General features: G+C 40.9%; 2 protein-coding genes across 2 annotated transcripts in view; both read right to left on the bottom strand.

Annotated features, from left to right (window-relative positions):
- Positions 1–26,429, bottom strand: part of UBA6 (ubiquitin like modifier activating enzyme 6) — a 29,154-nt gene extending 2,725 nt beyond the window's left edge. Inside the window, exons 1-32 of the mRNA XM_082050411.1 lie at positions 26,293–26,429; positions 25,960–26,088; positions 23,678–23,740; positions 22,418–22,512; positions 21,567–21,595; positions 20,606–20,700; positions 19,953–20,064; positions 18,794–18,874; positions 18,581–18,703; positions 16,633–16,756; positions 15,360–15,463; positions 14,518–14,580; positions 13,395–13,471; positions 12,679–12,745; positions 12,128–12,271; positions 11,408–11,475; positions 11,044–11,122; positions 10,774–10,854; positions 10,318–10,395; positions 8,787–8,968; positions 8,095–8,200; positions 7,308–7,397; positions 7,125–7,205; positions 6,384–6,512; positions 5,758–5,809; positions 5,609–5,672; positions 4,673–4,742; positions 3,922–3,993; positions 2,651–2,768; positions 1,622–1,815; positions 851–978; positions 1–23 (exon numbers count right to left, since the gene is read on the bottom strand). The exon at positions 1–23 is cut by the window's left edge and continues 65 nt beyond it. Coding sequence (XP_081906537.1) covers positions 1–23; positions 851–978; positions 1,622–1,815; positions 2,651–2,768; positions 3,922–3,993; positions 4,673–4,742; positions 5,609–5,672; positions 5,758–5,809; positions 6,384–6,512; positions 7,125–7,205; positions 7,308–7,397; positions 8,095–8,200; positions 8,787–8,968; positions 10,318–10,395; positions 10,774–10,854; positions 11,044–11,122; positions 11,408–11,475; positions 12,128–12,271; positions 12,679–12,745; positions 13,395–13,471; positions 14,518–14,580; positions 15,360–15,463; positions 16,633–16,756; positions 18,581–18,703; positions 18,794–18,874; positions 19,953–20,064; positions 20,606–20,700; positions 21,567–21,595; positions 22,418–22,512; positions 23,678–23,718 — 2,770 coding nt within the window. The 5' untranslated portion in view covers positions 23,719–23,740; positions 25,960–26,088; positions 26,293–26,429. The remainder of the gene's footprint in view (positions 24–850; positions 979–1,621; positions 1,816–2,650; positions 2,769–3,921; positions 3,994–4,672; positions 4,743–5,608; positions 5,673–5,757; positions 5,810–6,383; positions 6,513–7,124; positions 7,206–7,307; positions 7,398–8,094; positions 8,201–8,786; positions 8,969–10,317; positions 10,396–10,773; positions 10,855–11,043; positions 11,123–11,407; positions 11,476–12,127; positions 12,272–12,678; positions 12,746–13,394; positions 13,472–14,517; positions 14,581–15,359; positions 15,464–16,632; positions 16,757–18,580; positions 18,704–18,793; positions 18,875–19,952; positions 20,065–20,605; positions 20,701–21,566; positions 21,596–22,417; positions 22,513–23,677; positions 23,741–25,959; positions 26,089–26,292) is intronic.
- A 5,714-nt stretch (positions 26,430–32,143) lies between these two features.
- On the bottom strand, positions 32,144–71,869 carry LOC309438856 (transmembrane protease serine 11E-like). The gene is made up of 10 exons (XM_082050777.1): positions 71,514–71,869; positions 65,016–65,137; positions 64,182–64,300; positions 52,014–52,081; positions 48,686–48,849; positions 39,694–39,732; positions 36,415–36,610; positions 34,945–35,204; positions 34,026–34,168; positions 32,144–32,521 (listed from the first exon to the last, which is right to left on the bottom strand). The coding sequence occupies exons 1-10, from the start codon at positions 71,675–71,677 to the stop codon at positions 32,360–32,362; spliced, it is 1,437 nt and encodes a 478-aa protein (XP_081906903.1). The 5' UTR covers positions 71,678–71,869; the 3' UTR covers positions 32,144–32,359.
- Positions 71,870–72,089: the final 220 nt, after the last annotated feature.

The raw sequence follows: 72,089 nt of genomic DNA, 5'->3' as shown, positions 1-72,089 counted from the left end.
AGATTGTAAATGATATCCCATTTCTGTTTTAAAAAGAGAAAGGTTGTTTGTTACTTTCCAACATAAACTCAGGCACTTCCCTTAAACACGTATTGAAGAATTGCTCTCTCTTCTAGCAACTTGCTGTTTTATCTTGAGGAAAAACCTCTTCCCTCTCTGCTGCCTTTTCTCCAGCCTTTTGACCCAAGGAAAAGACACACTAAGAGCTCTAAGTCAACATGGTATCTGGCAACGAACTTCCTGAGCTTTCAGACCTACTGAAAAATAGCTTTTGTATTGACCAAGACAAGTGTGTCCAGTGTCACCAGACAGGATGTTTATTAATAAATGTGCTGCACATCTAACTCCTCTACATTTTGAAAGCCTAGCTATCCACAGCTTCCACCAAACCCAAATTTAAGCTCTTAAAAAATCACTATTTTTAAAATTAGGACAGAAGAGCATGTGATGAACTTTCCAAATGGAAAGTTCTTGAGCAACGCTCTCTGGGGCACTTTTGGCAGTACTAAAAGCTTACACCTTTAGCAGTGTATGGTCTGCTAAGGCTCTTACACCTTCGGCAGTACATAACAAAAGGATAACAGAGTTTGATGTCAAGCACTAAGCGATCCATTATCTTCCAAGTTTAAAGAACAACCAAAAAAAACCTTTCCAGTATCTAGAACATTTAATTGGAGTTTGACCCTGAACTGTGGTTCCATCACAGTACTGCAACGTGAGCACACAAGGCCTTAGTCTGGTTGTTGATTTAGTAACTACACAAATGTCGCACTTCTTGTACTGGCTCACCAAGTCGTAAGCATCAAATAGCAGGTTTCCAGATACCGCCCTCTGCCACTGTTCTTCCTACCTGATTTCTGTTCTTCTTACTTCAGCAGTTTTTGTAAAGACCATGATGGGAATGGCTAAGTTCAGAAAACAGTTCTTGTATGCTGCAGCTGAGAAGCCACCCACAACTTTAATGAGTTCCAGTGCAACCTGCAGCAAATAAAAATCACACAGTTCCATGAGACCAAACACCGTTTTTAGGTACTATGTGATCCGCACTAGTTTAGTTAAGAGGCCAGCAATGAATATAAATAAATATAATAAATAATGTCTTTGACAACTGGCACAGTAAACCACATCTGGAGATGCAACCCAAATATGCCACCAAGAAATCGATTCTGTCACTGCTAAAAAAATATTTAAAATGTTCAAAGCATTCCTAATACAGAACTCTTACCAAATTGTTTAATTCAAGACACCTCCACAAAACATGCAGTTCTGCTGAGGTCCACAAATGTTAACTACCACACAATAGATCCTTTACACTCCTGACATCGGCACTCTGACAGAAGTTAGTAATAATTACAGAAAACAAACCAAAATGCTGACCTTCAACTCCTTTCTGGCCAGCAAACCAGAAATAGAAGCACTAAGAGCTTAACACGGCTAGATCGAAGAGCAATGTACTGTATTAGTACATGAGAAAAAAAAAAAAAAAGTTTGAAATAAGCCCATTTCTTTAACGAGGCTCCATCAGGATAGTGTTAATCAATATCCAGACAATAGTGGGTTTAGGCAAGGAAGAGCAAGAGAAAGCAACATGCATTTTAAGCATTTTAAAAAGCACACTCACCAGCCCTGACACTGCAGCAGTAGCTGTTGCAATTGCAGGAATAATCTTTCCAGCAATGCGCTTTGTTTTGAATCGATCTGCTGGTTCGATATTGTACATCTTGGCTCGCAAGTTTGATGCTGCTGTTATGAAATCTATATGCCCATTACTATCATCATCTTTTTCAAAGGAGATGGGCTTCATTTTCAAGTCATCTGCTCATGAAACCAAAAAAGGAGCAAAAATTACTATTAGAAAACTGAAGGGGTCCTAAACATACATTTTATGGAACTAGAACCTTGAATTTAAAACTTCATATTTTAGAACTTGGTGCCTTACTTAAAACTTGCCTTCCCTTGCTAGAAGCAGATATGAAAGAAGTAACAACAGAGTTCCGCAATTTTATTTTCCTTGCAACACCAGGAACAGATTTTGGACAGTCCTACAGATGTTTCTTATGTACCCACCTTGCCATAGCTCCCTCCTGTGAGAATTCCCTCTATAAGCTTTATCTGTAACCATTTCAGTGTGGACTCTATAGCATGGGAGGCAGAGGTTAGGTAATCTTTCCCCTCTGTGTTCACAGGCTAAAAATGCACGTGTAGTTGTTGCCCAATGACCTCTTCATGTGGCCAAGCACAAAAATGGGATTTGAGTATCCCCATTTTAATATATCTAGAAGATGCTGAAGACAACTTTAAAAGTCTTCACAATTCAGGGTAATTTCAGATTGATTCCTTTAAGTTCTACCTCTCAGCCTTCTCATACCAGAATAATTTTCAGTCCATCTGCAATCTAGTTGGCCATCAGGGCTGTACTTAGATGCAGGTATAACAGAGACCCCTAAAACTTGCAGGAATCTCAGAATTACAGAAACATAGGGAAATATCAAGCAATAAAGAGAGTTATCTGCATGGCACTTCAGAGATCAGCTATTTGTTTCTTGCAGAATTACAGAACTGCTTTACCCAAACAAAGACGTGGACACCAGCTGCTGGCAGTGCAATCACAAGATGCTGCTCAGCTGTGACACTGGTTTATACTACTCACTTTCCAGAGCTTCGTTGGACAGTATAGACTTCTCCAGCTGGAAAATAGCATTCCTTTCATCCTCACTACTGACCGCAATATGATCTGGTTTTCTTGCAGTCTCATCAGTCTGTACAACCTGCAAGTTGTGCACAGTGTTTGAGGAACACATGAACTCCGTACAGCACAAATGTGAAGTGTACTAGATGCCCTGGCTTCCCTGCAGTCTTCCCTCCCCAGTTTAAGAGAGACACAGACTTACTGAAGCAAGCCCAGCCAAGGGCCACATAGACCATTAAGAGACTTGGAGCATCTCTCATACAAGGAGAGGCTGAGAGAGCTGGCACAGTTCAGCGGGATCTCAATGTGTAAAAGTATCTGATGGGGGAAGTACAGATGTAGAGCCAGACTTTTTGACTGGTACCCAGTGACAGGACAAGGGGTTATGGGCACAAACTGCAACACGCAAAATTCCAGAAGAAACATAAGAAAACATTTTAAAGATAAAACAATTAAACAGAACCACCAAAATTGTGAGGATGGTTGAAGAGGTAGCCAAGAGACGCTGTGGAGTCTTCATCCTCAAAGATATTCAAAGCCTGAAGGGACACAGTCCTTGATGACCTGCCCTACCTGCCCCTGCAAGGGGGTTCGACTGGGCAATGCCCAGGGGTCCCTTCCAACCTCAACCATTCTGTGATTCTGAGCCAAAACATCGTTTTTTCTTCACGAGGCAAGCATTCGTGAGACAAGAGTTAACACTGGACAAGAGAATATGAAAACACCCTGAATATTTGCTAATTTTAAATGATGACTAATGTCAGCCACTGCCATTAATACTCAAGCTGTTTTGAAGGTAACACTTCAAAAATAAACATAGAAGTAATGACACATCCTTAATATTACCAAGAAAGAAATAAAAAATTTACACTAGTCTAGGATTGCTTTAAAGTTGCTTATGAGTAACACTTTATTACTTTTATTAAAGAAGTACAGAATCATATAAACTTTGAAGAAGCTTGCAAACTTACAATCAGACCCATGCATGGAAAACGATGCTACAAATTACTTGCAAAAGACACCCCCACCCCCCCATATCTTCCATTTAGCATTCGATACATAGATACCTTAGCTATATCCAGTTAAAGCAGTCCTGTATGCCATGTTCTTGTTTCCCCAAAATACATTTTAATTTGTATTTGGTTTTGATCAGCATCAATGAAAGAAGTAGTTGGAGATGTGAGACCCTGCTGGTGGATTTGTTTTTTCTTTAAAGTAAAAATCATACTTACTTTGTTTGAAGGTCTAAACTCTGGTACCTTCACAGCTGAAATTATCTTCAAAATAGTTTCCTCTGACAAATCCTGTAATGGTTTAGAAGAAAAATGGTTTAAACACACGTCAACTCAAACGGCCCCCCAACAAAAACCACTCTATAACCTGTAGCATTTCAAAGAATACAAAAACATCCCACAAACATTCAACGATGTTTTTGTGAAACATCATCACTGAAACACCAAGTGACATTTCAGTTGCTATAGTGAACCAGAGAGGTGTGAAGCACTTGAAAATTGAACACAACTGAAGAGTGAATGTGACTTAGAGGAAGATCCAATTAGAGAGAAAAACAAAGGATAAATGGCACATAGGCTACAAATAGTAAAAAAATAAACTCCCAGACCTTAGCTAAGACACTTAAAAATGCCTTAAAAGAGAACTTTCAGATCAGTTATTACATTACACAGGAAATGGGTCCATCAAAATAAGAATATCCAAGTTCGGTGCTTACTGAAAACACCTAATACACTAGTAATTTCTTTTCCGCATTAGGAATTTAAATAAAGACGACCAAGTGCAGGCATTAGGAATTTAAATAAAGATGACCAAGTGCAGGCAGTTGCTGATCGGACAGTGCTGAAGGACAGATCACTTGCAGAATCACTTTAGTAAGTTCTTGGAAAGAACTGGCAACTGGACATCAGACCAAAGCCGAATATGTACGTCCACATTATGAGATGGGATCACTGTTACAATATAGATTACCTTCTCTGTGACAGGAACGCAGTACACTGTTGCAAAGAGTTTTGCTGCACTCACAATGAAACCGTAGTGCCTGAAGGAAAAGAGGAAGATAATTTTTGTTTGGTTCTCTTTTTACTTCAGTTGCCCAAAAGAAGGTTTGCAATCACATTCAAAGATATCTCAAATAGACACAGAAACAGGATTTCCAGCCTTCAGCACAGCCTAATATAGACGACACATTTGGAAGGGCTCAGATGTCCTCCCCAAAACTAAGAAAACTTTAAGTGCAGTTATTTAATGAAAACCACAGTAAACCTCTTAAACCTCTGCAGTCAAGAAAGTAACTACAAACGCTCACGTGACATGTGATGATAATAAAAAGCTTCACCTTGGAAATACTTCGATATTTGCCATTATCTCAGTTTTCACCCAAACTAAGAATGGCGATCCAGGCAGTTTCTCAAAGCAGGCGCATGTGCAGCAGATCAAGGCTTTTCAATCCTTCCACCACATTAATTTTTTAAATTATCTGTAATAATCAAGCCATCTAGATCAGACCCAAATCATGATGAAGAGGTCTCTTCACTAGGTCATTTTGGGTAGTCAATTTAATTTGGTGCACACCCTACATTTTATCATGGGGGCAGGAGAATCTGACAGCAAAAGTCAGTAATTCTGTCATCAGACAATAAATGCAACAGGTTGTTCTAAGTCATTTTACATTCGATGTTGTCAGAACTTCCCACAGCACGCTCCAATCTCATGCCAGTGAAAGTTAAATTACCTGCAGTGAAAGTGTGAGACAGTTCACCAAATCTGCCACAGCAGGACTATGCACTAGTACCTGTCAAGTACCATCCCAAGTTCTTGTGCTATGAAGCTGCAGTCTTGCATGTTCTGTTGTGGGTGAGTTTTATAGGATGCTGTAAAATGTATCAGAGGCAGTACCATACTTACAAAGGATCACTAACTTCAAACTTCACTGGGAAAGGTGGCCTCTTTGGTGACTGCCAAAACAAACCTGGGAAGAAGACAGAGTTAAGATGAAATCCTAGGCCATCAGGAACAGCAAGGCACAACAGACACAAAGGGGCATTTGTACTTACTCCCGTCTTTTAATCGTGTATCGAGAGGAAATGAATGAAGGAGCTGAAGAGCCTGGAGGAAACGTCAGAGTAGCTTTAGTAATTTGTCACATACAGACTGACATGACCACACTAAATTACACCTTTTTAGTAATGATGTGAAATCTTGATACAGCTTTTGAGACATTCCAACACATAGTTGAATTTAACAAGTTTGAAAAAATATAATCTAAGACACCTGTGTTGAGATGGAGAACTTAAAGACACAAGTACTACTAGACAACAGAGTGACTTGCTCTTCCTGAGAGTCACAGAACAAAGATGACAATGTCATCTCATCTGTGCAAAGCCCAAGCAAGACACTTAATCCAATGAGCAAAATGTTCCCCTAACCCTGTTGTCATTTTAGGATTCGTGCAAGCTGATTCACAATTGGGAATGCTGTGTTTATTTCTCGACATGACAACTACCACCAGGATTTCCATACATACAGATACTATATATTTATAATTACACACCACCACCACGATGACATCTTTCCTACCAAATTGCACACACACACTTTAAGCAACACTGTGGACCAGATATTCAGAATAGAATTTCAGATATTCAGAACAGAACCTCATTTCTAGGTCTTACCTACTTACCTTATGGCTAAAATACTTCTCAAATTTTACCCTTGCTAGCTCCACACACTGCGTCCAACTTCGGGGTCTTCTACTGAGTGTTTTAATAACATGAAAACAGCCTTCTAAACTCTCCCCTGACTGTATTCTCTAGATAGAGAAGGAAATATGAAAATGTTAAAAAACAGACAAGATTCTTCCCAATCTAGTCCAAGGGTAATTACAGTTTTAGTAAGTTACAGGCAAAACAAAACGGTGGATCACTTTGTGAAACGTAATTCTTTATGTGATCCTCTCCACTGTTTTTTTTCACAGGTGCTGTATTCTACTTGATATATTTCCACCAGCCCGGGTAACCATAAGCCATTACAGACTCACAAGAAAAAAATATTAAACAACTGAGTCTGATATATTACACAGCTGAATTCACTCAAAACTATGTTTTCCCTTCATCTGTGGCAGCTGGTTGTGCAGCATGATATCTACTATACACTTGTTAGCAGTGCTTCAATATTTCTGATATTTTTATATCAAGTACAGAGCACACAGGAGCTAGAGAAGCAGCCCCTGCACAAGACTTCAGTTCTTAATTATGAGACGCAGCAGAAATTCCCATTCAAATGAAAGATCAATTAATGACTTGGCCAAACAAGTGTTTGGGTTTTCTGAATAAAGTCAGAAAATAACCAAAATCTCACTGAAATTAAATGGAATAAAACATTAGTTCAAACCCTGCATTTTACCTTGGCAACATTCTCCTACCTGTAAAACTTCTTCTGCAGATGGGTATGTTTGCCAGAATTTGTTAAACAATGTAGGCTTGTGAGAAAATAAACTTTCAAACTAGAAAATAAAAAGAACAAATATCACATTTTGCAAGAAGTATTTCAGATGCCCCATTTCTCCAAATACAAAGTAAGTTACGATGAAAGCTTATTCTCTTACCTTGTCTCTTGCCCACTGTATCGTATGCTCAATGGCAGCTGGGAAAGACTTCAAGGTGCAAAAAGGTATTTCTTCTTCTGGTGGATCCCGCTGTAATTGTGGAGAATTGTGGGTAAATGCAAATTTATTAAAGTTTCTTGCTAATAACAGCATGAAGACTAGACTGTGTAAACTTAAACCTCCACTGTTGTAAAATATGAGGTGACTTACTTATGCTTAGAACAAAATTTGTTTTATGAAAACTAAGGTATGACTTCCTGTTTATGAAGAATAGTCTAAACTCAACACTTGAAATCAACCAGTGAATTTCTACCTTGCGAAGGCAGTTTCACAAGAACTTAGAGAGACACTGCAGGCATCTGGAGGTTCTTTTTCTGCTTCCCCAGGCAAAACTGTTATGCACACTTGGAGAAACTGGCAGACCAACACCTACTTGTATTTCTCCTGCCTGTGGAGGTGGTCGTCACCAAGAACCAAACAAGCAGGCAGAAAGGAGTTTAAGAAAGACACCCACCAGTAAAACACCTGCTTGCAAATGCATTCTGGGACTAGATTCTTATTTAAAAGGGAGATTTAAAAGAAAAAAAAAAAAGTCAGTCCCTTGGAAACACTTCAGAATTGGGACGTTTTCCAAAGTTTGCATTTTACGATTCATATAATAATTATTTCCTAGTAGTACTGACCCTCGGCAACTAATATGAGCCACTTAGATATATAAATTATTAAATTCTCAGAGGGCATTATGGGACTAGCTATTGAAGGTAAACAATGGTCTTAAAACACTTACATGACTATTATACGACTCTGTCAAATGAGGCACAATAACTTCCGTGTGTCCTTTCGTTCCCATGGTTCCAGAGTCTATCAGAGGACGCAGGTTTGCTACACAGCGACTGACACGGAAAGACACAGATTGTCAGGATCAGACTGATCACCACGCTCTTGCCTTGCAGCCATAATCGGGGTGTAGCCAGAACTGACTCCTTAAGCCTTGAGAAGAGCGGAAAGCTTGCACCAAACTCAGGAAAAGAAGAGCTTAAATAAGAAGAGCTATTTCAAGACAGATGAGGATACCATAAACCTGAGCCAACCTGGATAAGAAGCATTAGTAATTCTATTTAAATGTAAACATCCCTACTTATAAATTTAAATACATACTCTTATGCATAAGTAATTCACCCTTAAGACTGTCACAGTATTCTCCCTCTCATCGGAGCTAGACAGCTATTTACTTCCAAGGACTCACTCCCAGGCTCTCTATATGACCTGTACCAGCCACATGATAGCAGAACTGGTTTCCAACACACGAATGAACCCCTTCCGCCGCCCAGCCAGCATCCCTTATCAAGGAACAAGAGAAATCTGAGCAAGTTGCCATCAGATCTTACAAGCAGTTCCAGATCGGGAAGATTAAGAACCAAAAAGCAGAGTTCAAGTAACAACGCGAAAAGTAGCCCCTGCTTCCTTTCCGCAACCCACCTATCAATGTATCGCCGTGCCTCAACATTGTCCAACGCTGTCACGATCACATCTTGCTTGGTATAGAATTCATCACTGTATGTATTTTCAGTGGCTGGACAAACTTTGTTAATATAGGAGTCAATTTTTAAGTGAGGATTGATGTTCAGAGTTGCTTCTGCTGCAGTATAGCTTTTAGGTTTCTGAAATTATAAATACATACATATATATAAAAACAGTATCCAGATAAAGAGCATCTGGGACACAGAAGTATCACCTTCATTTGCTCATCAGACTTCGATAGAAATGTTAGCATGCAAAACATACAACAAAGGAAATTCTTTAATCATACACCTCCCTCACAAATCAATGTCATCTTAATCTAGTTTTTAGTTTTTAGTAGCAGGTCAGAGACCACAAGGTGAAAGTGCTTAAGTGGTGCAGCAGAAATGTATCAAGTAACTGGAACTGATACCACATGCTCTCAAAGTGCCATAAGAGCAGTTCACGACTGTCAGCTGATAAACCCATTTGTTACTGTGACTATCTCTACGAAGCACATACAAACACCTGTGAATAATGACATTACTGCAAGGCATTCCACATTTCAAAAGCTAAAGTGAAATAGCATTCTTCACGTGTCTGACACTTCTACCCATTTTAATATACCACATTCAATTCCACATTTCAAAAGCTAAAGTGAAATAGCATTCTTCACGTGTCTGACACTTCTACCCATTTTAATATACCACATTCAATTATCTAGGGGTCAGCACTTAAAACACCAGAACTCAAGACAGCATGGTTTCTGAAATCTTGCATTGTTCACGTTCTATTTATCCACATGAAATGTAATTTGTTCCCAGATTTGCTAGACATAAACAGGAGACAGAACATTCAGCTGCTGGCTTTTGGGCAGGAGAATCCCTTTTCCTCATTGCTGTCAAAACTGAGCCACTTTTTTTTAATTTTGTGCTGCATTTGCTAGTACAGGGATTTTCTATCTGCTTCTTAGAAAATAAAAATTCTGTACCATTCATTTACTGAACATACATGTTTTTTCCTCAAGCTATCTTCCAGCTTAATGAAGACTGAATTAAGACAGAATTTAGCAATTTAGGTCAAGTCCCATTAGCTGTAGCTCTTCTATTGAGAACACTTCTGCCTGCGCTGTGTATTTTTTGTTGTTTGGTTTTATTCTCCCTGAATTTCAACGGTATACTAAGGCACTTCTGGCATACTAACTCATCGCAGCTTCCTCTGCAGCACAGCATTCAGCACCCAATTCTTTCTTCGCAAGTTCAAGAGATTTCATTAGTCAAAAATACTAGTACAAATTAAGATCAGACCAGCAAGTTTTCTTGATTGATACTGGTGACAAGCGGGGTGCCAACATAGCCTAGGTATTGTTTTAAAAGGTACTGGGGTTTGTTACAGCCTTTAACTCTTTTCTGGACAGAGGTATATACATCCACAAATTCAGCTCTCAGAGGGGACACAGGACAGGGAAACAGAACAATCCAGAAAGCTTATTGAACAAAAAAACCCCTACCTGTATGTGATGAGGTCGAAAAAGAAACTGCCTGTTCAGGTTGGATTTCTCTATCAAGTCTGGATCTGTAATTGTAACCTAAGTCAGAAGGGGCAAAAGCAACAGCTGAAGTTATAATTTTAAGTGTATCACTGAGCAACAACCTGGATGAAATCTCCACAGAAGCTTGTCAAAGCATTCCTGTTGGCATCCACTGTGGCTAACAGCTCTGCCTATACTAACACTGGCTGATTAAATTCTGGTTTAAAATCCAAAATACACCAAGACTGCTCCACATATGTTCTGCTTCTAATTGCACATAATTTCTACTCTGTGCTGAGGTCATTTTACACTCTGCAAGGAGATCAACCTGAAATAAGGTTTAGGCTTTTAAAATGTTTAAATAGTCTAAAGTATTTAATTATTCCTTGCCAAGTAACTTTTTAATAAGCAAAGTAAAGTTAATGGGTGACTTACCAATCCTTTGTCTTGTCCAGTACCAACACCAAGAAGTGCAAAGTTTTTTAGCATTTCACAGCCGATCGCTCCACAGCCAACCTAAATAAAAATCACATTTTTGGAGTCAGAAATGTAAGTGAAAACCATAAAGACAAGTATAATAGACAAGTCCCATCACAGTTTTGGACCATTTATTCTGCAGCTGCACCCATCAGGGCTGCTCTCACTATTTTGAAGACAGTGGATGTTAGCTGTGTCAAAGCATTTGCAAAAGTCAGGCATACTCACCAAGAACACATTCAAATCATGCAGCTTCTGGCACAGACCGTCTCCAATACAAACCCTCAAGGCATCATACCTATCTCCCCTACGCAGGCACAAGAGAGAAGACCAGAAGAGTGGTTCAGCTGCCATTTATCATGGTAGTATCACTCATGCCAAGCTGAACTTTGACAAAAACCAAGAGAATCAGACCTATATACCATACCCTATAATCCCTGTTCTTCCCATGCTCAAACAGGACAGACATTCTCAACCCCAATCCCCTCCCTGCAGCAAACTGCTCAGAACTAACTCTAAAAGGCATCTTCCCAGCCTGCTTGAGACTCGGATGTGAAAAGCAGATAAACCAGCAGACTGTACTTATATTTACCGTGGGAGAAATTCTTCAGAGCCCATCTTTTCTAGAGGTGTTACAATGTCTAGCATATCTATATACAGCTGTGAACAAAAGTAGAAAAACAACACAGTAAAAACCTGTGAGAAACACTGTTATTTTTGTTTAAAAAACAAAGTAGATATTTCCTATGTATAAGAATCTAGAAATTTAGAAGCACTAAGATTTTACTGTCAGTGGAAGACTATGCAGCATTCAGCTCCACACAGTTCACAATTTCAGTGAACAGGAAAAAGCACCTGGACACAGAGGAAAACAACTCACTGCAATCTGAGTCACAAGCTTTTGATTTCTGAGAGGCATGTTACCCCTCTAAATCCTCCAAATTAGAGTGTGAAATTTTTCAATCTGACTTTATTCTGACACTTGCCCTGAGAGTCTAAAAGCACAGCTCTTGTGTACAGTCGCTTGGGCTGACAACTGGACTTTATCACACCTTTAAGCCATGCACTCTCCTTGCTTGTGGGGAAAAAAGAATGTGATGCCTGAACCCCAAATATGAAAATTTTAACTAAAACTGGCCACACTTTCATTGTACACATAAAAACCATCATATTTTTTCATAAACTAAGTCTCAAGTCTTTTTTCCTGTTATAGAAGTTGTTTAGGTTATTTTGATCATACAGCATTTACACACAATCATACATTTATACCATCACCATCAAAATCAAGATACAAAAGCCAAACCAGCCTCACCCACTGCTGCAATGGAGAAAATTTTCCTGTCACTGCTTTCAAGACTTCCTGGCTAGCAACACCACCCACTGCTGCAGCCAGAGGGGCCAGAAACCCCTGAGCAGTCCTAGACAGCCATTTCACTACATTTTCATCCACTTGAGGCTGAAAAATAAGACATAATAAGAGATTTAGCCCTTCAATTGAGGAAGTTAGTGCTCAGTGTCACAGATTATTGTTCTTCAGAAAAAGACAGAAAAATTATTTCACTCTGACTAGCAAAATGGTTTCCAGACAAGGCAGATCCACTGTATGCCCTGTACTTTTAACAAGCAGTTATCTAAAAAACGGATTCACGCAACCACGGAATTCAGCCTTCATATAAGGTGAATATTTGTTTGAACTTGTGCTGAAACACTATCCTGTTTCCTTGCACGGCCTTCAGAAAGCCAACCGATCCATATAAAGATGGATACAAAGAGAAGAACGACGGCCAGCAACCAAAGCATGACCTTTAGGCAAGTAAATGAGCACAGCAAAATGACTCATAATGACGCTGATTTATTACTCACTTTGTTTTCCAGTGTTTCACTTATAGACATGGCTATTTTCAGCATTTCCTCAGCATCTTGAAGGCATCTAGACACCCGGGTAGAAACAATACTGATCACTTAAACATTCCAGAGTCCTTCTAGGAAACACAACCAATGGAGAACAAAGCACTGGGTACAGCAGCAAGAGTTTGGCAATTAATACTGGCTTTAACAGTGAGCAATAAAGAATTATTAGCTCAAGAACAGGACTCTCAGTGGAGAAGCACATGTGTAAGTCCAGTTTCAAGATTCATACTTTGTAATCAGTTTTGTCTTGTTTAACCCAAAATCAGGCACATCAAGAACTACAGCCGAAAAAGTAACCTTGAAAATTATAAACAAATCCTTCAGACCTTTTAAAAAAAAAATCTGTAACCTATAGGGTAATTCTGGGATCGCTGAAACAAATTTTCCTTATTAACCCTACAATGGGAAGAAAATGGAACTGAGAAGAATTTCACCAGAAGGATTTTCTGTCTACCTGGGCCCAGAAAGTGCCATTGGTATGTTGGCAAAACCCTGTTAACCCACACATGCATCAGATAACATTTTTCAACTAAATTTCAACTTATTGTTTCTATGTTATCTATTAAGTGACAGACAAGGTGCCCTGCTGCACATCAAACCAGTAACTACAGTAAAAAAAAGGGATCTGTCCAATTTAAGGTCTCGTGAACACAAGACTGCTGCATTACCCAATGTTGGGTCCGCGACCAAAGTTCTCCTGGAAGTGGTTCAAGGCAAGCATGGCAACATGGGTCTGCAAAGGTGCCTGTTAAAAAAACAGTAGCTGTTGATCAGTTAGAAACATGAGAAAACTGAAGGAAACAAAAGCAACTATTTGAACTCTTCTGTTACCATTTCACTTTCTCATTTTGTAGTCATTTTGCTCCAAAAAATTTTTAAATAGCATTAAAAAGTGAATTTTAAAGACCTTACAGGTGTTCTTACAAACTAAGACTACCAAGTATTACTCAGTAACAATGCAAAACCCTTCACTCACATTCAGCACCCACTTCAACTGAGTCCAGTAAGTCTCCAAAAGAATTTAGTGCTGAAATTGCAAAATGCAGTGATCTTTTTTTAATTAGACATTAGATCACATTGCATTTTGCCAAACCTCAGTACCAAAGCCCAGCATTAAGGATCAAAAGCAGAAAATCTGAACAGGGAAGTCAGAGTTTGCATCATCAAACAACAACAAAAATCATTACCATCTACTTTTTTTAGGTTAAAATTTTAATGAGACTGAGACTTATGGGCCTTGCATGTCCATAATCTTTCACCAGAACTGTATTGGAGGCAAATACTGCAAGCTTCCTCTCAGACTTGAAAAATACCTCTGAATCTTTTTCAAAGGAAAAATAAAATTCTCACACTGTTCACTTCAGCTCCCAGCCAACATATGATCAACTTCTGATTATCCAAGCTTTGATTACAATGTGATTTTTACCAACCAAGCATCATCATTAAATACAGGAAAAATCACTGTGGCACTTGCAAAATTTACACGTCCATGAATTGAAGACTTATCAAAACCCTGAGATTTTAAACAGCAGAGGAGGCTGAGAAATGCATATTCAATATAGTTGGTGCAGACCACAAATAACAAGCTTCCACAACAATCTAAACCATAATGTATATTCTGTGTGACCAGATGAACTGATACCCAGCTCTTATTTCACTCTTTACACTTATATTTAGCTGCTACAGAATAGAGTTAGGAAGTTATATTGTTATACATGTAAAGCTGCAGATTACATTCCACATAGTTTTAACATTCAAGCACTTACACCCAAATCTCAACAAGCTAATTACCTCAGGCTTGCTAAAATCTGCAACAAGGCATAATGGATTTGTCAGCTGCTTCTCCAACCGTTCCTGCAAAAACAGCATTCATGATTACAACACAGCCACTTAGGGATACAACAGTCACTGCTACCTGACAAAACATTTCCTGGAGAGACTAAGAACCAAATATCCTTTCTTACTAGCATTTCTATAACACCATTAATTAATGCCACAGAAGATGCATAAATAATCATCTACCGCAAGTTTTGTCAATCACATGTGTCACAGATACATTTCACATCCTGGTGCCAAGACTCAATTTCTGAAACAGCTCCAAGGTTGCCTAGCAGAGATTTTATAGGCAACTAGTGGCTGGTGGCTTGCAGAATTTCCCAGCTCACCAAGAGCTGGAAGCTACTGCTGCACAGAGACAAGCTATTGAGCTGAGCGTTCTCATAGCAGAAGCAGCTCGTCCTCACTCCAGCTCTTTGGAAGAATTTGAGGGCAGTCAGGACCTGTTCTCTGTGGGGCCAAAAAGGCACACAGAATCCCATAGCTTGCAACCCTTCTTATACAAACTCATCCAATTGTTTTTCTTCTCGGACATCGCCAAGAACCCACATATTTGTAAGCCTTCATGGAGTCTGCAGCAGTACAGGGATAGGCTGCCCGTAATTTTTTTTTTCTCTCTACACTGGCAGGTAACTTTGTAGTATTTCCTACTCTCTACAATTTAGTAGATCAGTATAACTTCTCCTATCCAACAAAACTCAAATTGTAGGTAACCAAATCATGTATCTGCTGAACTCTGCTTCCAGTAATCAGACCATTAACACTCAGGAACCCGGTTATGCCAAACACACACTCACAAAGTAAAGCATCTTAGGTGTCTTCACTTGGACAGCGATGCCTCCGTGTAGGTAAGGCTCCATGTCTGATGTATCGCCAATGCTGAAGGAATAAGGTGACACCACTGAAAAGAAACAGTGACTGATGATCCAGTTGCACTGGACAGGTGTACCTGTTTTATCAGGGGGTTGGACAAGATTATCTCCAGAGGTCCCTTCCAACCCCAACCATTCTGTCGTTCTATGTAATTCTGTCTACAATAAAGCGGGTTTTCGCCAATGCATTTCATGCTGTAATTTTGTAGTGTGCAACTGATCTGCTATGAAATAAGCTTTTTAAAGTGGCAGGAGATGTAGTGAGAATTCTGATGACCACAGCTTTGTAACAAAAATGAAATCACTCTGTTTCATTTAGCCTGTGCACAGCAGTGTCCAGTGTACTGCTCAGAGTTGGATTTTAGCCCAGTGACTAGAACAACAGGACATCAAAAAGGGCAGCTGGAGTATTAAAGTCACATCTTTCCTCTCACACCACCTACAGCACCATTCAGACAAAACAAGATGACACAAAAGGTGGTAATTCATGGAAAACTGAAACCAAAAGCTGGGCCATGATTAAGAAGAAGGGTCCAGAGAAAACAGACTTGAACACATTTCAAGGGTACTGGTTTTGTCTCAGACCACAAAACAGTCAGAAACAAACAGGCCCCACCCACCCTCTCCCTCTCCAAGCAGGCATTCAGATGTGGAAATGGGGCACTTCCCCAGCATCCAAAAGGAAACAGGTAATCTGACTTGAGACATGCATGATGCAGACCAAGCAGGGTAAACAGAAATCACAGGAATCACTTCAAAAACATGCTTAGAAACAGAGTGATGTCAATGCATCCTTTTGCTCTTAAACTGTCACCCAAAAAACAACAAGGCAAGCAGAGAGACACAAATTAGTGTTAGTTTAGTCCAAAACCATGCCAGAAGTACAGGCATTATGGGACCCTCCAAAATACAAAACAGTTTAATCAGCAAACTACTGACAGTAACCTCAGAGGTTGCCAACTAGTTTCCACAAGCTGTGAGTTTCTACTGTTCCTTAAACAGCAATATGAGTTTGGAAAAACTTTATTAAATGGAATCAAGCCAATGCCAGGTTGACCATCAGACCAAAAAGCAATTTTTACGTGCAAGCTCACTGGAGACCCGCACAACCCAGAACCCCTCTGGCTACAATAACACTACAGTGAGCTAAAATGGGCCGAAAAATAAATACACTGCAAATGAGTCAGCAACAGTTTACCTGTTATTTGGTGTGTGGATCCATTTAAACGTAACATTCCATTAACTTCCCGAAAAGTTAAGAACTGCCCTGTTTCAAGCCTGTGTGGATGATTTTCAAGGCAAGTAACAATACCAGGATTTGACTGAAAGCAAAAATGACAAAGTTAGTAAGGAGGAAAGTGTCTTGGGTTAAGGAGACATGCTTTGTAGACACAAAGCTTTTTGCCTATTGAAACTGCAGCCTCTAATACTTTTGGGGCCTCAGTTCTCCCATAATAAGGGAGTTACCTATGATTTTTTGTGTCCTGTTGTTTTCAGTTTTACAGTTTTCGCAGCACAGACTGTCTCATTTTTACCTTTAAGAGTTCTCAACATGCTAGCAAACTGCATTTCTGTTAGCTCCTAGCAAACAGAATCATTGTTCAGTTCTGAAGTAGCAGCAAGTTTATCTTTCTCTCAAAACAAAAAATGGACTGTATGTACAAAGGAACTTTCACAGACATTAAAAACTAAATTCTTATGAATGGTCCTTATTAGTCCATGCTTCCCTTCCATCTCATCTCCTTAAAAAGGACAACCCAAACACATTATTTGAAGTTAGGAAGCTTGCAAAGCTGGGCAGAAAAGCCACAGCCTCAAGGCAATCACAAAGAACCAGGCTTACACGTGCAGGAATCTCAGACCACCTCTCATCCTATTAGAGGATGTCATGCCAAGCTCACATGCACACAGAGACCCCTCTGCAGGCTGAGGATGGCTCTTTAAGATCTTTTTGGGCAGCTCAGGCTGTCACACTGTGGATTTGCAAGCCAGTCCAGCATGTAGAGTCTCCTGCCATCCCTTCCTGATCTCCCAATATTAGAAAGACTTCGGTTAAATAGCATAAAACTTAATTACAGCAGATTACATTTTCCTTGGCATGAAGAATGGCAAATGAGTTGGCCAGAGAAAATTCTTATTCAAATTAGGGACAGAATGCCACCTTGACACTGTCTGCAGGACAAGAACAGCCACTTGATAGGTTTTTTGGTATTGCATTGTAATTCTGGTCAGTTTTACACTTCAGAGAGCAGAACAGATACAACTAAGCTTTAAGTATCAGATTGTGAATTGCAGGAAAAAACAAATTACATATAATTCTTTCCTAGGCAGGCAATTAGCGCAAGTCACGAAACATAACTGTGTATTATTTACGTAACTAATGAGAACAATCAAGTCATCCATTCCCTTTTAAAGATACAAAAGAACAGGCTACCCAAAACATCTTATCATGATCTTCAATTCAGATCAAACCAACCTTGTTATACAACCCCTTCCAGTTTGATTAGACTGGAGATAGGACTAAAAAAAAAAAGTACCCCATCACCAAACTTGCTACTAGAGGAATGAGGATTTAGTCTGGACTTCCAGAGTTAAAAGAAGCAGCTACAGGTGTTCCCTTTCATAGAAACAATAATACAAGATCAAATGTACGTCCTAACATTCTGCACTGGAAGTATTAGCAAAAACATTTTTTCTTGTCACCTCTGCTTTGGTAGGTTAAAACAAACTGTTAAATGTCTTTACAAAACAGGTTCTCACTCTCGCTCCCCTTGATCATTCCTGTAGTCTCCCTCCATATGTGCTGCAGTCTCTCATAAAACGGGGTTCATTTCACACCTATCTCAGAGCTTCCCTGGAAGACTTAAACTATTCCTGCACCAAGGCTATGTCCTCTTTACATCTCATTTCTTTCTCTCCCTCAACAACAGAAAAGCCTCAGTGTTGTTATGTTACATTTCAAGTAATGACCAGGAGGCTCTATGATGTTAGGACATCATCACTGACTGGTTTTGAGGAAGAAACAAGAACCAAGGAACTTTATTCACCTCTGCTATACCACCAGTTTTCCACTCTGCTTGGTCACATAGCCAATAACGAGTCATTACAAAAAAAGTTGAAGCAGCACAACAACTTCTATCCCTTACTTGTGTTATATTTGAAATGAAGATCTCCTTTGGCTCCTCTCCTGTTGTATCCAGCACTTCAAACTCATCACCAAAGTCACAAAACAAACGAGAGCATATTCCATATACATCTGCACTGATGAACTACAAGAGAAAGTAAAAATTTTGAGTATCCCTAAAACAGCACAAGTCAAAGGAATAACCTCACACATTGAATTTATTTTTTTGTTTTACCTTAATAGGTGGCTGCTGAGCATGACAAAAGTCATTAATCTTCTTCTGCAGCAACAGGTTTACTTCAGTCAATATGACACACTATGAACAAGAACAGAAATCAATCTAAGACACCAAATGCCACCAACATCTTCAGGCTATGGAAAAAATAGCACTAAAAGTAAGTTACTTAAGTGTCCTGATTCCTTTCCCCCACACATAACAGAAAAAGCAGCCTTGAGTCAGTTTTCTCATCGCACATTAAAACAGATGGGTTACTGCTCCACAGGTTCTAGCAGCAAGATAAGCAAGAGCAGGAACAGCAAACTCTCATTTACCTTTTTGTTTTAAATGTACTTGTGAAACTCAAAGCCCAATCAGAATACTTACAAAACCAGTTATGGATAATCTTAGAAAAAATTGAGATCTTGAGTTTTAAGATTAAGGTAGCAAAACAAACAAATAATACTCATCAACGCGCACCAAGAAGTCTGCACAAGCTTCAAGAACTGGTGCTCATCAAATTGCAGACATACTATTTCTACAAGTATTCTTTTAAGTTTTAGGATAATATTGGGTTACAAAGCACATGCACTGTGTCCCATTCAGATATGTGTGGCTTATTATAGCTGGGACACTCAGAAACTTGATTAGTTTGGGTATAATCAATAGCCACACAGCAAAAGTTCAGAACTTAGATTGAGCCATGCACACAGGCAGGAGATGGCTGACTGAACAACTGAAAATATCCGCATTCTGCCACACAAGAGCCTACATTTTGTTAGATACATGCACACATACATAAATGACCTTTCTAATTATACAGTCTGAGTTTCTATTGCTTGTAACACAGCATACAAAATATTTGTAAAACATCTGCGCTAGGCAGCTGCAAAAATATTCAGTTTCATCTTAGAACAAAGAAAAAATTCATGGCAATCTCAGCTATTTATTGCCACAGTAAGTTTCATAATAATTGCAGGAACAAAAAACACTGCTTCAGCCTTGGAAAAAAATTAGCATGACCATTTAATTAGTCCAAATACAAGACTTTTTCTTTGTTTACATAATCTCAAAATGTACTTCAAAGTTATTTTTCATTTTATTTACTTACATTAAAAAATCCAAGTTGTTTGTCCTGAGCAAAATACCACATACAACTGCTTTAAGCCTGACATACCTGGTACTGTTTTAGAAAAGACAGATCTGTGGTTTCATCTAGTGGCACAGTTGATGCTGCTACATGGACATACGGATTGAGTTCTGCAATATGATGAAGCGTGGCCTCAGCCCTGAAAAAACAGCAACTTTCACCGTTTTCATGCATCTACAAACTCGTATTTTCAAAACAGAATTTCATTCCACACACGCCCTAACAAAAGCCCCTTAGGAAGATTCCTGGCACGAACTTATTTATTCACACTTAAATTCCCAGCAGGTCTGAGGAAAACAACTCTGCCGGATATACAGCAGGCCTCACTGATGCTCTGGTGTCATGGCTGTTTTCTCGTCTCACACGGGTGACAGAAAAAGCCTAAGGAAGAAAAAAAGCCCTGGCCCCCACTACTAAATTGATATTATAATGTAATTATAATGTAATTATAATTACAAGCAGTGAGATGCTCAACACAGACAGGACCCCAGTCCCAAACTAGACTTTCTCTAATATCCACCCAGGCACCATACTCAAGGCCAGGAACTCCAGAGAAAGGGTTTCACAAGTATTTGACCTGTGTTCACAGCTCTAGGACAGTGAACAGCTATTTTTGCCACTGATAAAACCACTACTCCTACTCAAGTTCAGCCCTTCCTTGCCCCAAAGCCTTCACCAACCTGTTCCTTTGACTGGTAATATCATCTTCATGGATGAAGAAGTTGATCCCCAAATCCCATTTTGTGCACTGCTTGGTGTCATGAACTGTAAGAGCCTAAGAAAGTTGGGCAAAAAGCATTTACTGAAAAAAAAAATATGGCCAGACCACCCAAAAGGATGGATTAAGCCCCACATAAGACAGTAGAGGACTAGCACTGCAGCAGGCTTAGTTGTACCACTATCAGGACAACCCCCTCTAGCCTTTCTCCGAGAAAATTCTTACTGTTTGAGAGACAGAAGCGATGTGGAAGATGTATTTCATTAAATTTTTCCTTAAGAACTAAATTTAAATGAAAACTAAAAATTATTTTTTTCCTTCCAGCTCACAGGGATGAGAGCATTTAAATATCAAGGGTGATTTTTGCCACACTGCAATTACGAGGCAATTGTGATCTGTAAGTGAATTAACTCCTAAAATTATAAACAAGGTTTTTTGATCAGAAGAAAGTTTTAAAAGGCTTTTCTCTAATAAAATTAATCCTAGCAGCACAAAAGCAGTTGTTGGATCAAAACACCCAATCATTCTAACATCTACACAAGCGAATTCTGATGGATGACAGAACAGGATAACATATTTTGAATAGTTTGGGTTTTGAGTTTATAACACTCCAGTTAGAAGAGGATACATTGTACAAAAAGATTTTATGTCTGATTAGCAGCTGCCTAAACCTTACATTATGTACTTCAGAGTGCTTCTATGTTGCACCTCAAAAGATATAAAAACTCAGACTGACATTAATGTGAGACTCAAACCATATCACTAGAATAGCCAGATTATTAAAGTTTTCACCTTCAGGTCCTAAAATATTTTGCAATTCTACTACTGAAAGACAGTTTCAAAAACTTAACATTAGCTAGTTGTGTTGTCCCTTCTCCTCCCACTCAGCCAAACATACCCCAAACCAGAATGGTTTTACATACCTTTACCCCAGCCAGAATTATATTTTTGGCTAAAAAAAAAAAAATAAAGAGAGAAAGACTGAGGCAGATTTTTTGCAAAGCTGTAATTGAATAGTTATGTGGGTGGACAATAACAATATGTTGCTAGTAAGAACTTTGCAGCTTAAGGCTTTGTTCTCTTTTACATTTGGCTCAAGCATTCAACAGCACTGGTGAAAGCGGAACACCATGAGCAAGGTTCAAAAGGTTCCCAACACTTGTCACTGTCAGCTGTTCATCCCACGAGCCTGATTACAGAAACACTAATGACAATAAACTGCAAAACCCCGTGACTCTGTTCTGGCAGCTGGTGCAGAGTCCTGTTAAAGCCAACGGGAAGTGTAATACCCCAGGTAAGAACCAGCCAGGACAAGTCTTGCTCACAGAGAGTAAAGGAAATTGTTAATGAGTCTCTCGTGCTGGGGCATTTTTCACCAAATTGCATCTATTTGCCTAACTCCCACTCCTGCATTTCCTACATGGGGATAATTCAGGCTACAGCTCTTCCTGTATTACATGCACTGATACTGATGCCTAAAGGAATAACTTGGATTACCCACCCTCAACCTTCACCCAAGACACAAAATTTTGGGCAAAGTGATCTGCCCCATGGAAGCTCATTTTAGAGTAAAATTTGAAATGTTGTTCTAGTAAAAAGCTTACTAGAGAAAAGTCTGGGATCTTTCCTGCATCTGCTGTGTTACTCACACAACATAAAAATTCATTCAGATACTTCAGATGCTTATTACATCTCAAATAAGCTTTACAAGTCTTTTGGGACAGTACATTTACATACACTTGTGTGTAGTTAAATAAACATTACTTAAACTTACCAATCTCCACACCAAGACCACCTATGCCACTCAGGAACACATGGGACTGAGCCATCTTCTGCATTGCCGTGTCTCCAAGTACATACCGCTGGCGACTACATCAGGGATAAATTCAGATGAAAACAACATACAAATGAAGTCAAGAGCATATGAAACCAAGTCAAGAGTTCCCAGTCATTTCCAAAACAGTCCAAATATTTTCACTTATTCCATCCCAATCCATCTCTAATTCTGCAGATGAGGGTGTGTCACTAGTGACACCTGCACAGTTCTATTTGCAGTCCTCCATTCAACAAGCAACTTAAATTATAACATGCAGATACCTCAACTGTATAGTGCTTTCAGAAATAAATGTATATCAAATTTAATATTTACAGCCACAATTCAAACAGTGAAAAGCATTTAGTGTAGACCTTTTCGATGCCAGGTTTTAGAAAAGAAAAATAACCCATCCAGGATAGTAGTGTTTTGGAATTAACTGCTGAAAACACATGCAAGCCAAAGAATTTCTTTGTTACCAGAAATCTTCAAACCAGAGGGTGCAGCAGCTTTCGTAGTCAGACTCTGAGCTTTGAAAGACTCCTAGTTTCTAACTATACAATTAAACTTAAACCATCCTTAATACTACTTTTTCCACCCTTTCTCGTACAGGTTTTTATAAAACTAGTGCAAAAATAAAAATGACACATAGAACACAGGATTGTGTTGAATTGAAAAGAAGGCTCATTTGTTCAGCACACAAATGAGTTTTTTTCAAAGCAGCTTTTAATCCCACCATGTTTTTCCAAGGATACCACTTGCTCCAGTGCAGGCTTTCTGAACTATTGCCATGCCAAGTGATCTCAAGTCACTCCCAGCTAACAAATTAGAACAAAAATAATAATAAAAAAGAAAACAACTAAAAATAACACCACCACAACAAACAAAAAAATAAACAGGCAAAACAAAAAACAACAAAACAAACAAAAACAACACAAAAACCAAAACCAACCAAACCACAAAAAAATCGCACACCTAACCCCGAAAAAATCTACCAAAAACCCCAATGCCCTGAAGTCTGTCTGATAACAGAGATACTGATTATGTTCATAAGGATGGAGAAGTATGGCAAAGACTGAAGAATAAATGAAATTATGAAGGACATAAATTACACAGTGTCAAAAAGGAAGATGAAACTAAGGTAGTGAAAGATGAAGAAGGAAAGGAGGATCTATTATATGAAAGGGGAAACAAGCTAAAAAAACAATCAGACATTCTTACCTATACAAAGCATCATCAATTTCCATTGAGTCTGCTGCCATGATGCAATGTGATTTCCTTAAACTAGAATGGTTATTAAAAAAAAGTTACATTGTATGCAATTTCATAGTTTGTCACCTCTCCCCCCCCAGGCACCCATTCTTCAGTAGAACTGAAAAAAATACAAAAGAGTGATGATATATAGGAATCACTCTGGACATCAAGAAGCCTACAGAACAACACAGCACCTAGGTAATTAAAATACACAAAAGCCAGAAGACAAGAACCTCCAGAACATCAATAAACTATTTCAAAATACAAAGAAACATATTAATTTCCCCACTGAGGAGGCACTAGTCTTATTTTATTTGCAAGAGTTATATTTCCTCAAAGTACAATTTCATTTTTTATTAACAGCTCCAAGCTGTTTAACTTGGATCTACCCAATCGGTGCTTTTTTGGAAAAGCCAGTAGATCCCTGAATGACAAGGAAGAGTTATTTATGCTCCATGATTTCTACATTGATTAAAAATCCTTAGGAAACAAGTTACCATTTTAGCTAATGGAAGAAATCAATACCTAAAGATCTGAATTAATACAATATATAACTAAGCCAACAGTTCAACAGAATTTTAAGAAATAACATAATATTTGTGCTATTAGGGCCTTCAGTCATTAGCAAAGACCTTTTCATTGTTCAGCGATAACTAAGCAGTAGGATTAGGAACAAAATCCTCCATGGAGTAGGTTGTTCCTTAGTTACACAGATTGGGAATTGGAGCTTCCCGGACCTGGACTGTCACCAAACGCAGCATGAGGAAAACATACCCCATGTCTGACCCAGAACCTCAGTTCCCACCGCTACTAGGAAGGCATATGTCTTATTTCAACGCCCTACAAACTAGACATGGCTGACAACCCTTTCTCCTAAAAGACTGAAAGTCAAGGCCCAGACATACTAAGGAGCTTTTCCTCCAAGAGTGCAGATATAACCTGAAACAGCTTTCAACACAATTCTGCCCAAAGGTTAACTCTTTTCGCCATACCAATGGTTTTGGCGGGCATTTTAACATTTTTGAAATGTGGCACCCACAGCCTGTCACAACTTGTAGACTACAGGATTCTGACCTGAGATTTGTCTCTTCTGTTTTTAAGTTGAATTAGAAAGCACTGAAGTAGTGTAAAAAGGGACATAGTTAGAATGAAGTCAGGCCACAAATCCCACCAGTTAAACTCCCCCAAAGTGTGGATACTAACTGGTACGTGTGTATGCATTCAGCACAAGGCACCTCTATCGCATCTACACCACTAGCCACTTCACTGCAGCTCCCACCTCCTTACACAACAAGCACCAAAACCAAGCAATTCCAACATCACTGGACCACCTTAGGACCCAAATCTGAAGCCAGAGAGCAATACACTTCATCTAAGAGCCGTGGGCTTCAGCCCCTGCTCAGGAAAAACCTCCATTTCAGCCACTGCCTGGGACAGAAGACCCTCAAGGCAAGCTGGCACCATCTCATATGGCCCAAATCTCCCCAACATGTTCTGCTCCACCATCATCACAACACAGGCACTTTGGGGCTGTCCAACAAAAAATAATTGCGGTATTACAGTAGGGAAGATGACCTACCACTGGATAAAAACACACAGCTTACTCTGCTGTGGTTGCTGACAGCCATCTCAATCAGCATGCCCTTCCAAACAGCCTTTTGTAAGAAACGAGGATGTGCCATCAACCCACAAGAGAACCTTCTTCACCTGTATCACACAGACCCATCTGACAGTGGCTTTTATCAATTTATCAATTCCATGTTCTTCTCCTGCATTCTCTGTTGCAGAACCAAGCTGCTGCCAGTGTACCTGTCAGGTACAGCAAAACATGTTTTCTCCTTCCAAAAGAGGACTTGGTAGTACTACTGTCGAGTGGCTTTACAAGGAAGTTTTGTTATGTATATCTGCATCCAAGTTGTATTTCCCATTTTAGTTCAACCAGTATTCAATGTCTTAAAGCAAGGTATGTAATATGAAGGGGGGGGGCAGTATTCTAACATTATGGCCTAGTTCCTACCAAAGGCCCAACATTTCTACATTCGCTTGTTTCCTTTCAAAGGCAGGCACTATCAGTCTTAATGCCAGGCTTTTGTTTAACTGTGTAACTAATGTCCTTGAATTTTTAAAGCCTCAGCTGCTCATGAGACATAGCCGAAGCACAAACTGAGAAGCCATGCATTATTAACGAGGGCTAAAAGATGCTGTGGAAACCAGCAAAAGCACAGGAGCTGTGCCACAGTGCTTCTTACCTCGAAGTCACGGCGGGCTGAAGCTGTTATTAATTACTAGCTATTCAGCAGGCTGGGACGGTGGGGAGGCCTGGATTAATCCCACCTGTCCAGAGTTTCCAGAGGTAGATCCCAGGCGATGCAGGATCCCTGTTCAGTCAGCCGAGAGAAAGAAGAGAGAGCGTTAATTGCCGAGTCAAGCTCATGGGTGACAAACACCTCGGATCCACAGTGGGGAACCAAGACAAAGCCGCCCAAGCTGAGCCAGCCCGGCCTCAAGCCTCTTCCCCGCCGGGCACCGCGCCCCGACCTAGCCCGCCTCAGGGACACCCCGGCCCTGTCACCCGCCCTCACCACCGCAGCGGCCCGGCGTTGCGATCGAGCCCTCGCCGCTGCCGAGGGAAAGAGGGAGGAAGGGGGTGGGAAGCGGCAGGGATGGTTTCCGCCGTGCTTCTCCGCCTGCGCCGACACGAAGGGCCGGGCCAAGGCCGCCCGGCGCGGGCCGCCTCCTCACGCCGAAGGGCGGGACCGAGAGGCGGCCTGAGCCCGGCGTGAGATGGCGGCGGGCGGTAGCCCGCGCGCTAGGTATCCAACGAGAAACAGATAAACCACCACAAAAACCACTATTCTCAGCTCCAAAAGTAACACATGTGTTAAAAAAACAAACGCCCATCAGGTTCAAGAATGACCGGTTTAGATAATTGAGCACTTCTGACCCTGCTCCCGCAGGAACTTCATCACCATTTCTTGCAGGAGAGAGCCAGAAAGATGGCACCCACTTCAAAAATAAAGAAAATTTCATTAAATGGGGAAATTGCAAAACCCTTGGGAGCAGCCAAGGCTGCAGAGATTTGGCAGAAAGTAGTTAAAAAGGACATAAAATGTCCCATACCAACATGGTGTATAGGTTTATGGAAAAGTTTCCTCTTTTTAGAATTTTTGGTGGCAGCAACCATCCTTCTGCCTCCTCCAACTCAACATTTCCTCCTAAAAACATTTTTTTCTCTTGTTTCCCAAACTCTGTTTAAGATCCCAGCATCACCTGCCTTCCTATCAACAAAATCTCCCTTAACTTAAACACAGCCTTCTCTTTTGTTAACTAGCTTAATCATAAAATCTTTGTATCATTAGCACATTATTTTAGTACTTATCTCTTCTGTGACTGTAACTAATAGAGGCGTAGCACCCTTCCACATCGTCTTCAATATTTACCCACCCTTTGTACTAAACTAGTAACAAAGACTAAGAACAGGTAGAACACACTGTGCTGATTCAAACACGGGCTTTGCTTTAGCAAGATCAGGGTGAAAGTACTCAACACCTGCTAAATAGGGGTTTTTTTGTGCCACACAGAAAGAAAATTAAAGATGTGGGCAAATTTCACAAAACCACTAGAGGTCACTAGAAGCCTGAAATGCTGGACTGAAAGACAGGGAAAGGTAGAAAGCCGTCCCGTTCTTCAGGATGATGAATGGAATTATTACCAGTAAAGAAATTTATATTTAAGGCTGGTATTTGCTTTGTAGTTTTTTTCACATAATACATTAAATCAGAAAGCACAAGAATAAAATTACTTCTTATTTCAGAAAATTTCAAAGAGCAGTGCACATACCTGCTGAACAGAATGAACAGCAGTCCTAGCTATAGAGGGTGGAAAAAAAAGTGAAGGGAAGTTTAAGAACAGCAAGAAACATCAGCTTCAGTCTTTTGTCACTTGCTAATTTTGAGTTCTGACAGTGATTTTTACCTTTAGTGTTGTGGTTTCTTTCCTTGAAGATGAGCCTGATTTTTAAGAACTTACCAATCAAATGTGTTGTGGAAAAAAAAAAATACATGTATGTATCATCTTTCTGTCCTGGTTATTGTTTTTTTTTTTTTAGATAACGGTCACTTCATCTCATATGAAACAGATTTTGCATAATAACAGTGAATACTGAAAAGTCCTTTGCCTAAATGGAGACAACATCCAGTTAATTCTTGCCTAGCAATGTAGCAGTAATTAAGCAAAGACTAACCATCAGTGAATGTGTGAACATAGACATTGTAAGATAAATTAATAAATAAGAGCGGTCAGATTCTGTTTACCCAAAAAGCCAAAGAAACCAGTTCCCAAATGCTTCAATTAGAAGCAGTTGTACTTAGAAGCCCTCTAGGTTGTTGGTACCAAATCAAAAAACATACAGATTTTGCTCTTATTTTCCAAGACTGCAAAATCTGAAATATCTGGAGCCACCTGACTTTTTCTCCAACAGCCTCCTGTTTTAAAAATACACATAACCCTAACCTCTTTTCAAATTTGGTTAGATAAATCAATAAAGAAATAAAGTTCTGAGCTCCATATTTATACCATATTCAAGTCAGCTATACCTGGACAGGAGCACACCACCAATTCTGGACTCAAGCCCCAAAATCCTTCTGACTTCAGTTGATGTGCGCTGCCATAGGTTCATTCTTTGTGCAGGTATCAAACACAACTTTAGAGCCAGTCTTTTCAAAAGGAGCTGAAGCTGATATAGCTGCGAATCTCCTTTCCATCTGCTGGGGGATATCCCAGCCACTTCCACAGTTGTGGGTTTTGTTTTGTTTTTCCCAGTCTTTTAATTTCCAGGCACAATTTCACATTCTTACTGGGGACTCCAGAGCAGGGATTCGGAGGATGCATTTATTTTTCTCATTTAGTTACAAAGCAAATTAAAAGACAAAACTCCATGTGTTTTTTGAAAGCACCAAGGCCTACACAATTCAGTTTAGCATGCAGGCCAGTGCAGAAATGACTGTAAATCCACATGAACAGTGCTGCTTCCATGGTTTTCCAGACACCCTGTCCCAGGCTGTGGCTTGCCATGGGCTCTGGCAGCAGCGCAGTCCTGACTGGCAAAGCTTCGGCTCCACTTTTTGGCAAAACTTGAGGTGTGGGAGTGCTTGGCTGGCATGTTTAAGAGGATTCCAGCTTCCTAGTGGGGTGGGCCAAGGGATCTTGTCACTTAAGGCTGCTCTAGCCAGCGACGCCTTCCTAGAAACCACGTTAACAATGTTCTTAAAAACCTCATCCAGATAAACAAAGGCACTGATTACCTAAGCCGATTCCACACTGACATACGCAGGAACGCATTTCCAAAAGCAAGCGCCAGCTCTTCTATGCACATGCATCTCCAACACAGGCTCGAAGCTCACAGATAAATATTTATTGAGTTAAATGATAACTTTTGGCTCTCAGCTCTTCTGATTTGTTAACAGGAACAGCAGATAGGGAAGCAGAATTTTTACAAGCTTTACCCACGCAAGGAATCCCAGTGACAGCTTCATAGCATTCAACCAGACCTCCTCACATGATCACACTTTGCACAATCAGCCTCTAATTTCTTTCCACCTTGTGCTCCAGGCTGAAAATCAGCTTTTGGCAAGCCTCACACAACCTGATTTGAATAACCAGAACTTTGGAACACATTTCTGGATGCTGTAAATTTGCCTGGAACATCTCAGGAGAACTGGTAAATCAGCTGCTCCCTACAGCCGATTGCTGGGAATGCCACTTACAAGTTTTTCCAAGGCCAGAAGCAAGGTGGTTGATTCTTGAATGAAGCTTCAGATCCATAATCAAATCTGTGTAGCTCTAAAATTAGCTAAAATTCACCTTTTGAGTATTTTAGAAAAGCCGATGTCCCACCTTGTCTTTGCTGAAACATCTGTAGAGCTCCAACCACTGATAAAGAAAAACGGGTCCGGCGGGAGGCAGGATGAACAAAAAGCACTGCAGTTTTAGGTTAGTCTTAGGTCAAAATAAGGAAGATTAATCTATTTTCAATCATATAAATTTTTAGCTTAGTTATCATTACAAAAAAAAAAAGGACAGAAAGAGCAATTGTTTTTAAATATATTTAATGTTATGAAACATATTCCCTTTATATTGTTTGAATCCTTGCTAAATCTTAACACCAACAACAATAAAAGGTTTTTAAAAATCTTTACTCACACAATATTCTCTTTGTTTCTAGGGCAGAAGAACAGAGTCTTCATAAATAAAACACTGACATGGAGTGTAAGACAAACCCAGGCCAGACAGTTTGCTAAAAAATTTGTGAAGAAAAGTGCATCTGGCTGGCTCAGGACTCCCTGAGTAAGGTAGACATTCTCCCACATGCCTTGTGGCTGTTTGGCTTCTCATGAGAAAATCTGAAATAAAGGCCCCCTTTCTCATTTTAAAGGTATTATATATACAAGTCACTTGCAGTGTGAGGTAGGAACCAGTATATAGGGGTTGTATCTAATTTGGCCTTCACCCCTTTATTGCTGCCCCTCCATTTTGTAGGCAAAAAAACAGATTTAAGTGCAAAACAAAGCCTTAGCTATCTATGAAAGCAAACTGCTATTCTCTTTCAATTGCAATTCATCAGTTGATTATAATGACAGACACTTGCCACGATTTTCACCTTTGCAGCAATAAGAGGCACAAAAACTAGATGTAATTTTTTTTCCCCCCAAAGGATGCTTTCAAAAAAGGGGGACCTGAACACTAGAAGACACCAGTGTTTCTAGGTGACCTAATCCAAATCTCTATTAAGTTTCTATTTTGTAACTGAACATGACCCAGAGTAAGTTCTTAGTTGAAAAATAGCAGCAACTCAAAAGTGCATAAATTAAAAACTTCAACAATAAATTAAGGAAACAGATTTGCTGCATCTAACTATCCTCCTAACTGTCCCAAGATCCTTTCTTAATTTTTTAATGGACATGGAAAATCAGCATAAAGATACTACTATATCAAAACAAAAACTAAACTAAAACCTTCAATAATTTCTTTCTGAGATAAGGCATCTTGTCTTTTACCAAAATTCAAAAGATACATAGAAAGACTGGAAGGAGCACATTCTGTGATTCTGTGTGCAATAGGACAACCCCCTCCTTCACCACTGAGACTTCAGCAGAGGCTTTTCCATCCTTATATAGGCTTTGGATTCAGGGTGTAATTTTTCAAGAAATGCTGAGCATCTTGTTCCCAGGGATGCTGATGGTTGGAGAGCTGGCACAGTAGGGAGGCTGAACAGAGACCCAAATCTGAAGCAGAAGGGAAGGCAGAACACTTTGGAGAGATGTTCAGCTGTTGTGGGTTCAGCTGTGGGGCTTGCAGCTTCTTTTGTGTCTCATACGGGCTCCTGTGAGTCCTGCACTTGCAGCTGAAGCAGCCCGGTGGCCAGGGACTGCCAGAGACGGTGCTGGAGGGACACTTTGGACATCATATCAAAGGCATGGGCTCTATGGGACAGCGATAGTGACATCACCAGCAATCCATGGAACATCATGCTTGGAGCTAGGAAAAGTGCTTAATCCATGTATAAGGATTGCATTTACTCTGAAGTACCTATGTTGACTTTTTAATGTGAAATTACCCTTCAGCCTCATAAGACAGGAGCATATTCACTCATGGCAGAGATTAATTCATCAGTGAAGCAAGACAGTTTATCACTATTTGCTTTCTTTGCAGCAAGATGGTTTCATCTGGCTGGCATGCCCTTGGAAAAGCACACTATTTCTTCAGTTTATTTGCAGTGAATGTTTATTTTTCCTTTAGCACAAATGTAAATGCCATGTTTCCTTCCAGCGAGGTTGTTCATGGGGACACACTTATTACAAACAAATTTGGTAGAACTTAAAGGATCTTAAAGCATGTTCTGAGTTGAACTGAGTAGGTCCAGAAAGGAGCTGGCACAGAGGTAGCAGCACAGCATTGTGATAAGGCGCTTCAACAACAGCACCTTCGAGTAACTTGGACCTCCCAGAGTCCACCAAAAATTTTCTGTTAAAAATGTGCTTCAAAAGAACATCAAGCTTTTATATTGTGCCTTCTAACTTACTGCAAGCACAAAAATTCTCCTCTTCCTTAGCTAGGGGATACGCTCAGTCCTAGCTGATCCACTGTTGACTGTCATCAAGGCCACCGAGCAGGGTGAGTGTCCAGGGTCTCTGCTGCAGTCTGTGCAGATCATAGTCTCTAACAAGAATTAAAATTAAGGGTTCATTATGCTAGAAACACAGCTGTGACAACATTTGCTTCAATGCAGGAAGAATGTTCAGCTTCAGACCTCAGCTGTGGCTGAAGAATTATTTTTTTTTCCTGGAAAATGTTTGTATTTACAAAGCAGGTAAATTGGTAGCTTTCAAATGTTAGCTTAATGACATCAGTTCATAATTTCTTGTAAGTGAGAATGTTTTGAGACTTAAAATGAGGCAGGCAATCGCATATGTTTAATATAAATTCACAAGGGGTTAGGATCTCTGACAGCAAAGATAGCACTTGCTGCAGGTGAAGGTTGCTTCAACCTACGTAGGAATATATATACTAAAAAAAATAACCTTTCAGGATTACAGACAAATGGGAGTTACACATAATCTATGTAGTTAAATCCCTTTTCTGATTTTGGAATCAGATGCCAGTTTTTGAGGTAATCCACTCACGGAAATAAGTTACTCGTGTGTAAACTCCAGGTTTATTTGGTTTGGCACAGTCGTCTCCCCAGCTCACTATTCCCACAAGGTACCACATCATTCTGGAGTCTGGAGTAGCCAGTGGTCCCCCAGAGTCCCCCTAGAGAAAGAGGGGAAAAAAATATTTAATTGATAAGAAGAGAAAATGTAATTCTCTCCATAGACATGAGGTGTCTCCAATAAGAGAAGAAAGCAAGCAGTACTTCAAGAGCTGCCATTTGTGCAGAATCCAGGCTGTTGCTGAAACTCGACCCCCTGACCTGTCTTGTGTGGTTTTACAGTATTCTTTCTCATTTGGAAAAGAAAAAAAAGCTCCTTTTGTGAAACACTGCTCCTCACCTGCCTTTTCTTTTTCTTCATACATAGTAGGGAAACACAAATATATACAGCAACCTAAACTGACCTGGCGTGTTGGTAAGCCCACCTAACATCCTGGTTTGTTTTTTACAGTAACAACTATCCTTTCAACAAATTCTTTTAGTCACTTGCAGCCATTACATTTCAAAAAGGATTTAGTCAGGAACTTGGTCTTCTAATTAGTCACTCCTTAAGATGTTTGCCACTCTCAAAGGCTGAATTCAGATACAGGTCACTTCATTACATGGTATTATTATCAAAATAATAGTTAAATGGGAAACCTTGCAGGCTGAAAGGCAATCCTCTTGCAACAGCCCAAATTCCCCATCTTCCACCAAAATGCTTTACTGAAATAACCAGCGGCTGCACCCTTCAGTCCAGGTCTCTTCAGTGCTGAGCCAGGCAGGAACAGAGGAATTGAGCTGCCCAGACTTATTCCACAAGGAGTTTTGCTTTGGGCGTAAATCTGTACATCTGGGATTCTAGAAGGCATCTGTTTTGAACCAGTGCTTCTGAGTACATTCTTTAGAAATAACATTATAGAAATTACCTTTCTCAAGGTTATTATTATGGAAATATTTTTATTTGAACATTTCCTTGCAACATTTGCCAGTCTGAACCATGCATTTATCCATTGAATTTACACCTAGCTTCCTTATATTTATTCTTTCAGACAGTTTTCCTTTCACTGATCCGTGTCTGTTACCAGGATCATATAATAACAGAGATCTATTGTGAGATGATCTAGTCCAAAATTTAATTCCATTGAGTGATTGTGCATTTTTGCTGGCAGTTTAATTGCTACATTCTTCATCTTCTTCCTTCCCAGCTGTACAGATGTCTGCTCTTGGCCACTTGAGCAATGTAGTTTTTAGCTCTTGTTTACCATTTTGGCATTTATTATCTCTGTCAATGTCTTGTCATACCACTTTGCAAACAAATTTTTTAGATTTCACACAAGATGTTATAAGAAGCCAATGGGCTTGTAGCATCTATTCTGAGTTACATAGTAAGAATTTCATTTCATTCCATGAAAGGTTTTAATTGTGAATATTATACTAATTTAACTCTCTTAGTATGGGGTTTATGTGTTAAATGATGTGTACTAAACGCTATTTCATTTTACATCCTAATTCCTGATTGATCTGAGTCTGTGTAAAGGATTAACACACTGCCAGTTAATATTTGACCAAATGCTAGACTCAGCATTAAAACAGTATTTCTTTCTAATTTTCAGCTACAGTTACCTGACAAGCATCTACTCCTCCTTCCAAGTATCCAGCACACAACATCCTAGGTGTTATGTCCCCATCATACACTTCTTCTCTGTTGCAAGTGTCTGAGTCTATAAGTTTCACTGTTGCTTCCTGGAGAACATTTGGAGTCGGACCTGAGGGAAAAAAATAGTTTGTGAGTTTACCAACAGAATTACTTTGCAGGGATTAAGATACAGGAAGAGCGTTTAATGTTCTCTTATGGAGGACCAGCTTAACTCGGTTTAATATGGAGGTTTTGCTTGTTGCTCTCTCTAAATTAGGCCATGAAGGAAATGTGCACACACACTCAGTCTCATTTAGGAACTGTATCAGTAAGATAGAAGTAATGACTACATGGTACATAGCGCCTAAAGTGTAACACCATATATGCCATAGATGTTCCATACAAAACCATGGGACGCAAATTACCTAGCCATTTAGGCAGGTGATACAAAATGAAGATATCTTCATTCAGTTGCTAAATCTACTGCAGCTGATAAGAGCATGAGCTTTGGCAAGTCACCATCTGCAGCTCACTCTGCACATTTTCTTGAAAGCTCGCAGAGTTACCTGTAGCTTCTCGCTAGGGCTGGGACAATATTTTCTTAGGTGCTTCAGTAACACGTGCATGGCTAGACTACCTGTATCAAGAATTTAGAATACAAAATGGACAGGCTGGAAAAAGAGAAGGGTCTTCTCCATGTTTTCTGCTTCAGTGGACTGTAGCTCTTTGTCCAGTGTAATTTTAGAGCAAGAAACTGCTGCTCACTATTAAACAAACCTATTTCTTATAGGCAAAGAATTAGACTCTGCCATACAACATAAGGCTACAGAAGTTGTGTCAGCTCAGCAGCAGCTTAGAGCTGCTGTTCTTGCAACATATGGGTTGCCTAGTAGACTCAGGACTCACCGTCGTTGGTAAGTGCTCCCCAGCCTGTGATGACAGCATAAATATTGTATGGAAAAGTCTGAGATGGCTCAGGCAGACAAACACGGTGTATGCTACTCGTAAACTCAACTTGTTTCGAGAGCTGCACAAGTGCAATGTCATAATCGTGCTGTGGGTAGCGGTACTTCTCGTGAATAATGATAGTCTTGACTGATCGTTTCAAGGCTGGTGGCTTCAGAAGTGCTCCAAAAGTAGCAGTCCACTTCTGAGGGTGACTCATGCTGAAAAAGGTAAGAGTACTGTAAGTATCTAGCTGTAAATATAAGTATTACAGAATTTAAACTTGGTGAGCATCTATCACTTTCCATGATACTGTGTCTCACGTAATTGTGGGTCGCTGCTAGAGGAGGGCAATCCTGCACTCCCTCCTCAAATGTGGTCTCATACTCCTCCCCTACTCCTTGCCCCCAAGCTAGCCATTGTGTGGCTGCAGGCTGTAATCAAAAACCTCTTCTGCTAGAAAACTCATCATCTCCTTTAATCTTTTTGCCTGTTAATTATCTGTTCAAACAGCTGTTCCATCTTGCACACCCTGCAGCTCCACAGTTTTCACACTTGAAACAGAAACAGGCTGGGAGTGCGTGGCTGAATGGAGGGGTAGGAATGTGAGATTATAACTTCCGGCAGCAGCCTACCTGTAACACCTTTAGAAATGTTTTGTGCAACAGGAAACAAATGCTCTGCCATTTCGGTCACATTACCTTTTCTGCATTTCTTGGCTGAATATGCCAAATGACTTGATTCCCACTTACACAATTGCCAGTTCTGCTCCAAAAAGTCAGTCTTTAATTTCTCATTAAAAGATACAACTGACAAGTCTGTTCAACCCTGACTTTTCTCCTCCAAGGCAGAAAATTGTTCCCCTGGAGAGAGTCAGGGGTGCACTACAAATCTGGAAAGCCACACAACTGAGGTACTGGAGAGAGTGCAGAGGAGAGTGACTAAGCTGGTGAGGGGCCTGGACCACAAGTCTGATGAGGAGCAGCTGAGCGAACTGGGGCTGTTAAGCCTGGAGAAAAGGAGGCTGAGGGGAGACCTTATCACTGTTTTCAACTACCTGAAAGGAGGTTGTAGCATGGAGGATGTTGGTCTCTTCTCCCAAGTAACAAGCGATAGGACAAGAGGAAATGGCCTCAAGTTGCGCCAGTGGAGGTTTAGGTTGGATATCAGAAAAAAAACATTCTTTATGGAAAGGGTTGTCAGGCATTGGAACAGGCTGCCCAGGGAAGTGGTGGAGTCACCATCCCTGGAGGTGTTTAAAAGGTGTTTAGACAAGGTTTTTAGGGACATCGTTTAGTGCTAGAGTTAGGTTAGGTTATGGTTGGACTCTGTGACCCAGAGGGTGTTTTCCAACTGAAATGATTCTATGATTCTAACTTGATACATGTGAGGCACATTCTGCTGCAGATTCTTCCTAAGCTGGGAACTTACTCTCTGAAGCAGTGAGCTGCAGATACAAGCCATGTATTGCTGATGAGCGTTGCACCGCAGCGATGGATATTGTTGTACTGTAAACTAGCTTGCCACGGCCAGTCGCCAGTCTCTGCAGTAGACAATCCTCCAACTATTCGCAATGATGACGATTTTGCCATTGACTTGACTGATCTATTCTGCCGTAACCCACAGACTGTCAAAAAGGAGAAAGAGTGTATTGGTTTATTAAATAGGGCTGCCAGAAACATGTAAAATTACACACCACTTAGGTTCTCTGACAGTATTAACATCAACGAGAAAACAAACCTTCCACCAGCCCCTCAAATCAGGGATCCTCATGCACAACCCCTTCTGTTACAAGCCTGAATGAACAACTGACTATTATGGAAAGCCATGATGGTGAATCATTCAGGCTTAGCTGTATGAGCAGCCCAAATCAGGAATCAAACCCTTCACCATTCACCCAGTACCATTCCCAAATACAGGGATTGCCAACTTTCATGCCCCAGGTAATTTGTCATTAGGATAAAACATGAACAAGACAAAAAGCTGAGATGGAAATGATCCAAGCCATGGGTTTTTACCATGCATGCAGGCAGATTATATCAGCAAGATGTCACTTGGAAACAGGCAGCTGCACATTGCAAACCCAGCAGTCTGCAAGTGGCCCTGCAGAGGCACTTCAGGCAAAGAGCATCACAGTAATCCAAGCCAGAGACTAAGGCATGGATACCTCCAGCACGCTGTGCATCCATGACAAAAAGTGTCATGCTCCAAACCCAGAGAGCAGAAATGAAAATATCCATGGTTTCAGCCACTAAACACAGGATATTCAGGAGGAGCTGAAGCTCCCCAGTAGCTTTAGAAGCTTCCTCGACGGACAGAGCTGCTTCAGCTGTCTTCTCCCATGCCAACAGCATCAAATCCATCTTACCTGGACCAAGACCCACTAGTTTTCATACATGCCCCGATTTCAGCTAGACATTAGGATAAAGTTGACAGGACTATCCCAATCCATTGAAAAAGACAGCTAAGAATTATTTGCATAGTGACAATACCATCCAAACCATTGCACTGCCTATCTCCAGTGACCCAGAGGGGGACAAAGCAGAAATGGGTTGTACGTCACTGAAGAGACACCAGCCTCGGGGCCCTTGGAGTCCTCAGCAGCAAAACGCTGGAGCCACACAGAGTATAACCTCTGCCCCTTTCTGCTAGGATCTGCACAAGGTTATGTTAACTGTACCTTGTATTCAAAAGCAGCAGCAATAACACAGCCAATCAATAACTGTTCATAAATTTGGGGAAAAAACGATAGTCATGCAATACTGAGAAGATCACGTGTTCCGCGGAGTCTGCTTTGTTCTGAGATTTAAAACCACGATGAAGGAAATCAGTGAAATCTAAAGATACAGCTACTTGTTTGAAACTTTCCATGTGGAAGGAAAACTGGAGAATATATCGGAATTGATAAGAGTGTCTGCACTAGCATGTTTCCCTCCTGAAAGCTCTTGGCAACACTCAATTACTGCTCCTAAATCTGCACAATCCTATCAACCCTCTGACCAGTCAGTGTTGAAAACACAGGGAATAACTCACAGTTCTATCAATGCCCCAGAACACCAGCACCTAAAACCAACCCAAAGTGATGTTATTTAACCTGCCATTACTAGGCAGCCTGGGGCTAAGGAACAGATCAAACCTTCCCAGAGTTAAAAGAAACCCAAATTGCAAGCAAAAATGGCTTTTTGTGACTATTCAGTCTCCAAAGAAGCTGACTTCCTCCTCAAAAAGCTTAAAAACATCCCTAAAACAAACTACCTCAACTCCTACAGCAATACCTTCAGAAGACCAATCATATTGCCTTTTATTTCCATAAGGAACAATTTTATGATACTAGCCATGCCAAAATCCAGAACATTTTCATTATAATCACAGGCTGATGTAACTTCTATACATTTCCTTATGGTCCCTTCCCTTCTTTCCATTGCACACTGAAGAAAATGACATAGTCCCAGTTTCTGGGAGCGATTATTCCAAACTCTTCTGCCTTTGCCCAATCTTACCAGCTTTTGGGGCACTTCTCACTCGCAGACCATGTCAGTGGTCTTTGCTAGGCTGCTGTCCTTAAAGCACCAATTAACAACATGCTGGTACCCAGCCAGGTCTAAACCTTGCCCCTTAGGACAAGCAACAAGGCAGAGATTAATTATTATGCTACAGCATCCAGGACAAACATATATGAAACAGATTCTGCAGTTGCTGCTCTGAGATGCAGTTCTAATACTTTACATCAGAGAGACACAAGATAAGGTGTCTGCCCTGCGCAAGCAGGATTAAAGTATTCTGTTTAAGTACAGGTTTTAATCTATTTATAACATATATATAATCTGCTCAAATATACAATGTATTCAATCCCTGATAAGGACTCCCTTGCCTTTAGCACACTATAGTACACCTTCCAGTGAGTTGCTGTGCCTACACATTAGAGCAGCCAACTAGCCCAAAGGATTAAGTTCCTTTATTTATTGGAAGTCCTTGCTCACTCAGTTTTACTACATACACCTTGGAGCCATCTGGAACAGCTTTCATGGAGAAACATGACTTAGTCTTTGCGTGTCCAAATATGCAGTGTAAAACCTCTCCCTGCTACCAACAGCATCAGTTTGGTAAATAAACAAGTGTCCTGAACATTGCAATGCTCAGCCCTCACTGGCTACATTCTCTGTCTCCTAGATGGTGGGGTTTACATTTAATTTGCACCCTCCATCTCCCACACCAGCACTGCTGGAGGCACCGACACAGCAGGACCCACATGTCTTCTCTCTGCCCAACCTTGGGAATCTCTACGGTGCCCTCAGCACTTGCACTTTTCTCATTGTTTGCTCTTTTCTCATAAAAACTGCAGATATTAGGGAAACATACAAACAAACAAAAACCCCCCCAAAAAAACAAAAAGCACACCAAAAAAACTCCATGACCAGGGGGCTCAGCAGTGCATGTAGACCTTTTCTAGAAGGGATTTTCAACCCATCAACATTATTTTCAAGCCAGTTATGTCAGTTCTCCTAAACATCCCAGAAGACACAAACAAAAGGCTTCCCCATGACTGAGCACAATTTCTAAGCTCACCACTCACCTGTGTGAAGTACAAGGTCGCATTCATTAAACAGGAGGATGAGAAAAGGCCTTTAAAGGCCAGAAAAAGTTCTTAGAGACTACTAACGCTAATTAAAACAGTTAGAGATTGCCCAGGCTTAAAAAGCCCTCACTTACTGTCATTGAAGAGTGCTTCTGCTCTTTTTGCCTCCACATCTGAAACAAATAAACAGTCAGGGTCAGGCCAGGACAACAGAGACATGATTTGGGCATCCCCCCCAACAGCTACATGGATACAGGGCACCACAGGAGCTACAGCTGAGGGGGCTGAGAGGGAAACCAGTGGAATTTCACACTAAGGCCGTGTTCTTGCGCTGGCTGTTGACTTCTGTGGTCTTGCTTGATCTTCTCCAGCCAGCATCCTCCAAGGAGCAGGCACAGGGTGTCCCCTGACGTTTCCAGAGGGGAGCACAGACAAAACAAGCCCTGTATTAAACAAAATCCACAATTTTGTTGGGAAGAAACTTTTACAGTGTAAAGTTTTCAAGTTCCTTGTTTTTGCTGTAGAATTCACCAGTAAGGACAAGAGGGGATTCTGACACTCCATGCTGTCTTCAGGACCAGAAGGCACTGACTTTACTGCAGCAATGACAGTTTACAAGAGCAGTGGCTCACTCTCTCCTATCTTATTGAGCAACAGGGTGTCCACTACACTGTGAGAGATAACTAATAGCTATTTATTGCATGGCACAGCAGGTTTTAGCCATGCATTCCCTGCTTTAATACGCACATTGGATGTTTACAGACAACACAATATGCTTGTGCTGACAGTAACAAGCATTGGCTCAAGGTATAAGTCTATCACCCTTCTTCCAGAATGCTGTTTTACTAGGGCTACCATTTTAGTTGCCAGCAGTCAAAATAAAATTTAAAAACAACAACAACCACCAACCAAAAACCACCCTTCACACAAAACAATTTTTAGGTTATTTCTATATTCTCATGCAGCATCCACAACTCATTTTGCAGCTGGAGAGCTATTCTCAGCAGATCCCTGGCCTTACCCACTTAATTAATTTATCTTTTCTCTTTGCAGCTACACAAAACAATATCCCAGCTTTGACCCAAAACCACACCAATCCAGGAGCAATCTCTTTGGAAGCAAAGGGCTCTGGCTCATCCCTGTCACCTATTGTGCTTCTGTCACTTTTGTTTTGCTTGTGGGCTTGGCACTCCTCCTGGTATGGAGGATGAATTGCATGGTTGCAATCCACCATTACTAGACATGTACTCATTCATTTCTTAATGACATTATGCAGATTATGCTAGAAAAAGGAAACAAACAGAACTCCAGCATGTGCACGGCTTGACTGCGGAGAGTGATACAGAGGGAAGGCAGTGCCAAGGATGCCATACGCATATGCAGCTGCTAGTTTATTTTGTAAGAATGGGAGATGAGTTATAATTGGACATTTATGTAGCAACACAGTCTTATTAACTATAAACAGCAATTGTTCCCATAGTAAAGATAAATAAGGTTTACTGTTGGGCAAGCAATAACTTCCGAGTCCCCTTTCAGTAAAAATGCTCACTTGTACTTTCTCAGTTCCTATGAAAGAACAGCAGTTGTATCCTATGAATTTCCATGGATAACACAGTCACTTGTTGGCCAAGATCCCCAATATCAAGATGTAATATTACCAGACAGTAAAAAATCTAGGCCAGCAAAGGGATTAAAATGAGGATTAAAAAAAGAAAAAAGGGTGCTGAGCTGTGCTAAAGATTTGACTACTTCACTGATATGTTTATATTGGCAAGAAGGGCTTTGAAAAAACTGGCCCTACTTGTTTATTTCAGCTATGAGGAGCATCCAGGGTTTTCCTAGAAATTCATACCACCTTCAGAACCAGCTCAGCATTTGGGCCATTCTAATATTTTTATATCTTGAAACTGGTAAAAATCCAACAAATGTTAATCAACAATGAAAGAGCACCTTTTGCCTTCAATTGCAATATTGATAATCATGTTTTTTTAGCTTTTCTCTGGGTGGAGAGACCTTTACCTGACAATGCCTAATTATAAAGCCTGCAGTCAATTATTAACACTTACAGTATGTTGCAAAGCTCATGGAGACGACAAAAGGAGCAAGCAGCTCGTTCAAGCGCAGTGCCGGAAGCAATTTGATTGGCATGTTCTCACTGCATGGAGTTTTGCTGTGAGTCACGTGGCTGTTCTGCCAGCCACCTGTCTATGTCTCTGTTTGCCTTTTTATGAGGCACCTACAAAAAAAGTGCAAACCTCACAAGGGCAAAATCTTGCTCTGAGCTGTATCCGTTGCTTCCAGCTGGAGTGACTTGTGTGTATTTGGAGGAACAAGACTTAAACACACATACACTGCCAAGTCTTAAATAAGATGTCTGTACAGCTTTGAATTTTAACATATTTCGTAATATATCAAGACTACGCAGCCGATGTGCTCTCCTGCTTCCCAACTGTTGAAGGAAAAAGTCCAGTGACACTTTTTAATAAATTAAATGCTGTGTTCGCCAGGGTTTGCTTTAGAGATCCGCCAGATACAACACCCTGAGCATGTATCCCATACCAGGAGCTGGAATGCAGAGTGTATCAAAGAAAACATCACAGAGAAAACCTCAAAATAAAGAGTTTTTAAGAGGTGAAAGCCGGTCTGCCTGGCAACAGAACCAAGAACCCATTGTGCAGATCAGGACAGGTGAAATTAAGGGCACAATACACAGGACTCAAAACCAAGGTCCCAAACCTAGCGCACATGTCCATGTTTGGAAACCTGACCTCACTGGCATGATTTTCATATAAGCCAAGCCCACAATCAATCCCATCAGAAGCAGAAAGTGCTCTGGGTTACATGATACTGCTAAAAAATCACGTTGCTTACTTGCTTACCTCATTAGGGGTTTGGCTTCAGTCATTACTAATCTACCATTTTTGGCCTGGGCAGGAGCATAGCTGTTCGTGTTGTACCAGCCAACGTGTTGCAAGCTCTGCCTTGAAGCAATCACTTGTATGGCATGAGAGACAATATTTCTGCCCTGCTCATTTACTAGTTGCCCTAGTTGTTTGCATTACCAAGAAAAAGCATCAATTAGTAACAATTAAAATGTCATATCTTGTCCCAGCCACATACAGCACATGCAAAAATAGTTGTTTGGGCTGCATTTAGGAAAACAGTGTTCAGGCTTCCATTGTAAACAAGAAACAAGTTCAACCTGAACATGCATTGCCTCTCTGTAAAATGGCACTTGCTATTTAATTAAAGCTTGCCTTACTTGAAAAAGAAAACTAATGTTTAATTTAAAATCATAGAAATCTCTTGAAATGCGGCTTAGGGATTCCATCTTGCAGAAGAGAGCTCTGTTCTCCAAGTGGCCAACTACTTTTGCTAATGCAGTTAACAATGTATGTGTTTGAGCAAACATGGAAAGAAACAGGGAGTAACCAAGTGCAGGAAATCATCTTCATTTTGGTAATTGTTTATATGTAATAGCTAGTTCACACAAGGATTTCTAAGGGAGTTCAGTGCCCAAAGCCCATGGATCTATTTGGCAACCATCTAAATGTTTGCAGGTTCACATATAACTGCTTAGCGAACGTGACCACATCTGAGGGATTCAGAGATTCCTACTGAAAAAGGTGCTTGCTTTGCCACATCTCTCAGTGTCACTGCACCAGAAGAATTCATCTTGTGTCCACTGCCCCATTCAATGTTAGCCACAGAGTCCAGTGTTGATATTAAAAGGAAAATAACAGGCAGAACTCCCAGTGACATAAATGGAGCAGACATTATATTGAAGTAGTTCAAGAAAGGCAAGCAAATGCAAAATTAGGGGATATTATGCATTTTCAGTGTGGAAAAGGCCAGAGATGGGTGCAAAATTAAAGATGTTCTAAATGTCTGATACAGGTTTACTCAATTACATCATCTTTCACAGATGTTGATTCCCACAAGAAACTTTTTCTTTAAGGTTTTCCACCTGTGATTGTTTATATATAGTCATAACTGGTAGCATCAAAGGCAAACTGTGCGTTCTGTCCTCTATCATATCAAGTTCCCACATCTTGAGTTGTTTTTTTCCCCACAGCGAAGGCAAGGTAGAGATTATCATAAATTGGGTATGACAGGAGGAAAGAATTTTGAACACACACACACACACACACACACACACACACACACACACACACACACACACGAAGAAATAAGAAGTATGTGCTTCAGTACTAGTAAGACATTCTTGGACATGCATTTGAAACACAGCTCCATGAAATGCACCACAGAGCAAAGGAAGTGTTTTCCCCACTGTCACATTTTAATCACAACTTCCTCAAAAAGAGAGAAAATTATAGACTTCTCAGCTGCATCAGAAGCAGGGGCTCACCCAGCTGAGTGTTATTTAGGGTAATAACAGTGCATGTGGGCAAAAAGGGATCTCTGGCACGTTTTAGTAGGTCACCAAACTGGGCAGCTGAGAAGGATGTCACAGAGTACACCTGCCCTCCAGTGCAGACAGACGTGGGGATAATAGTTATAGCCACTTTAATTACATTTTATTATTTAATTACATTAAAGACCATGAAGGCCTGAGGTCCTGGGGTGAGATGGGAATCAGACCAGTCCTTCAGAGCAACATGTTCAGCCATGTTTCATAAACTATATCTGAAGGGAAATGCAGAAGTTTCCTGAAAGATGGCAAAATATCTACCACATCTGAATTCCGTCCATAAGGATGGACAGAGGTCCACACCTCACAGCATCCTCACAGCTTCTCCAGGTGGGCAGCCTGCAGCCCAAGGAGGCATCTGCATGGGAAACTGTGTACCAGTTCTGTAGTGTGGATCCAAGCTGCTACAGTTTTTAGCATTATTTTTCCTCCTGAATATGAGGAAAAACTTCTTTGAGGGTGCCAGAGCACTGGAACAGGCTGCCTAGGGAGGTTGTGGAGTCTCCTTCTCTGGAGACATTCAAAACCCATCTGGACACGATGCTGTGTAATCTACTCTAGCAAACCTGCTTTAGCAGGTAGGTTGGACTAGATGACCTCCAGAGGTCCCTTCCAGCTCCAACCATTCTGTGATTCCTGACCTACACTCATACCGCAGCTGCATTCAAGGTCCTACTACAGCAGGGGCAACCCAATTGACTTGCAACCTCTGCAGGCAAGGCAAAGAAGGGGAGAAACAAGAATTGAGTGAAGAAATTAATTAAATCAACTTATCTGGGTTGTCTAGGTCAGGCCAGGATGATTTCCTGCTTAATTCCTTTATCACAAGCACATCCTTGAAAAAAATAATAATTTAAAAATACATTTCAGTCCATCCCATTTCAGTCAGCCTCTGCAGACTGTTGCAAACACTGAAATGTACCATCTTGTGCTAAACTAATAGCACCAAAGTGGAGGAACGTCAGATCTCTGCTGCATTTTCCAATGTGCAGATGCATGTCCTTTCCATTCCCCCAGGCTGCTGTGGTGGCTTGTAAAGTACAAAAAACCACACTGCTACATACATTATTTGAGATGAAACATTCCTCAGTCATCCAGGTCAGACACTCATCTGTGTGTCTCCTAAAGAAGATTCGATAAAGAAGTAAAAATCTGTCTCCTAGGTCCTGTACTTTGTATTTGTAAGGAGCTTTAGCAAGCCTCAGATGCCAGATAAACAGAAATAATAACAGCTGACTTGTTGATCAAAACCAATTCATGACTCATTGTTCACAGTCAGAACCTTTGGCTGTGTTACAGGCAGGAATAACTTCCTACTCACTTTGAACAGTGCCAGTGTTCTTGCAACCAGTTTCTTTCTGACATCAGAAATACATTCCCAAAAATACATTTTGGGAGACTTCCAACCTACCTGACAGAGGGAAATAGTCTGGCAAGCTGCTCTACACTTTGCTTAACAGGGATCCAGGCTCTGAGGTAACTCTACTTCTAACCAAGACACCCTGGGCAAAAAAAAAAAAAAAAAAAAAAAAAAAAATTAAGAAAAAAGTCGGCCTTGCAGGAGATCTCTTTGTTGCCAGAACCATAGGGGGAACAAACATGGGTGTTTCCAAGTCACCCAATTTTGATATCTCATTTTGCTGGCCCTTGCATTGCTGTTCAGAGAACACAGGATTTAGTTGGCTTGATTCTCCACTGAAAAATGTTTGGGCTTCCGGTGGGGTTTGGACACAAGTGCAGAGATACTCATCACTTCCCATTTTCTGTCACAGGTACAGTGGATGTCTGGAGACAGCTCTGTCCTAGGCCAGGGGCAGGAAGAGAATTCAGTAATAATGCATCCAAAGATACCCCAATACAAATGTCTTTTTGCAGCATTATGTTAAGAAGATCTACTGTTTAGCAATGATACAAAACACAAGCAATATTATTTTGCTTTCTTCCATTCAGTTTTGCTCACTTGTCATTTTTTCACATCTGTATGGTCAAGCTTCTACCTCTGTTGGAAAAAAAAATAACTAATAAAACATCGTCAGTTTAGGCTTTATCCCCCCTTTATTGCTAATCCTCGGGAATGAAGAGACAAGCAAGTTCTACCCATGGGCCAGCTGACTACTTAGGTTTGTTCTGTTGCCCTGAACTGCATCCAAAGATCCCAAGGCTGGACTCAATTTACAGGAGTTTGTTGGAGCTGATCCCCAGAGCAAATGCTTTTGAATGAAATGCAAGTTGGGACATGGTGCTGAACAACAAGATGATTAGATCCTAGGAGGAAGACTGAAGGAGGTTCTCCTTCTCTGGCCCTCCTAGCACGCAATGTAAATAAGGGCCTGACCTGGATTTGTTCAACTAGTTATGCTTAGCTAAACTAAGTCATATCACATCTTCCAAGTAAGAATTTTTTTATAAGGTGATCACAATGAACATGTTAATTATTTTTTACAAGCCATTAAGAAAATGTTTTGGGATTGCCTCAAGATAAACAAGGACTCCAGTTGGCAAAACCAAAGCTAGAATGAAGCAGAAGTTTTAAAAGTGCTGCAGAGCCCAGAAAAAAATATAGGGTTTCTTAGCTTGCCTTGGTTTAAATACTGATGTTGGATGGGATATTTCAGGAGGGAATAGAGAAGTGAGAAATGCAAACTCTAGTTCCCCCCTTCCCTTCCAGGATCTATTGAAAATTGTCACTTCTCCCAGGTATGGGGAAGGAGATTAAATTTCTAAGTTGAGACCTGCATCTCCTCCGACAGCATAGGAGTGCTCTGTTCTATACTCCTCACTTGAGTCAGCCTGGGTTTCTTAAACAGCAGCACCAGCAGGAGCCTAAGCCTAAATGCCGAGTATTCGCAACAAAGGTGGGATAAAGTCTAAACTGTCAGTATTTTATTAGTTCTTTTTTTTTTTTTTCAAAAAAAGTAGAAGCTTAATAGTACAGATGTGATAAAATAGCAAGTGTGCAAAATGATGAAATCCTATCACCAGAAAAGGATCCAAATGGGATCTTTTATTGTCATCTCCTAGGAACAGCAAGGTTTTGTTTATATTCCTTCGTGTCACAGGGAACGATTGCACAATGCTAGTCCTGTCCTAAGTAGCAGACTTATGTAGTCAGTGTCTTATGGTCAGGCTGAGAGAGACAAGAAAAGCAACAGGAAGTTTATCATACAGCTTCATCAAATTAACAGAGAGATGCCATCTTTTACTGAGACCAAGTGTTTAATGAAAACATTGTGATTCAATTATATTAGCTAATTAGTTCACTAGTTGCTAGTTAAAAAACTGTAACAGCCCTGGTGCAGGTGAAGGTCAACTTAACCAGCTTTGAGTCACTTCGCACTTTTACCAGACTGGAAAAAAAAAAAAAAGAAGAAAAAAAAAGCAGCTAATCAGATAACTCAACATGAAGATCACAGTCCTCTCCTAACAAGCATTTTTGTATACTTGCAATTTTATTCTTTATTTAAAGCTTCAAAATTCACTAAATCACAACCTGCCTGTCTTAAAAACAAACAAAACCAACAACCACCAAATCTCTTTGAATCTCTCTGGCTGATGCCCTCACACTATTTCTGAGAGGAATTCCATGTGGTCTTTGCTGAACAGGAACTACTAGAGTATAAATAACACTGGTGATTCTTTGTCCAAAGGGATGTCACCTATCCTAAGCCATTCCAGTGAGGAAGACGGGCTGGCCCATGAAGAAGTGATGGGTCTGTGACAGCTCATATTTGACTTTCACTGCATTACCACAATGCAACTTGCCCATTTCAAGCACCAAGAGGCAGAACAAGAGGTTGCTCCTGGTCCATTCTGAGCAGGAGGAAGCCTGGATCCATCCCGTATGGAATGTGGCCCAAGGTTCTTGTTCTCTCAACACAGCTGTCCAAGCCTCTGTAGATCTCTGCTGGGTTGAGCAGTCTCATATAGAAACGCAAGCAGAAAGGACCCACCCATGTGCTAAACAGTCACCTTTGTGCTAAGGGTAAGCGTAAGGTCTGCAAAACCAAACAGAGCAAGTATATGTGCCTTACTTTTGACTATCAACTCTTTCTTGACAAGTCTGGCATCCCCCAAAAGAGATGCTGACTATATGTAAACTGAGGCTGAGCCATTTGTAGAGACAAGAGTCTAAGCCTGCACAAAAATCCTCTAACAGATCAGGAGTGTAGAAGCAATGCGAAATTCACCTTTCAGTGTCTCTTTGGTAATTCACTACATCAAAAACATAGTGCTGTCACTTTGCATAACCTGCAGTTGCGAAGAAGGGGCTGAGAAATGACACTGAGATGACCATTCTCCCTTCCTTTCCCCTTCCCACAGGGAATTTGCAAGGAACTTGATCCCCCTCACCAAAGATTATTCTTTCAGTGCATTTGCTGTTTCCCTACAAAGACTGTTACCCAAACATAGTTGCTGCACTTTCAGGCTCCTCAGAGAAAGCAAGACCTAGGGTCCTGCTCTTTGGTAAGGCTGGTACTGCAGTCTGGAGGGAGGGTAAGGCTGTACAGAAAAGGCCACAAAGCAACAGCTGCTGTTAATCCTTACCTTAGGTGGGGTTTATACATTGCCACTTTTGTTAATGAGCAAGGAGGCTGGTCATTCAGACTCGCAACAGCCACCATCAAAAGGGAAAAGTCATGTCCCATCAATCAGAAAAGGGCAAGAGCTCGCTTTGAGAGATGTAGTATACTTACTTGAGATGGTAGAATATCTGACATTTATTCGCAGGGGGCCAGTGTATTTTTTCAGGCCCGTCCGTAAGATCCTTTCAACTTTTTCTCGCAATGCTTCTCTGGAATCAGTGGAGGAGAACCAAAATGTGAGCAAAGCCTCTGCCATCACACCATCCGCATCTGGGCTACAAACCAACAAAACACAGTCTGGTTACCTTCCGCCCATTCCTTCATTTCTTAGTCTTTATCTTAGCTTCTCTAGTGATGGCAATGTTACAAAAGATTAGATACATTTTTGAACTTTTCATACAATTCTGAGAGAAGGAGTTGGCAAAAGACAACCAAACAAATGCTGAAGGGTCAAGTATGTGTTTTGCTAGAAGACTTCATGATGCTTTCTGTGAACAAATGGCCAGACCAACACTGTACTCCTGGAGTCTAAAAAGCAGTCACTGACCACAGGTTTAGGGACACAGGAGCAGCAGGGAATGAACTGATTTGATTGCAGTGAAAAGCCAGATAAACAGCACTTCAGAAACACCAGGTAGATGGTTAATGGTATCTAGACAGGCCTTTCCAGGGCCCTGTATATGCACAAGAGAAAAAACTCCAATATTCATCAAAAAGGTGGTTGAGGACAGAGGAGAGATCACACAGTCCAATTCTACCACTGCAGCCTCGTGTGGAGTCAGAAGATCTGCTCAGCCATTCTTGAGAGAATGTGACTCATAACCTCATTTTATACAACAATAAACAAAACTCAGCAGCATATCCACAATCTACTTATCACAATTCAAGAGATGGACCAAAAAAAAGGGGCATTTAACATCTCACTGAAAAGAACAAGCATCATCCATGCTGGGACACACAATTCCACAGTCTGAAGTGTGTACTGCAAAGCTCATGTAAGAGCAGAGAAAATAAAAGGAAGGAAAAAATATATATAATGGACTACATTCACTCAGTAGTATCATTTGTTTTTTCCTTAGAGCATCAGATACTGCAAGAGACTGAATGCTAGACTACAAACACCGACAAGTCTAACCTGGCATAGTAAATCTTACACTGTGCTTGCAGGCAGCTCATCCTTGGTCATTATACATTAAAGATGAGAGTTTACTGAGAATCTTGTCTCCTTTGCCTCTTCCTACCTGAGTCAAGCAGCAATAACGCAACCCACAACAGGTGGAATTGCTCTGACTGCATACAGGGGACGAGCTAAAAGCAGGTTGCTCCATCTTAAGCATCATTCAGATAGGAATAGAGAAGATCTTCCACTTATATGTCATTACCTTGGAAATTTGTAATTATAAAAGGAAAAAAAAAAATTAAAAACAGAAGGCAGGTAGCTTATACACAAAGGAACCACACACCAAAATTTGTTATTATCACACTGAGGCATGCTGAGTGTTTCTTAGCTGAGCAGAAAGACACATTCCTTGCCTCAAGGACCTCATCACTGAGATCATGTAGCTCTACGTGAACTTTCCAACAGGCTGTTTTCTCCCTTACTGCCAACTTCAGCATGATTGCCACTCCGTTTATTTGCCAGATACTATCTGATCCTACCATGGGTGTTGCTCTGCATTTCTGAGGTGTTCCCTCACCTCTCCCCCCACTCCTCTTCCTGTCCTGTGCCACACTGGAATTACCATGTCAACTCTTGCAAGCTCACCACACCTCTCAAAACCCTCACCTTGGCACAACCTGCCTTGAATCACTCACTATATAGCAAAGGTCCAGAGCCAAAAGACACCCAAGTCAAGGTTTTGTCTCTCTTTATTAGTTTATTAGCATTATTAGTAACGTATTGTTAACACTGTGCCAAAAATTTTGCAAGCAAATCCATAACAAATGACCCCACTCAAAAGAGCTTGCAGTCTGGGCACTTAAACATGCATAAAGCTTGCACATTTGCTAAAAGCAAACAAGTTTCAGCACATGCACATCTTCCATCCAACACAGCAAACACCACAGCAAGTACTTTGTTCTGTCCCTGGGAACAACTAGGAATGAAGGATATTACTTCTCCCTATGGAGTGGCCACTCACATCCTTAAACCATCCTGTCTACACTTAAACCACTGTAGTCAGTGTGTACAAACATTCCTAAAGCTACATTCAAATAATGAATTTAGTGACTTGCCTAACCAAGGGCTCAGCTAAGGTAGGGCAGGAGGCAGGATTTCACAAACCTTGGAAGAACAAGGAGAAATACATTCATGAGAATAAGTTCTCAAGGCTGTTATCATTAGTCTGGCAGCTTTAGTGTCTTATTGTTAAGACGTTCAAGGTTCACATGGAAAGCAGTGGATGCTCATGAACAATACTGTAGTATTACAATAGACAGTTCGATAAAAATGTCACTATCAGCACTCAACAGTGCTCAAACATGCAAATAAAACAGCAGGTATTCTCTATTCATTTGCCAGTGATAAGAGAGAACAAAAATAATTGTGCAGTTATAATCCCAACCACAGGTCTGACTTCTTCATTTCAAAAAGCAGGAACAGCAGACCTGAAACAGAGCAGGTTGACAAGGTGAACAAAGAACAGCTCCTGCAGGGAATGGCTGAGCAGGTTGCGACTTTCAACTGACAAAAAAAAAAAAAAAAAAAAAAAAAAAGAGTAGAGCTGATGGGGTAGAGGAGAGAAAAGCGATATGGTGGGAGTGCCCGATACCAGTAATTGCGTGGAGAGGAGGGATAGAGGTCAACTTTTCATCGCCTCTTCCAGCACAAGAACTAGGGGCCATCAACTGATCCAAAGAAGGTGGCTCCTCACAAGGAGCTCCTCACTAAAGGATGGAAGTGCACGAAGTTCAGGAGTCCAGGGGAGACTGAATGGGTCCTTGAAGGATAACTCAACCGAGGGCTGCTAAACAGACAAACCCTCACGACTCCAGAGAATCCCACGTGGTAAACAGCTGGAGGTTGGGAGCACACCAAAGTTGCTGTGCTGCCACTGCTACTTCTGCCCATTCTGTGAGATGCAACAGTGACAAACGGGACCTTCCAAACCAGCACAGCCACACTTGGGTTTCACTTGACAAGCCCAGCACAGCAGCAACACAAGAAGCAAAATGACGTCTGCATCATAGTAAAGGAAATAATTTTGAAAATGCTTTTTGTTTTTTAATAGCTAAAGTTAGATGTGCTTTATTAGCTAAAGCTTGCTAAAGGTTTGAGCACAAAGGAGAGCGTGGTTCAGAATAAGATCATGCTTAACTGGAGATTATGCTTTGGTTTTATGTAAAATACACTTCACTGAATCTGATCAAATAGCTCTCTACTTGGGCTTGGTGACCATTTCATTGTATCTCAGGTCTGTGCATTTATTAACTCACATACCTCACTCTGATTAAGCGTGAACGGATGTATTTTTTCCTTAAAACGGAATTGTGAAATGTCTTGTCAATCTGTTGAAAAAAGAAAAATATGAGTTAACGACAAAAAAGGAAGGGAAAGGGATGTGTTGCTGGAAGGAACATTCAGAAAACCGCATGTAGTTACACACTGACAGAAAAGAGACAAAAAATGCAATCCAGCCCAGATTCTGGAAAACATTTGCCACAAGCTTTTCCTAATTGTTTCCCATTTGGCCTAAGGCACATCATAAAAAGTTAACTCATTTTTATAAATATCCCAGAAGTACATCAGTGTGCTGTCTAGTCCACTACCAGGCATAATGAGGGATATTTATAAACATCCTGAATCGCACTGCTGCAATCTTAGAGTCATAAAGTCATAGCGGTTGGAAGACACCCTCAAGATCATTGAGTCCAACTGTTAACCCAAGCCTGGCACTAATCCATGTCCTTAAGAACCTCATCTCCACATCTGTTCAAGCCCTCCAGGGATGGTGACTCCACCACTGCCCTGGGCAGCCCGTTCCAGTGCCTGACAACCCTTTCTGGGAAGAAATTGTTCCCAATATCCAGCCTAAACCTCCCCGGCACAACTTGAGGCCATTTGCTCTTGTCCTGTCGCTTGTTACTTGGGAGAAGAGACCAAAACCCTCCATACTACAATCTCCTTTCAGGTAGTTGTAGAGAGTGAGAAGGTCTACCCTGACAGAATGGATACAACATGCTGTGCTCTGCGCTGCACTGAGCCTCTCTTGTAAGGGCCCTTTCTGATGCAGCACTTACCCTCAGTCCTGTAGAAATGCAAAAATGAATCTACCAATGATCTCAAATAACACCTTGTGATTGCTCCACATGTTATGAGAATTATCAAGCAATTCTCATCAGAAATCAGAAATCTGTGACTCATAACTTCTGAGTATAAGGAATCAATCCCCAGATGATATCTTTGCTGGTGACTGCTTAGCCACATCCTGCTTTAGGCTGAATGTTGTCTCAGGATTGCATCATCAGTCTGAGACAGTGCTGCCTGGTAAAACATGGCATGAAATTCTGCCAGGAATAGCTCAGGATCACCGAAATATTGAGAAACAGTCAAGTCACCAGTGAGTTATGCAGTTCCTCCTATCAGCAAGAGCCAGTATATTGAACTTATCCGGTCAACATCAAATGTATTACAGGAAAAACTACAGAGAAATGCTTTTAAAAAAAGAAAACTTGCATGATTTTGTAAGTTTTTAGCTTATAAAGGCAGTCCGATTTAGAACCAAGTCTCCAGATTTTCAACCTTTGGAAGGAAAGAAAAAGAGGTAATGGTTCTCAAACACAGGCACCTTGAAGTCTTTCAGGTACAGAAACAAGCACGTACCCATGAAATCTGGGGGTGATTCCTCCCAAAGAACACAAAGCCCCTCCTCCCAGTCTGGGCTGTTGGAAGACATTGGCAACACAGTGGTACTGAGCCAGAATAATTTCAAGATGAAAACTTCACATTTTAAGGTGATTTTAAGTCTATGCTCATAAAGAAAAAGGTTCATAATTGTCATGCCCTGAGCTGATCTTTTATCCTACTGTTACTGGCAGTTATGTGGAATTACTTAAGAAGCCACCAAAAAAATGCTATGGAAAAAAACACAGCAGACAGACAGCAATTGTGACAAGCCCCTGTATATATGCAGAATGCACTTTATCCTATCACTTGACAGCTGGCCAGCTGCTACCACTGCATTTTGTGAGGCATACGGTTAGAAATAAAAAATAAAGTGGTTTGTTTCCTATAGCTCTGCAGCCTGATCTACCACCACCCTTGGTTATTCAAAGTACTTGTCCTCAGATAACTTTTTTTTTTTTTTTTTGGTGATAATACTTGCTTGTCATTTCTGTCAGAGTGTTAACTGCTTCACTGGTGACTGTGCAAGCAGAAACCCATAGCTAAGCCACACTGCCAGCTTGGTGGCACACAATGGTATGTGCTATCTTGTGCTGTGCTGCCTCTCAGAACTTTTGAGGTCTTTGGGACAGGGATCTCTTTGCACAAACAAAAGCAAGCCTTGAGCTGGGCTGAGGTACACCTCAAGCTTCTACGGCACTGAAGAGAAAAGTGAAAGCAGGCTGACTTAAAGCTTAGGACTGGAGAGGGGAAGAATTTGCATTCCCTTGCAAAGGAGGTTGAAATCAATATCACATTACTGAAGCCTGTATCTCCTCCTGGAAGTTGTGTTTTCAAGCCATCTGTATCCTCTCATCTCCGAGACTGTGTTTTTGCAACACCTTCCATCTGCGCTTCTGCAGCAGACATGGTGCTTTTCAAGAAAATAATCTGATGAGTCCAAATGCAACTAAGCTATCAGCAACAGACTTCTTTTTTTTTTTTCCCAGAAATTAAATCCAAAAGGGATGTTAGAGTTATTTTTAATGGAGAGAAGAGTAAGCATATTATTTAAAATTACACCAAAATTACTTAAACTGAGTTACTTCCATTAACTTTTACAATTTCATATCTGAATGAGAAAGTAGTCAGTTTTTTCTTCTCATTACATACTGTCACTAACTTTCTATGTCTGAAGAGTTGCCTTAGTACTACATCACCAATAGATAAAACAACTGGAGAGTGGTTTTGTTTCCAGTGATCCTTGTAGGGTCTTTAACACCTTCAAACTTGACCTGTTTTTTGGTTTGGTTTGGTTTTTACTTTTGTAACCTGGTATATCACATCAGGAAAAATATGCTAGCCAAATCTCTGCACCATGGCCACTGACTCTCACCTGCTAAAAATTAGTTTGACAGATATGAATCTGTCCCAAATCTACTCTTTCCTCAGTGATGATTTTGGTAACCTGAATTACTGACAGTAATGATTATATTCATACAGAGTTTATGTAAGAGGAAAAAAGGTAGCAAGATGCTTTCAAATAATAACTTGAAAAATTAATAGTCTATCTGCTGGTTTTACTGTGAATCTTCTAGTAAAATCTTTCACACCCATGTCAAACATTAAACATTTATCTCCAATCTGCTCACAGGTTTCCTCTCAGCTTGAGTCACAATCCTGGAAGCAAAAGCATGGTGGAAACTGATCCTGCCAGGGTGAAGCATCTACACTCATTTTAAGCATTTTGTTTTCATTACAGCCAATCAAGAGACGCTGGCCTGACCAGATCCTGTATCTTCACCACTGATTTAGTGCATCTCACTTGTTTTCCTGATCCTTGTCTAGCAAATGCTGAATGGTGACAATCACTGCTGCAGGCAAGGTCTACAGCCATCCTTAACCTAGTGCCAAGTTTGATTGAGCAGCATTTTCCTGAGCACCTTTACTTTAGTATTCATCCAAACGAGACTTTAAGTTAATGTTTGCTGTCTCATTTAGCTTAATACCATCTGGTATTTCCTTAATTCAACTTCAAATCATCTATAATTTTTTAAAAAACTTCTCTCCATGCAGTAGAACTTTTAAAGACAAACCAGGCTTTACTCCATCAATGCCAATACAGTAAAAGGAAGGGTAAAACATTCCCACCTATACAAACCCAACTGCAAAGGAAATTCTTCCTCCTTTTGCTTTACACCTTGATGATCAAGACTTGTTTTTCTATCCTATCTTGAATAATTCCAGCTATCATCGTTATCCTCTTTTTCTTGTGTCACACCATGGCAGCAAGGCCAGCCCTGTGAGCAACCTACCAAAATAATTTCATTATTTCAGAGTCACCTGATATGTCCTGCCTCCCTGGGACCCAAAAAACCCCCAAGTTCTGGAAACAGACCATATGTGACAGGGATCTTATTGCTCCAGTGTAGGATGGGGCTGACATGAGCTGGGCCTGGAAGTGACCCCGCAAGGTCAGCTGTGTCAGCCTTTGCTTTCTCCCACCACATGCTGCTCTGCCACTGCACAGAGGGTAACAAGATTTATCAAAAAGGTGATCTTAAACCCACCTTGTCAGAACTTTCCTCTGGGGTATTTGCTGAACCCATTGAATTACTTTCATGGGATGTTCAAAAGCAGTCAGTAGGTTTGGAAGCACAAATCCTCTCATTGCTCAATACTATTGCTCTTTTGCCTGCTGCCAGTTTAGTCCTTCAACAGCCTCACGCTACAATATTACTCCTTTTAGTACGTAAAGCCTGTTAGTACTCATTTTCAAAGTTTTTCTATCACAAATATTAATTGGAACATACCACCTGGCTCAGTGATACTCTCCAGTTTTGTGGTAATCATAGAATACAATTTACTAATCAGTTGTATTACTCCAATTAACTCTAGTATCTAGTACCCAACTTGCTGGACAATGAGCATCCAATTTATAGCCTAGCCTGCTGAGATCTCCAGAGATGACCATAAAGCAAATGCAGTAGCAGCTCCCTTGGGAACTTGACATCCCTTGTGCCTGGTTTCAATGGAGGGGTTACTCAGGAACCCTATAAGGGGTCAGAGAGAGAGAGGCCAGGAGAAGACAGAGAGAGCAAAAGAAGCTGAACCTGGCAGTGTCCCAAACCAGGATGTGGACATCACACTCCCCTTACAAACAGAGATACCAATTACTCGCAGCAACCAACAGCCCGACAGCCACAGTGCTCGCCTGAAGAGAAGAAAATGGACCTGAGGACAAAGACATGTAATGATCCACAGGCCATCAGCAAACCATAGGATCAGAAACTTTACCAGCAGAAGCCACATGCACGAAGACAACACGTCAGGGCAGACAAGGGCAGTGTGAGCCTGTACATCTGCAAACAGTACTGCCAGTTCTTCAGAGTTCCAGCTACCTGGACTGCTCAAGCTGGGAGGTGAGGGACCTCTGTCTGACTTAGCACTACAATACAGAGCTCAGCTAGATGATTCTCAGGTGTCGGCTGCAAAAGAATTAACTGACCTTGTACAGCAGATCCTAAATTATTGGACTTCTGGATAGAAGAAATTAAGGGGGGTGAGACAAGGGATAACATTAGGATTTAAAGCACCATGCTCATGCCTAGTGCAACCAGTTTGAAAGGCATGTCGCAGCATTAAATTTCATTATAGCCATTTAATAGTGACAGCTGGAATTAAGGTCACCTGAGTATTCCCACTCCCGCTCCCTGCTTCCAATTGTCTGTAATTAACTTCCTAAAACTTTCACACTGCAATAGAAGTTTTTGTCCACTTAGGGAGGAGATTTTCCAACTTTTGGAGAAAAAATTGAGATGTCAGGAAAAACCCATCTGGAGAAGGGCTTTCACTTTTCAGAAAGTATGCTTTCCCCAGGAAAATGACCCTGTATCCCTTTGCATTTTTTAAAGCCATACTTACACATAAGGATGTGAAATAGAGGAGCAAGTAGCTCTTAGGATAAGAACAGGGTTATGAAATCTGAGGAAGATCAGTAGTGACATTCATGTTACAAGTCCCCAAATACCATCAGTCTCACTAAAGTTTAGTACTGAATTCGGATTCTCCCTTTTGACAACACCATGTTCTAAACACTCTCTTGACCAGCCAGATTTTGATCTCAGTGACACCAGTTCACATCTTGAATCACTTCATTTATTTAATTACCTGGAAACAATGTAGTCATTCTGGATCATGGGTCTATAATTAAGATAATATTCTACCCTTAATCTCACACACTATCGATAACTGCCCTTTATTTCATTTGGAATTCCTTTACCCAGCTCAGGCTCACATCCATTTTCCTTGTGCACATTTTACAGCTTTTCTTGCCACATACTGGATCTGAATTAGAGCTACTTCTTTTGTGGTTGTACACGCTCATAGACCTTTTGCCTTGATGAACCAAGAAAAAAGAAAACACTAAAAAGAAAAATCTGCTTGTATGCCTTTTATTTTAAAAAAATTAAAGTGTATTAATAAGTGAAAGAATCAGTAAAGCTAAAGAATTATGTAGTTTATGTTAGAAAGCTAGGTATTAGGCACATTGTTAGTGACAACCATTTCATCCTGGAAGTATGTGCTATTTAGGTAGAGCACACTGACAGTTTGAGATATTACAGGTGAGGAAAAACACTAAGCCACATCTTCATGCAATCCACTGCATCAACTCACATTAGCATTTAAAAATACTACATGTTTTCCTCACTATTTTTATAGTTCCCTGTATGCTACACGTGGAAACAGGAAAAACTGGCAAGAGAATTTAAAGCAAGAAAGCATCTCAATTTTGAAAGCAATGCAGCATATGCCTATGCCAGTGGGGTTTTTTTCAGATTTCAATATGAATTTCTAAAAAAACAAACAAACAAACAAACAAACAAAAAAAATCGCAAGCGATTTCATCCATCAGCATTCAGCATTTTACTTATATCTTTAAGGCCACATCTGTGCATGTATATACTGATAGTCAAGTGTGTTACCAGCCTTTAATTCCAGAGCTAAATGAACAAGTCCCCACAGTGTCATCTTGCCCGCCGTCACCTTGCCATGTTTCCCAGTTGGCTGAATTACCGTGGAAAGATGGTTCCTGCTTGGTTTCCAGCCCTGGTCACCCATAGAGGGCACCCTTCTCGTACCATGCTAGTCCAAGGACAATGCTTTCCCTTTGCAGAAATTGTTCCTTTAAAAATAAAGCTTTTAAAACCAAAGGTGTCAAATGCCCTAAATGTATTTTAGGATTTTTTTTTTTTAATGCTCCTTAAAGGTCTTTTGTACATAGATAAAAGATGATGAATTTTTTTATTATATTTTTTTTTTTTTTACAATACAACATTATCTTGCATAAAAAGAAAAAAGATAATATTTTTAAAATTCTCTAAAAAGCTTCATTTTTTTGGCTTTTTTACTATAGATGTGCTTCTAAATAAAATTTCTGTCAGTGAAGAACAAGAAAAGCTTTCAATAGAAGTTCTGACCTTCTCAACCTCATATTAGCACTAATCAAGTACCTGAAAAGGCACATATAGTGCCTAAGAAAGCTTGGGTTTAAAGAAAGACTTAAGGTTTTAAATTTTGGGATCCGTATCTGAAAACTTGAAACTTATTACAACCAGGAACATTCTTACTGAGTTTGGTCTGGGTGCTGCAGAAACCCTTGGAAAGACTTGACTGCTGCAGCCACCATAATGTCTCTTCTTGTGATCTTCATTTTCTTTTATGTTTCAGGGGCTTAGAAGGGAAAATAATTAATTTATGGGGGTGGGAGGATAGCACACATGCAGCAAATGAACAGACATGATGCCTGTACTTTTCAACTTGCTGTATAAAAAGAGTCACATTAGACTCCCTGGAACTTCAGCACACTCCCTTTTTTGAAACACATTCAATTATCACCTCTGAATTAGTCCTCACCACCTGGTCTCCCAGAGCTAAGTCTCTTTAAGAGCGTTTCCAAAGCCTGATGCCTTGGAGATCTGCTCCTGCTGCATCAACTTCCCAACCCACAGGTCAAAAGGCACTAGTAGATGAAGCCACACTCTCCTGAGCTTTACCTTCATACTCTTCACATGGAAGGTGTGACAGACACACCTCGTGTACAGTTTCAGCCAGCTTTGCAAGTAGCTTTGGCTCTAAACTCATTTATATTTCATCTCCCTCCACCTACCAAATACACACACACACACAAACTTCTGCTCCCCAGGAAGACTTGTGCCATGTCTAACCCTAAAAAGTGCCATAAAAATACTTCCTGATATCAGGATGACTGCCAGCTTACCACCGGGTATAAAGGGGAGAGTCTTGCAGTTACAAGCATCCTGCTGAAGGACTAATCCATCCACCAAACAGGGTATTCAGGTGTTAAAGCTCTGCTGTCCCTGGAAGGAGAAGTATCTACATGGGAGTTCAGAGAACCACCACAAAAAAACCTCAAGTACAGTGATGAGGGTCAATGAAACTTGAGTGTGCCAGAAGAACTAGCTGGGTTCTTGCCTGATCAGCCACAGGCAACCAAAAAAGTCTTTCCTCTCTCTGGGTTATCTCTTCTCCAGTACTGAAGTGGCTTTACGGATTTGGTCTTCCTCTCCAATTCAGTTCCCTGTCTGCACAGTGGAGACATCAGTGCCTGGGGGCTGGGTAACTACTGGGTCCTTTGGTCATAATTGAATTTTGCTGAAGCAGCTGAGAATCTGCACCACTGAGGATGCAGAGGATAGCACTTCAGAGAACTGTGTTAACAGCCTCTAAAATCATCTTCCAAGGGAGAAAACTGCCTCCTTCCTTACCAACTCCAGTACAGGGACTCATCAGTGAGTCCTTAAACCAACTGAGAACAGGCACAGCCAGAACTGTTCTGCAGCATTTTATTGTGTTAGCTCAAGTGCCTCTGCAATATCCAGTAGAGACACTACTTCTAAATCAAAATTGCTCTAATTCAATTCTATCAGACAGGGCACATTTCAAGAACTGCATTAATTACAAACTTTCCCCAACATCTGTACTTAGAGCATACGAGATACTTCTGTCACTTGACGTCCCTGAAGCAAGATGTCTGCTTCTAAAAGAGATGTCCTGACACACAATACTGAGTCCTGAGGCAAGAATTACTTGATGAAATTCCATTACTTCAATACAAGTATTTGAGCAGACAGTGGTTACCTGGGAATCCTCTTAATGCAGTCCCCAGCCACTCTGCCCAGATCCAACCAGCTAGTGGTTGGTTTCAGATGGTGGCAGGACAGGGGACAGCCCAGGTGCCTTGTGGAGGACGAGATGACGGGGCAAATCCATGGCGGTCCATTCTGTGACTTGGGACACTCACAGAGAGAAAACAAACCACAATGCCTCTCCCCCATCCACACAATTCACCAAGGAGAAAGCCACACTACACTCCTACTGAGGTGCACCTTCAGCTGAGACAATTCTCATTAAGACAGCCTTAATGAGGTGTTCATTCCAAGCTCTTCTGAATGCACAGCTCCTTCCCTTGGGGTCAAAGATGGATTTCCATACTGGGCACAAAGTCTCTCCACTTTCCTCCCTGCACACAAGGCAGTTGGTACTGGGATCATCCCAGTCACCAAGGTCTATCTAGAACTGGCTGCCTCAGCTTTCGCCACACTTCAGGGTGCCAGGGGGCTGAAGCAGCAAAGCTTGGAAACCTTTGGAAATCTTCCTCCAGATGCTGTTAGTAAAGAGTGTGGTTAGGGACTTTCAGGCATTCTTGAGAAATCCAAAAGAATGAATACATTTTGTGGGAGAAGAAAAAAAAAATCCAAGTGTGGTGCAGGAGCTAGACAAAACCAGTGGGGAAGGGTGGCACAGGAACGCAGCAGTGGCATCTAAGAGACCTGCACAGATCAGCCAAGCATCAGGTAAACCCACTATTTAAAAAAAAAAAAAAAAAGGCTCTTTGGGGAAGGAGCCTTTGAGGCTACAACTGTGCCCTTGTATCCAGTTCAGGAGGGGAGGGTCTGGCACAGTGCATCTGAACTTGGCAAGAGAAGGACAACTGGCCCAGCTAGAAAAACGAGGAGGCTCTGGCGAGCTACACTCGGGTCTGCTTTTTCAAGCGAGCAAAGTGAACCCTCCTCACAGTCACTTGCAGGAAGCCAGGCAAGTAGCAAAGACCTTTCATCATCTGTTTCTCAGCTCCCCCAGCTCCACCCCACAAGACATTTTCCAGACTTTCCAGTCAGCCCTGAGATGTTGATGGGTGCACCGGCTTCATCAGCTTTCTGGCATGATCTGGCTGCATTCCCTCCCGCCTTCTGTGAGATAAGAGAGTCGGGAATGTCATTCACACCATGGGTGTTACTGCTCAACTTTGGAAACCAAGGCAAACACCAGGGTGTTTGTTGCCCGTCCCAAGAAAGACACAAGATGGGAGCAAACCAATTTTTTCCTGGTGAAACATCAACTCTGAAAAGAGCTCCTTTCAGGGTTGTTCTGGGGGACTAATGAAGGAAGCTTCATCATGGAGGGATCAGAGAAGGGAGCACTTGGCAGGGAGTTGCACTAACCCAGGTAATTTGGATGCTTTCGATTATCAAAGATGATTCACTTCTGTTCACTTTGCTCCAAGTATTGGGAAAGATTTATGCATTTATCTGCATTGACTCACTGTTTCACAACATGAGCTTAAAGTATCGTTACTACTAATGATATGGGAAGGCTTGGACCTGCAAAACTCTAACAGCCGCCAGGGAGAGATTACAAGGGATTTTGGTGAATCCAGACAAATCAGGAAATCTGATAAAAAAACTCAATTCTCTCCTCCTTTATTAAAGAGACAGTGTGAAACACCTGAAAATAAAATGCTGATGTTTTGAGATAGCTGTCAAGAAGTTAAGAGAATATTTCTGTCTCTGGACAGAAATATTATTTTTTGCTTTGATTTTTATCACCACAAGCTTGAGTTTTGCTTGGAGAGAGTCAGACTTACAAGGAACATACTGTGCATTACATACTATAGGAAACATTAGTGAATGGAGTCACTTTAAAGAAGCTTATGGACAATTCTCAGTCTCATACATCCTTGTTATATGGAACACCTGGAGCTAAATCCAGAAAAAGTCAGTGTTTATGGTAGCTGACCTAAAATTACTCACTAAATTTGAGAGAGGGAGGGAGAAGTTAATTCCTGAATCAATGTCAACTCTTAAAATAGTCACAGGAATGAAGGAAAGGCAAGACAGTTCTGTGTGTTTGTTATGGTGTTCCTTATCAGGTACAATTAACATGCCCTGAAATAATGGCTCTCACTGCTCAACCAGCACTGGTATTTACTGTCACTACTGTCAGAAATGCTCAACACCCATAAAGGAGACAGGGTTTCTAACGCTCTAGCTTCCATTCAAGCATCTAAATTATAGCCACGTTCACAGGAAATCTGACTGCACTGGTCAGTATCTGAAAGACCTTCTTAGCTAAAACAAATGTTTCCCTGCCAAGGGACCCATGTTTAAGAAAATAAATTAAGAAAAAAAAAAAAGAAAGAAAAAGAAAGAAAGGAAAGGAAAGGAAAGGAAAGGAAAGGAAAGGAAAGGAAAGGAAAGGAAAGGAAAGGAAAGGAAAGGAAAGGAAAGGAAAGGAAAGGAAAGGAAAGGAAAGGAAAGGAAAGGAAAGGAAAGGAAAGGAAAGGAAAGGAAAGGAAAGGAAAGGAAAGGAAAGGAAAGGAAAGGAAAGGAAAGGAAAGGAAAGGAAAGGAAAGGAAAGGAAAAAGGAGGAATTAAGTAGGGGAAAAGGGTGTAACTTTAGTCAATGATTGTTCCTCAAAGACTTGTCCCCAACCCTTGCCTTCCTCCCACCTCAGCAACACACAATGTCTTCTTGGCCAGGGAGAACATTCCCTCTCCAAGGTCCTATCTCACCAGGTTATGAGCCTACAATTATTAGGTAATAGCTGTCAAATGGTAGCACCTAACTTAAGTGCAGCTTATGTAAGATTCTTTATATACAGATATGTACCAGGAGCAGATCTTGGGAAATATGGTACAGTCCCTGATAGGCAAAGAGGGCAAAAAGGAATCGAGTATGGAAAAGAGGACAACTTGACAAAGATCTCCAAGGCCCGCAGTGGAGATGGGAAGAGGTGCTAGTGCTGCCAGATCCCTAAACAGCACCCTGCTGCTCCACAACGATGTTCACCACAGATCACGTTTTGCTGTGGACAAGTGGCACAGCCCTGAATTAAATGCCAGTGGGGAGCAAAGCATTGATTGTCCTATTAACTAAGTATCCGTGCAGGTTGCTAAAGAGTTGGTAAGAGATATGTATCAGACTCTGATGAATGAAACACAAAAAGATACAAGCATGATCACATGCTTATTGCTGTAAAGAGTTGAACTCTGTAATTATCATCTGTGGGGAAGTGTCTCAAAGAGGAAACCAGAAAGGAATTTGCAATATGTCTGTTTATTTCTATAGCTACTGTAAAGGAGAGGGTGTAAAAGCATTGTTTTCCTTTGAGACAGTGGGGCAGAAATCACTAACCAAGGCTCAGAGTAGGGAAAAGGAAGACACATACGATTGACAATAGAGGAAGAAGCTGAAAATACTGTCAGCATCACCTTCAGCACTGCAGAGACATAGACGCTGTAACAAGCAGATTGGCAAGTGCTTGGTCTGCTGGGTACAATCAGGACTCTCACGCTACCCATTGCCCAGATCCTGCCAACCACAGGGCCTCAGCATATACCAGACATTTGTGCTGTTCATGTTAATGGCTCTTATATCAGCACACAGTCCCCAATAATGGAAAGTCACATGGTGCGAACTTACCAGTCTCTCAACCCTCTCACTCAGGTCTCTAAACCTTCCTGAGGACTGCCTGGAAAATTCATTACTGTAGCGGATGTTGGTGATTTTTACATTGGCACTGTAATAGAAGAGCTTCTGATCTGAAAGGGAAAGAAAAGGAACAGGAAATACTCACAAAGCAGCAGGATACATGAACTTTAGAGAAACTCTTGGGGTTGACTGAGATGCAGACATCTAGGGAGAAGATGAGTCCTCACCTGTATCCAACCTATTCACAAAGTTCAGACCCCAAGAGTGAGAACTCAGAGAAGTTGAGTGATCTAAGCCAAGTAGTGATGAAAAGCCCAGTTTCCCCAAGAGTTACGTTTGTGGTCAGCAAACAGCATTTGGGGTCACAAGCTGCATCTTGCCCATCAGCTGCCTTCCTGGCCTCTGCACCCACCCAGCACCAAGTCCTGGCAGACAGCTGCAGGTGATCGGGCAAGGGAAGAGAGAAACACTATGGGAAGAGACAGGTGGAAGGCTCGGTCAGTCATGTAACAGAAACCAGAGGACCTGTGTGTTGGCCTCCTCACACAAGCAGATGATCAGGAAGATGTGAAAGTAGTGAAAGCAAGTGAAAGGCAACAGAAACCACAGCCCTAAACCAGCCTGCACAGCAGGAAATGTTCCCTAGAGGTCTACAAAGATGCTAAATGAGGGAGGAAAGAAAGCTCTACAGAAGCCAGTGGCTTTTCCCCAAAATAGCTTTAGTTAGACTGATGAAAAGCAAACTCCCAGCATTGTGTGGCACAACAAGCACAAAGGAGGCACACTAAATGCAAAGACAGAACAGTGGCATTATGTAAAACCTACCATACGCCAGGAAATAAACTAGGAGACCAATGGTGATAGCTGCTGCCACTGCTGTTCCAATAACAATTAGAGCAATTTTCCAAGGCTCAAGATGTCTTTCTCTGATCGTTGGCTGTTGAATTCTGGGCAGGAAAAAAAAAAATAAATAAATAAACAAGAAAAAAAAATTAATAAGGGATCCGTTTCTATTTAAAACCCCACAAAGAGGAAGCTAAAGTTTCGTCCCTCCACATCAGCTGATTCTTCCCAGCAGTATTGACTTCTCACAAAACACCCTTGAAAATGAAACTATGACTCAAGACTATTTGAAACAGATGTTGGGATATGTTGGAAGTCATGGAACACAGACAGGGTTTGAGGGGTTATATTTGTTTGTGGATTTATTTGTTAGTTTTTAATTATTATTAGGGCCAAATTAAATAGGAATCCCAGTAAGCACTTCTCTTATGTGACCCCCGACTGGAAATTTGCAAGAATAAAACATATTTTTCAGCTAGATCAACTTATACAGCAATGTGTGCAGCTTTCAATGGATTAAACAAATCAGTTATCATGGACACCTTTGCTCCCAAAACTGCTTTGTGCAATAAAATTGTTAGAAAGTGTCCTATGCTTTGTATAGTACGTATTTATACATTACCCAAGCTGCTCCATTTCAGCCTGCAAAACTGGATGAAAAAAGAGAAGCAGATTTCAGAAGACCAGCCTGTTCTTCCTGTTTTACTCAGACTAAACTGAAAAGCAGAAGGCACGCACTGCTCTGAGCAGTATCTGCTGAAGTGATGGAGTGATAGGGAAAGGGCAGGGACACATGAGGAGACCAGAGAACACCAGTAGGAAGCTTTGCCAGACACTTCTCTCTGCCATGCTCTTAATTACGCAGGTGCTAAACCAATTTAACTCAAGGTAGGACAATAGTCAGTAGGTCAGGATTATAGTTAGACAAAAATCTTCCTGAAAAGGTTACTTATAGCAAATCCTGCCTTCGGCTTTGAACTTGAAGATAGCAGAAGATCCTTAAAGCAATTTTTCTATGATGTTATCAACCATTACAAAATACAAAACAGGAAGCCTCAAATTTTGGCAACAAGTCCTTCATTCTAGAGCCAGCTACCTCACTCCTGCAAACACACACACATTTAGGTCAAGGTACATCCTTCCTAGGAACACAGGCTGCAGGGACCCTCTCCCAAGGCTATGAGGGATCTCTGTGGGGTCCCACATTCACAACCAAGTACACAAAGCTCATTTCTGGAACCTATACCTCATGAGCCCTAAGTGTACATACACTAAAGTAAGTTGAAAATAATTGCAAGTGACCACCAATGAGTCAGCAGGCCTACTGTGCACTGCACATGGATATTGAAGTTCTATATTTCATTCTAAAGTCATTTTAAAGCCTTATAATTATAGCCTTACTACTTCAGCTTGGGAGCCAAGTCAGACTAAATATTGTGACATTTGATAGAGTGAAAATGGGAATACTCAGTTTGTCACTCATACCTGTTCTGACTTTCCCTGACCTTTCTAGCCACTGTTCCCTTCATTCTTCCTGTCCTCTAAAACAGCTGTTAAACTCATATCTCATCTGGTTTGCTTTAAAGCACATCTGTGAATCCATAGGGGGGAAAAAAAAAGGCTGAAATTAAGCAATGCTTTTCAGAGTTTGGAGATGAGCAGCTCCAAGGTTACTTCTGAGCATACTGTATGAAAGTTCCCTTAAATCTTTAGCTGGAGAAATGAACAATCTGCAGGTATAAATAGTCAGGGCTACCTCATTAAGAAGAGTATTTCTGAACAGCAGCTCTTAGGTGAAACCACTAAGTCAGTGATGAGTTCAGCTCTCATTTGCCATGCAGTTTTGGTTTTTTTTTCTGCCACTCCAGCTAGTTCTCCTTTGCATGACTCATGTGCCTTCCAAATGTTTCTACTAAGTTTGAAGTGAGAACAAGCTAATGAAAAACACCACCACCAACAACAAATTAACTTGACACAACCTACCCGCATTCATTGTTGTAGATACTTATTTTAAAAAGCATTGTCTTAAGCTGTACAGAAGGAAACACACTCAGAAGCTCTTTCAGCTATAATGACCCTGGCAGAGCCCCAAAACAAAATGTTGGGTTTGAGAAGCCTATTTAAAAGGCTGAATGTTACCTCTACACCGCAGCAGGTGAGCCTGAAGAAATAACTGCCTATCGTATCAGCAAAATAATTGTTACAGAGCAGCAGTAACATGGCTGGGACACAGTTAAATATAGAGTATCATACACTTGGAAACTTTCTCAGCATTCTTTTGTACATAGTATAATTTTTTTCTAACTCTAATTCTTCATTTTTTCCCTTTCAAGTTCCGATGTCATCATTTACCAAACAGAAAACAGTCCATAACAGTCACTCACACGTAATTTTACTCACACATATGACTTTCAATTAATGAAACCTGTTTGAGACTATCATTTCAAAGAGGTGCAGAGGGGCCTCAGCATCAGCCTTTAAACTTAGTTTCCTCAGACAGTAAGTTGTTTAATAAATTAATCTTAAAAGGTCAATAGATGGGAGACTCTTTTGGGACTTGGGATGTCTTTTTTTTTTTTCCCTCCTGAATAATCTTTCTTATTTGCTTTTACATAACAACATACAATGGTTTTTAATGTTTACACTCCGTTCCTAACCTGATTTGAAAACAAAAAGTGTTTTTGAGTAAAATGTCCTTGCTTAGGCTGTACCATTGGGATACTTCTCCATGTGAACAGAGGTGTGGACTGAGCTCACCAGGAGGATTTCAAATCCAGGCTTTCAGAGACATCTGTGTGAAACAAAAGCAATTTCTGGGCTGATACTTTTCCATTCCCATTAACTCTGAGCTGTATTCCTGCTTTGCTCTGTCTCCTGGTGTTCATGCCTCAAAAATGAATTATTCCATCTGACAGCAGGTCCCATTGTGTGTAATGTTGGACAGTGCTTACAGCGGCTCAATACACACATGAGATATAACTAGCCCAAAACTGAAGCTTCAGTCCACATGATAATCCATCAGAAGTAAGAGAGGCATGCTTAGACAATTTTCCTCCCTAGTTTTAGAATACATGCAGTACTTCTCTCTCATTAGGTGCTTTGAGAGGAAAAAAAAAAAAAAAAAAAAAATCACTGTATGAGCCTTAGCAATAATTGTAGTGTATAAATACACACGTAATAGGACAGTGATGGTGGTTTAGTTGTTTACTGAAATAAATCTGTCTACTGGTATATGAAATGTCACAGTAAAACAACCATATATATTTAACATCACTCCTGAGGAGTTCTGCAAGTCTGATGCAACAGCCCAGCCCTTCTCCCTTCATGATGGTTTGTGTGCATCTCCAACAGACTGTATCCACTGAAAATCTGGCCCAAAGCATCCAGCTTTTCCTGAAGTTCGGAAGCTTATGTTCCTGGCTGAATAATAGGTTTTTCTGTATTTTATACTTTATATATCATAAACAATTGCTCAGCTGGGTAAATAGTGCTGGGTAAACAGTTCTGTGATCTAGCAATGTACTTTCACTGAACAGAGAAGGACAGATTTCATAATGGGAGAAATGCTGGTGAAATCAGAAAACGTTCCTTAGAGAAGAGGTTCAGCAGAGACTGAAACCCTGGTCATGTCTCTGGTTGCAGAGACACTTGGTAATTCCCACATCCAGTTGTCAATGAAATCTGTCCCCATGTTATCACCTAATCTGTCCACTGACCATATGAAATTTTCCAGTTGTCTTGTACCAGAATCATGTCAAACTGAACAATCCCAAGATTTGTGTTGGCTCAACATCATTCAAAATGAAAATCTCTGTCTAACCAGAAATACAGAAATGGAAGGAGTATGTGATGGAAGCAGAATGACTTGACTTTAGATGGTTACACTGATGCAAAATGCCTGATCATAGAACTGTCTGTGAAAAAAAAATAATTACATGAGGCACTTCTGCAACATGTTCTAACAGGAACAGCAGAGGCCAGAAAAGCTGCTGGGCTTACACTGGGGCTTGCTCAGTTAATGATGACTACTAGATTTTAAGGCTCAGGAGGACATCCTTTCTTATTCTGTTTTTCTGTTTAAAATGGCCAGAAACAGAGTGAATATGGCAAGGAAACACAAATGATACCAATTCCACACCAGTCAAACCAGGTGTGGTGACAATTCTATCAGTAGACTCTCCTGAAACAGAGTCTAGACTGGGCCAACCTGAGCAGAAGAGGTTTCAGTTTGGTACCATGACTGTCTCCTACAATAATCAAATTAACTCCACTAATGCCGAAGGGACACAAGTGTCCTCACACCAGGGCTGGTATTCATTTCCTGCTACACTTCAGCACTCTAATTTACACTCATTTTGCCCATCTACCCAATGACAAATTGGTGCAAGCAGCACCGCATTGCCACCTACATGTTCACTTTTCCAGTACCGTATAAACACCAGCTGCTCCACATCTTGCCCTGCCGGGGACAAGCTCTTCACAAGGCAGCTGCAGGCTGGACACTGTGCTTGCTCCCCAGGACTGCAGGACACAGCAGAGGAGGGACAAGACCTGCAAGGCTGTCCACTCCACCCAGCTTTCCTTGGCAGCTCTGCTTCCTGAAGGATTTTATGGTGCACGCGTTCCAACTCAGCTCGAAATGTTGTGAAAGGAGGCATCTTGGAACTGGATAAAGCTAATTCTGAATCACTGTTCTCATAAAAGACTAAAGCACAGCATGATATGCTCAAACAGCAAGGCTTACAGCTCCATGCTCAGATCTACGCCCCTGCCCAGCAAAACATGCTGGACATTTAACAGGCTACACAAAGTCTTTGATTAAGACCCATCAGTCTCCATCCCTACTTAGATGTGTATTTACACATGTAATTATCCAAAACAGATTTCCCCCAACATACTTGAGATTTTTACACTAATCTAAACAACTATTCAAACAAATAAATCCTTTCCTAACTAGGAGGCAACCAAACTGGATTTATATGTTGTTTAACTTCCCCCTAGTACGCTGTTATTAAAATTTATACCAGTGTTGACATCAACAAGACATAGCAACTAGATTTACATCTGCCTCTAAAAAGGAATTGCTAAGTAGAGAACTCTTACATAAACTGGTACTCACAACTGATTGGTATTTCTTCCTCACCTGACAGAGCAGTGTAGCTCTGAAGGTAAGGACACTGCTCAGAGTCCAGGATCTTGGGGTACTGAGCAGGGTACCACTAAGGAGCACAGAGTCAAAAGCTGAACTCAGTCTCCTGGCAAAGTCAACCATTGTATTGACTAAAATGTTATTGTCCTTACAAAAAATAGAGAAGCACTTAAGTGGGGATAAAGAATATATTTGCCAATTCAGAAACAATGTTTCTATTTCAGCATCTAAGAAATTATTTTTAAAAAATTAAAAATACCAACAATAGAAAAATTAGTATCTTGCAATCATGCACAGTTGTTTGCACAAAGCAAGGGCAGAGAAAATACAAATACAGTAGTCTTTATCAATCACATGCAAAAAAAAAAGCAGCCATCCAGCTAAACCACTGGGATGTTAAAACCAACAAAAACACACACACAAAACATTTTAGATTCTTTTGGATTTTGTTTCTGAGGTTATACTTTTATGCTTCATCAATTGCCAGAGCAACAAACACCAAACTCAAGGGAGTCTGAGCATCTCCTGCTGCCACATGAACTCAGGAGCCAGAGTGTTTAGCAGAAACAAGCAATTCCAGGAGATTCACTGAGGTTTATGACCAGATCCCTGCTCTGACCCAAGAGAGCACAGCAGAGCATTGCAGCCGGAGAACTGACTTTTGTAAAAATACTCTAAACTTGCCAGCACTGTCTTCAGTATTAAGTTAGAGTAAAGCACAGCGAAGGATGTCCAGCATCTCTGACTGCACAAAACACTTTCAGATACAAAACACCTTGTCATTGCTCTGCAAAAAAATGTGGCTTCTTCCTTAAAAGGGTCAAGCTGGAATGATGAACACCTATAGAATTCTGCTTATGTAGTCGTGCTGCTGTCACTGATTTAACTGGAACATTTGCAGAGTATGGGAAAAATAATATTGCAACTAGACCTGACCAAAACCCACCATTTCCCAAAAACATGTTATTAAAATTTGATTTTGACACAAAAGAGTTTCCTAGATTCTGCACTGCTGCAATAAAATCCTGTTGGAGGCAGGACAAAACAATCACAGGGAGGAAATGTGGCAAGCTAAGCCACCACGTTGTCTTTCTGAACAGAAACGAAATCTTTGTGGTCCTGCCCTTGCCAGGGAAGGATTTATTTCCCTCTGCATTTATCACTCCAGCCATATATTAGGATGAAAGGAGCAGAGATAGAGCAACGAGGTCCAAGATTTCTCTTCAGGATTTATATATGTCCTTGAAGCCCTAAAGCTCTCCTGCAGGCAATATTTTTTACCATCGCTACACCTCCAAATCAGATTTGCCAAGTTAAAACATGTCACCTACTTTTGAAGGTCCCATGGTAGGTCTCGGTAGGTCTGGTAGCCTCTCTGACTGCCAACCAAGGCTCGACTAAAGTCTGGACTGCGGAGCGAATGCTGCTGGAAAACGCAGGAGTCACATTGACTGGTGTGATGGGAAGGGAAAGGTGTTGAATGAAGATCCTTCATTGAGGCACAGCTGGCGCAACACCCAGAGCACCCTGTGGGTTATTGCAAAATGAGGGAGCGAACTTCAGAATAAAAACAAACTGAGGTAAGCATGGAGTCGATATGCAGACTGCAACCTTCGGATCAGCTCCGCATCAAAGAGCTCCCCAGGCAGAGACGGACAGAGCAGATAAACCAGCCCAGGCAAGACAACTTGTTCTTCACCTCAGCAGAACAGGAAGGGCATTAAATTTCCCTTTTCCAGCACTCCCTTTCTGTCCAACTCATGTCCCTACAGCAGGCCTTCTCCTGAGCAGCAGCACCTTCTACTGTATGCTCACTGTAGAACCCACCCCAGAGAGGCACTGTACTGTCCCCAACACTGTCACTCTTCTCCTGAGACAGCCAATGCAAAGGCCGAACACAAAACCCA

Source organism: Streptopelia decaocto, assembly GCF_964273445.1.
Source record: "Streptopelia decaocto genome assembly, chromosome: 4".
Classification (NCBI taxonomy): Eukaryota; Metazoa; Chordata; class Aves; order Columbiformes; family Columbidae; genus Streptopelia; species Streptopelia decaocto.
Note: the sequence above shows the minus strand (reverse complement) of the source record. Positions and strands in the feature narration are given on the sequence as shown.

Coding starts and splice junctions, on each gene's coding strand:
- LOC309438856 (XM_082050777.1), bottom strand. CDS start 71,677: ATGAAGGATCTTCATTCAACACCTTTCCCTTCCCATCACACCAGTCAA. Junction 35,205..36,414: donor GCAGCTCACTGCTTCAGAGA/GTAAGTTCCCAG, acceptor TACCTTTTTCAG/CATGAGTCACCCTCAGAAGT. Junction 34,169..34,944: donor GGGAGCACTTACCAACGACG/GTGAGTCCTGAG, acceptor TTTTTCCCTCAG/GTCCGACTCCAAATGTTCTC.